Consider the following 69,836-nt stretch of genomic DNA (forward strand, 5'->3'; position numbering starts at 1 on the left):
AATTTGAGTTGGTAATATAGCTAAAAATATGCCCACAAAATTGTTAACCTTAACTTCCTGCCAGCATCCAAGTATGGGCATCCTTCCATAGAAAGGTTCATGAGGAATCACACAAGTGAGTATTCAGTTATTCCAGGAGATGTGCACCATTCCTGCCCTCCAAGAAATGAACAAGAGAAAAAGAGGTGCAAATACCTGAAAGTCACATGGTACTGATAAACTGCTTCGTTATGACACTGTATTTTGATGAGGTTTAGTCCCAAAGACTGAAGTGTTCCTTTTGATCCTTGTTTCACAAAATGCTCTCTGGAAAAGCAAAAATATTTATGAAGCATTTTTTATCATAACATATTATATGTATGCTTAAAATATCACAATGAAGGCCAGGCACCGGTGGCTCATGCCTGTAATCCTAACTACTCAGGAGGTTGAGATCTGAGATCAGGGTTCAAAGTCAGCCAGGGCAGGAAAGTCCACGAGACTCTTATCTCTAATAAATCACTGGAAAACTGGAAGTGGCGCTGTGGCTCAAGTGGTAGAATGCTCGCCTTGAATGAAGAGTGCAAGAACAGTATCCAAGCCCAAAGTTCAAGCCCCATGACCAACAAAAAAAAAAAATCACAATGAAGCCCTTTTGTACAATTAACTTATGCTAATAAAACTTTTTAAAAAATCACCAGCCACATGTAATGCACCAAGATGAAGTTCATGGTTCAATTAATGCACGCTAAAAAGGGAAAAAAAAGAGGAAAAATGAATGACAAGAAAGTAGGGTAGACTCCAGGGGGAAAACTAACAAGTGGGGAATAAATAAGATGAAATATGGCTGAAGCAGTTCATTTGCATGTATGAAAACCGAATAATGAAGCTGCGTACAGGTGGCTCATGTCTGCAATCCAAGCTACTCATGAGGCTGAGATCTGAGGATCATGGTTCAAAATCAGTTTGGAAAGAAAGATCCTTGAGATTTTTATCTCCAATTAATCACCAGAAAACTGGAAGTGGAGCTGTGGCTCAATGTGGTAGAGTTCTAGTCTTGAACAAAAAAAGTTCAGGGGGGGCTGGGAAGGTGGCTCAGTGGTAGAGCGCTTGCCTTGCATGCCTGAGGCCCTGGGTTCGATTCCTCAGCACCACATAAGCAAAAAGAAAAAAGCCGGTAGTGGCGCTGTGGCTCAAGTGGTAGAGTGCTAACCTTGAGCTGAAGAGCTGAGGGACAGCGCCCAGGCCCAGAGTTCAGGCCCCACGACCGAACCCCCCCCCCAAAAAAAAAAAAAAAAAGTTCAGGAATCGTTCTTCAAACCCAGAGTTCAAGCTCCACAACTACCACCACCAACAACAACAACAAAAAATGTACTAATAAAAGCTGTTGAAAATGTTTCAGAAGGAGGGAGAGGCACAGGGGAAAGCCATAGAAGGAGTGTAGTTGATGTATATGGTTTGAATGTGTGGAAATGTTACAATGAAACCTCCTTGTACAACAAATGTATGCTAATAAAAATAAGAGCACCAGGAGAGTGGTGAGCACAGATTTCAGAAGCATTCATACTTCTTCTTTTCTCAGGTTTCAGCTACTTTGGAGACTAAGTCCAAGAAAATCCCTTGAGCCCAGGAATTCAAAGCCATCCTGAACTACAACACCTATAGGTACTCAGAAGGTTGAAACCTAAAGGACTGCGGTTCAAAGCCAGCACAGGCAAAAATCTTTGAGACTCCATCTCCAATTAACCAGCCAAAAGCTGGACTGGCACTGAACACGGAGTTGGGAAGTGGTACACATTGTCAGATGAAATTTTCACCACACAGCTATCATTGACACAAATACCTTCCAGAAAGTAATTCACAGTAAAATAATTGTGGAAAAGCAAGACTGCTCAGGTGGTACAGTACCAGATGTGAACAAGAGAGCTGAGCAAGAACTCAGAAGCCTTAAGTGCAAGTCTCACAATGGCAGAAAACCCACAAACCTAAATATACTAAAAACAAAGCTTATCAACCAACCCATATCACTAACAACAAAAATACTGGGGGAAGTAATGTTTTTCTACTTTTCAATTATAGACATACAAACCAAAACTCCAAGATATACAAAACCAAGCAGTGTCTAATTAGATTTGGCCACCATACCTCTCCTAGTAACAGGACTGGAACGAACAATGCCAACTGCTTCTAGAAAGATGCTGGTAGTATTTCTCCTAAATGACTTGGTTGTCTTTGACATGCCAGAGAAGTGTCTACCAGAACTGGGAAGGAAATGACTCACCATGTCTATTCTCCATACATACTATCACATACATTCATTGTTAAATCCACTGATCCCACTGGCAAAAACACACACACACACACACACACACACAACAGAAAAACCTCCCAAACACCCCATGATTCTTAGCATCCATGGAGGACTATGGGCACACACTGCTACATGGCAACCCAAATACAGGAACACATGAGGTGCTTCTTTCATAGTTATTTTACCATAGAACAGGCAATGAGACTTACTTTTCTTTTTGTTCCAAAGTTAAGCTGGGAGGGGAATCCACAGAGTGCAGTGAGGTCAAGGGCAGTGTTGGGGGTTGTGACAACTGTGGGGGTTCCCGAGCAATCAGGCCAACTGAACCAGGAGACTTATTCACTCCTCTGCCTAAACCACCAGCTCTTCCCAGCGGAAACATAGAAGCATCCAAATTCCCTCTTCCAAGTACTCTGAAATGGGGAAGAGAGAAGCAAATCAGGCCTTTCTCAGTCATATTTCTATGTGCTCTGCATCTAGATAACATTCTACATTCTCTTCTTGGAGGAGTGAGCCAAAGATGTCCAAGCACAGCTGTGGGATTCACTCAAAATGACGACTCATCCTCCAACAGCTCTTGATAGTCACTCTCAGAACCACCGTTCAGAGCAGAATTGACTCATTTAGACTAAAGAACAATCAGGATAGAGGGTTAAGTGGAGAAAAGAAAGGGTTTGTGACCCAGTGGTTGCATGGATCACAACAGAGCTTCTTCCAGTAAGCATCCACTTTGTAAAGGCTCATTCATGAGACAACACTGAGTTCCCACAAACTCTCTTCCCACCTGAACACTGGGGTCACACAGGAAGGTGACTTATTACCTACCTGTTCCAAGCAACAGAGACCTCTGCCAGCTTGCTATCTCCAGTTGCCAACACAGATGGATCAGGGAAAGGAGGATGGGGTTCTTCTTTATCTTTGTGGGTCATATTAGCAGAAAAACCTCTGCCTAAAATGCCTCTGCCTGAAAAAAATTTTAAAAATCAAAAGCTTAACTGAAACAGTAAGTGTACAGCTATTTTTTCTGAAGGCAAACTGCATGGATTTCAAAACAAAGCAAGCATCCATACCTCTACAGTTCTCAAATTAAGTTTTCCACATACCTAACGGAGGCACTTCACGTTTGGGAGAGGTCGGGGACATTGTGGCAAGGCCCATGCCTTGAAACATGGAACCCAAACCAGCAGACTCCTGTGGGAAGTAGGTAATTAAAGTTATTTGGAGACATAGTTTAAAACTCCACAAGTAATGGCTTTTCTGGAAGTCTGGAAGTTTACAACTTCTATGTTCCAATTATAAATGATAAGAACAATTGTACAAGGCTCAGCACTGGTGGCTCATACCTATAATCCCAGCTACTCAAGAGGCTGAGTTCTGAGATTTGAGGATCCTGGTTTGAACCCAGAAAAAAAGAGTAACTGTACAAAAATTTTCCCAGTATAGCAATGGCACTCACTGAACACTGTGTTGGAAATGAGCTATACAACTTGTGGGTGGGAAACAGAGGGAAAAACTGGGAGACAGTGAGGGAAGGGGTGGCATTGTCTAAAAAGAAATGTACTCTTCATCTGACTTACATAACTGTAACCCCTCTGTACATCAACTTTATAGTAATTTTTAAAATTTTGGTACTTATGGTCACATAATACTAGATTTTTAAAGCATAGTTAGTTGAAAAGTCAATTTGATGCACAATGTAACAATTATTTCCTGTATACCAAAAGGGAATAAGAATACTGGTTTAAAATTTTTCAAAATAGGAGGCTGGGAAGGTGGCTCAGTGGTAGAGCGCTTGCCTTGCATGCCTGAGGCCCTGGGTTCGATTCCTCAGCACCACATAAGCAAAAAGAAAAAGCTGGAAGTGGCACTGTGGCTCAAGTGGTAGAGCGTTAGCCTTGAGCTGAAGAGCTGAGGGACAGCGCTCAGGCCCAGAGTTCAGGCCCCACGACCGGACCCAAAAAAAAAACAAATTTCAAAATAGCTAGACTATTTGAAGTAGCAAATTTTTTTTCCTGCGTTAAAACAACATCCAATGGAATTACTACTGCTTTCCAGTGGCAGTCTTGAAAGATTACTGCTATACCAGTCACATACAAACCTATCAATTAATCTAATTAAACAGATAAGATTACTGTCACACAGTTTTATCACAACTCATTACATCTGACAATGTCATCTCTTAAAATGATCATAACTGAATGACTAGGTTCTTCCTATACATGTAATTTGTCTTTGACACAACTTACTATGGATTAATACTATTTGTTAAATCACGGCTATTAAAAGATCAAGAACACACACATGTTCACACTGCAGTAGCAAGAGCTGAAGATCTCTGACTTAAAGATTTGGGCAAAGTGGTTTGAAAGAAACAAATCTAACAATTATTATCTCAGAGGCACGAGTTACTACCAATACCATAGAGTACAACCAAGGTAAAAACCTAAACACTGAGGGAAAAAAACCCCAGAACAATAACATACAACAGGCTGTAATTTTGTTTTTGTTTTTGAGACAGTCTTACTATGAACCTCAGGCTAGCCTAGAACTCACTAAGTATTCCAGGATGGTCTTGAACCTGCTATCATCCTTCCTCAGTTTGACAAGTTCTGGGATTATAACCATGTACCACCACACCAAGCTCTTTTCACTGGCATATATTGGCAGTCTGTATCTTTAAACCCAATTATGGCTGGAAGGATACAAACTAGAGAACCAACCTAAGATGATTATCCAAGTCTATCTAGTATTTATTATAAAGCACTTATTCTAGGCTTGCAACTTTAGGTTTTGAATTGTACACCCAGAAAGAAGTAACTACTTGGAACAAAACAAATTAACTTCCCACCTCCCTCTTTGCTCCTCTTCCTTCCCCTCCCCTGCCCACCCCCAAAACTCCTGGCCTTTTAGCTGGTTTTCTGTCTTAAGTACTTTGAAATCCATCATGTCCACTGATTACATACATTACACTGAGTACACATGAATGTTACTCTTGTGCGTCTAGTTATGGTCTTACCCTTTGTATTGGCGGCTTCTGGGTGTTGTCCAGCTTTCTAAACATATGGCCTCTGCCTACAGGTGCCTTAACCAGAGCCGAGTCCAAAGGTTTAGGAGAATGTGGCCAACAGCCTGGCATGCGAATACACTGAGATGAGTGGATGGGAGCAGGACCCCTGAATGGTGGTTGAACAGGATCCATCCCAAAGCTGTAGACACAGGTGTTGAGTCTGTTCTGGTTAGTCACCTGTCAACATTTTTAAAAGAGAAAAGTTCTCAATTCTTTTCCTTCAAGAAAGACAGGCTCAAAAAGCATAGGGAAAAAAGTAACTTTGAGTCAGACCAGTGATTCTATTAGCCTTCTGAAACATATTCACTTCAAAAGTTTCTATGTTTAAGGCCAGGCTCATGCCTGTAATCCTAACTACTCAGGAGGCTCAGATCAGATGATGGTTCAAAGCCAGCCCAGGCAGGAAAGTCCATGAGATTCTTATCTTCAATAAACCACTAGAAAACCGGAAGTGGCCCTGTGGCTCAAGAGGTAGAGTGCTAGCTTGAGCTGAAGAGCCGAGGGACAGCACCTAGGCCCAGGATTCAAGCCGCATAACTGACCAAAAAATTTTTTTCCTATGTTTATATTAAGAATAGACTGAGCCAGGTGCTGGTGGCCCATGCCTATAATCCTAGCTAATCAGAAGGATGAGCTCTGAGGATAAAGGTTCAAAGGCAGCCAAGGCAGGAAGTAGAACTGTGGCTCAAGCAGTAGAGCACCAGCCTTGAGTGAAAAAAATCTAGGGATAGTGCCCAGGCCCTGAGTTCAAGTCCCAGTACACATACACACAAAGATTGAAACATAACTCCTAAGTGGCTAGTGTAGAAGTAGCTAAAAACAACATGGATAATTCTTTGAACCCAGCCTTTTTTACACTATCAAAGCTTGCTATTATTCCCTTTCTCAAAGGCATCCTTTCTCCCCCATTACTGCTAAAATCATGCTTATAACTCCTTGCTCACACCACCCATTGCTAAAGAAGTACATACTAAGAGGTGCTATATCATGAACCAATCACCTCTCTCTGGAATCCTCCCCTTCACACTTCCCTCACCCAATCTGCACATGAAATGATTCAGGCCCCTCCTTAAATGTCTGCAGCGGTCAGCAGCAGACACTTAGCTAAATGAAAGGTTTAACCGGAGGTGGCTCCATCTGAGGCTAGGCCTACCTTTTGACTCCTGCAAGCAGGTGGTGAGGGCTGGGGCACTAGGCCCAGCGCCTAACGGAAAGCCAGGAGGCCCTGAAAGCGTATCCCGCCCCCTTTCAACAGAGCCAGTTATCTTCCCACCAATAGCTCTGCCGGTAAGGGCGGGAGGGGGCCTAGCCCAATCTCCTTCCAAAGAATTCTCAGTTCAACCTCAGCTGAGCGCCCTCCCTTCGTAGGCCGCCACCTCGTGTGTGAGGCGGGCCGCGCTCTTCCGGTCCACGTGCCTCGAATAACGACTTCCCGCCATTTCCCTCCCCCGCCCGCACACCTCCCGCATGGCGGAGGAGGCGCCTCGAGGGGCCGGAGCTCTGCCGTCCTCAGGTGCTTCACCAAACGCCCACCTGGGTTACACCACAGCGAGGGAGACTTTATCCTCTTTGCCCTGCCACTCCTGACCTCTTCTCACCTGAGCAGTAGGGAGAGGGAACACCGTCTTCTACCACCTACCACGCAGAAGCCCAGAGGGTTCGCTGGGTCCTGAGACAGGAAGGAAGGGGAACCCCGAGGCTGATCCCATTGGCCAAACAAAATGTCACTCACAAGACCTAGCCATCTCATTGGCTTATCTGCATAAGGCTTACCCTTTCCTTCAGTCTGCAGGAAGTTAGTTCTAAGGGGGTTCAGGAAGTTATGACGAACCCTCAGGCCTCAATGCTCTACCTTTTGTTGGTGGTGGTGGTGGTCGTGGAGCTTGAACTCTGGGCCTGGCTGCTGTCTCTCAGCTCTTCAAGCTCAAGAGTTGTGCTCTACCACTTGAGCCACAGCACCACTCCCATTTTCTGGTGGTTATTTGGAGATAGGAGGCTCATGGACTTTCCTGCCCTGGTTGGCTTTGAACTGCTATCCTCACATCTCAGCCTCCTGAGTAGCTAGGATTACAGGCGTGAGCCACCACCACCTGATTCAGTGATAAATTATTTTAAAAGCCCAGCAAGCTTGGAGTTGGAAATGTAACTCACTGGTAGAGTTTTTGCCTAGCATGGACAGGCCCTGGGTCCATCTCCACCCATCTTCCCCTACACACGTCCCAATCGCCTCTAAACCCCCATTTTCCCTTATACACATCCTCCAACTCCCCCAAACCATCTCTCTCTACATTCCCAATCTCCTACATACACATTCCCCAACCCATCTTCCCCTGTACATAATTCCCTCTCCCCTCAAATGAGCTTCGATTCACATTTAAACTCCACAATGTATGATTTATACACTTCACTTTCTTTAAGTATAAAATATGAGACTAGTGATTTTGATTGGTGTAGGCACTTGCCTAGTGTGTGTGAAGCCTTAGGTTTGATATTCAGCAACAAAAGTATACATTCAGCAGGGCACCTGGGGCTCATGCCTGTAATCCTAGCTACTCAGGAGACTGAGATCTGAGGATTGCAATTCAACGCAAGCCCCTGGCAGGAAAGTTTGTGAGACTCCAATTAACCACTAGAAAACTGGAAGTGGTGCTGTGGCTCAAGTGGTAGAGCACTGGCCTTGAGCTGAAGAGCTGAGGGACAGTATCCAGGCCCAGAGTTCAAGCCCTACGACCAACAAAAACAACAACAACAACAAAAACTCCATTCATAGGGTTGCATACAAATATAAATACCATTTTAATGAAATAATATATGTAATATACTTAGTACAAGGAGATGGCTCCCCAGTAAATGTTGCCCATTATTATTTATTTATACCAGTTAAGTCATGCCTCCACCTGACATTTTGTTGATTAATTGGGGACGGGAGTATCACAACTTCTTCTGCACCCAGTTGGCTTAGAACCTTGATCCTGTTAAGTCTCAGCCTCCCAAGTAGCCAGGATTACAGACATGGTCATTGGCACCCAGTTTATCATTATTGATGCATAAATTTGTGAGCCAAGAACTGTCTTCAAAATATACAGAATTATTAGTGGTTGGTTCTTCAATCATAGTATATTTCCACCCAAAGAAACAGTTTTCCCTCTGTCCTATTTCATCGTATTTCTGCCCCTGCATTTGTGTGTGTGTGTGTGTCCGGGTGTCTTGCGCACGTACACACACATGTGTGCATGCCAACCCTGGAGCTTGTAATCAGGGCCTGGACACTGTTTCTGAGCTTCTTTTGCTCAAGACAAGTGCTCTACCATAGCTCAACTCCAGGATTTTTTAAAGCAGTTTATTGGAGACAAGTCTCAAGGATTTTTCTGCCTGGACAGGCTTCAAATTTCTCAAATCTTAGCCTCTTGAGTTGCTAGGATTACAGACATGAGCCACTTGTATCTGGCATCCACCCCTAGATTTTAGGAGGTCATTGGGGTCATTTCTGGAGGTGTCAGAAAAGACCAAATGGAGACCTTCACATGCTCTTCATGGAATAGGAAAAGAGGTCGACTTTACCCTTCCCAGGTTGAACTATCCCATCCAATTGGATTACAACAGTAATTCTGGAAACTGAAACTGTCAGTCAAATGAAATCTTTTCATCCTGTCAATTGTTCCTCTCAGGTACTTTTCACAGTGATGAAAAGCTAACTAACACAAGTGAAATCAAATATCTCATAGTGCCCTTACAGGAACAGAATTCAACTTTTATTAGTTCTGGATCTGACATTCAGTGGTGACTCATGCATCTGAAACTTTTACAAAGTCCTCTACTTGGTGCCTAGCCTGTGGTAGTGGGTGTACTGCCAAGTGTAGAACATAATGGATCCAGGAAGCAAAGGTGGCTATTGGGAAATGGAAGCTAGCCTGTACCTTGATTGCAGTTGGTCTCATCAGAGAATGGGCCCTCACTTTGGGCCCCTACATAATTGACCCAGACAATTCTACCAACAGACATGATTTGTTTCCATGGTTCATGGCTCCAAAGAGGGAAATTTTTAATCTGCCAGTCTGTAGTTTTCCAAGTGGCAGACCAAATAGCTAGGCCATTGTCAACACGTCAGTAAAAAACAGACCAAGATTTATCAGTAAGTATCGGCCAGAGCTTTGAGAACAGCTTTGAGTTCTGTCCACTGAAGCAACTGCATCCATTTTGTGTTCCACACAGCTGGCACTGTTGCTGAACGGTCCAGCAGTTGAAGAGACACCACTGGGGTCAGCTTAGCAAAGCATCAGTACAGTCTAGGACCTAGAATTTAGGGGTTCTTATATAAACTAATTGCTGCATGAGCTAGTGGCTTTGCTCTGGGCTGTAAAACACAGGATAAACTTCTCTAAAAGAACAGCTGCTGCCTTTTTTGTTTTTCTTACACAAAGCTGAGCTGTAACTGGGGCCAGAGCAGCACAGAACATACCATCTGATCTGAGAGGCTTACTGGATCTTTTCTGTACTGCAAGATGTTGAATCTGAGCTTTAGCCCCCCTCTAAATGTGAGTATCAACCATAAGTCTTGATAGATATATGTGGTGACCCTTTATCAGGTGTTCAGTTTTGATGAGAACTCAGTAGCAAGCTAAGAGCTGTTTTTCAAGAGGGATGTACCTCTTAGTTACATCAGGGAGGCAACAAAGCCATAATACCCTAAGGGTATTATCATGGAGGTTGTCTCTCTTTGCCACATGCTTCAACCAGCAAATGACCAAAGACTTTTAGCTCAAAGGAGTCAGTGTTGTGGGGGCCTGAAAATATGATGATATCTCCGCACACAGCATTTCCTGATTAGTATAATCCACTTTGGCATTTATAAGTACACATAACACAGTAATGTAAAGCAATAGTTGATCACTCACTACAACAAGCCACAAGAACAATACAAATAAGTCATGACTTTATCCTTTCAGGCAACATTTATTTGTATCTTTAATGTGCAAGAATATATTAAATGCAGGGTATAAAGTCATACACAAAATTACCTATACTCTTGTGTTCTTGTAGGAATATCAGATTAAAAAATATACTGCAAAACATGGTGGTGAATGCTATGAAGAAAGCAGGAAAAAGCTGGCAGGGTTAGAAGTTTGGTTAGGAGTTTGCTTTAAGGTGTTTGTTTTTTTATCTAGGTGCTGGTGGCTGATGCCTGTTAATCCTAGCTACTCAGGAGGCTGAAATCTGAGAATCATGATTCAAAGCCAGCCTGGGTCGGAAAATCTTTAATACTCTTACCTCATCTCCAATTAACCACTAGAAAACAAACAAACAAAGGAACTGGTAGTAAAGCTGTGGCTCAAAGTGGCAAAAAAGCCTTGAGCAAAAAACTCAGGGACAGCTCCAGGCAGAGTTCAAGCACCATGACCAACCAAAAAAAATTTTTTTTGGTAGGGTCTTGATATATATAGTGTAGACTAGCTTTCAACTCATAATCCTTCTGTTTCAGCCTCCTGAATTCTAGGATTATAGGCACTCATGGCTATCTTTATGGAATAAGGGAGTAAGGGAGTCTCAGAGAATGGGAAGACTTCTAGAAACAAAACTTATAAAAAAAAAACACTTATAGATATCTGGATATAGGCAGGAAGAAAAAGAATGGTAAAGCCCCAAAGCTAAAGCAACCAGATCTGTGCGGCTGGAGCAGGATTACCCAGGTAGAGACTACTGGCATATGATACTGTCTTCTAGAATGAATGGATTTTGGCTTCTTAATAAAAGAAACATATCTATCTGAAGTGTTTTGTTTTTGGTCATTGGGGCTTGGCTTGAACTCAGGGCCTGGGTGCTGTCCCCAAGCTTTTTTGCTCAAAGCTAGTGCTCTACCACTTTGAGCCTCAGCTCCACTTTTGGTTTCCTGGTGGTCAATTGGAGGTAAGAGTTTCATGGACTTCCTTTCTTGCTTAGGCTGGCTTCAAATTGTCATTCTCAGATCGCATCCTCCTGAGTGGCACAGATTACAGGTGTAAAGCAACAACACCTACCCATCTTATCTAAAGTATTTTAACCTATCACACCTAGATGTGTGTCCTTGGCTTAGGGAGAAGTCCTTCTCTTTGGCACAGGCCTGCTGACTGTGATTCCGTGAAATCTGAAATCCTTGCCCCTCCCCCTCTAGTATACTGCTAAGATCACCAGTTTGCATTGCTCTAAGTGTCCTGAGGAAGTGGCGCTGTGGCTCAAGTGGTAGAGTGCTAGCCTTGAGCTGAAGAGCTGAGGGACAGAGCCCGGGCCCAGAGTTCAAGCCCCATGACCAACAACAACAACAAAAAAAGGCAAAAGTGTCCTGAGAAATCAAAGCACAGAGATCTTGTAAGATGGTCAGAGGGCAGAATTACCAGGGACGTTCATGTTTCCCTCCTAGCTTTGTAACCATCTTGCCTAAACTTTACTGTATTTTTTTGAGCAACTTGTCTGTTTTTCCAAAGCATTTTCCTTAGCTCCTCTATCTTTGGGCACTCATATCTTTGAAGTTTATATAACTCATTTGAATTGTTTACAGCATTTTCAACAACAGTAACTTTCTTCACAATTGTGTAAGTTATGTGATTATGAGTGTGAACATGACTGGCCACAACAAGCCTGGGAATACACATGTGTCAGGGAAAGCATTTCCCTCAGCAATAGGAGGGGAGCGGCATGCCCTCAGCACACACTGACACTGGCTGAGAGAGGATGACACTTGTTAGTATTAACCCCATCTTTGGTCTTCAGCTCCACCTAGACCTGAGCTCCTCCCTGCCCTAAAGTTCCTGCCCTCTCTCTCTGCTCAGACCTACCTTGCACTCACATCCCTTCTGCCCTCACCTCCTCCTCCAGACCTACCTGCCACTTGGATAGGGGCAGACACACTCCCTCTTCCAGGGAGATATGGCCCCTCTAATAAACATTATAATAATCTTTCTCCTATTTCTGCCTGCCTCTGCGAGGTCCCCTGGGATGATTGTGAAAGATTCTTACATTTGGTGCTTGAAACCCAGGATAGGTTCCCCAGTGGATCTGCTCCCCACTCCACTTCAGACAGGGGTCTGACCAGCTGCCCGGGACCTACCAATAGTCCTACTACCATCTGTCACTAGAGGACCAGCAAGGTAACTTTTCTGAGTGCTCTACCTCCTGCCCATCTAATACCGGCTAATTTATTCCTACTCCCAGGTTGGTGACCAGTACGAAGGCTTAGATTCCGCTGTTCGGGCCACTGGCCCTCCATGGGGGCTCTTGGGCCCCAGAACGCTTGGCCAAGTATCAAAGCCTCATTCCAAGGGCCTTCCATGGCCGAGGGACCCAGTGATTCAGTGAGACTCGAATTGGCTGTTGAGTTCCCTTTTAAAGGAACCAAAGTGCACTACCAAGGATATTTGGCAGCAAGCTCGGGTTCCAAAGGTCACTTACCATGGGAAGGAAATTACAGAGGAACTTTAGCTGAAAGGTTTTCTGTTCTTGTTTAGCATGGAGATTCTGTTAAATTCTGTAAATCTTGAGCTCTCTCTAGCATTGACCACTTGGTGGATAATAAAGAAGCTGAACAGGTGCCATCTTGGCATTGGTAAATCTCCAAAAAACTCTTGGAGGTGGAGTCACACCTACCCCTCAGGTAATGCCTGTGCCTGAGTTCCTAGAGGCAGGGGCTGGGATATGATCTCAAGCTCCCGATGACCCTGCCCCCTGCTTAGCTCAGCTGCTAATTTCATGCCAACTATGAACCTTCCCCCTTGACCTGACCCAGCCCCCCCCAATCAGCCCAGGCACCATTATGGTATACCACATGTCTATGTTTACGTCCTGTCTCTTGTCTACTGAAAAGTTTTTTGCTGTTGGCAAAGTTTTGTTTTTATAATGGACCACATGGTTCCATCATAATTAGGCAAAATAATACCACTAAAATTTAAAAAAACCTTAAATGGCCAATATTAAAATATAAGCATGCTCTATAATTTGTGCACAAACATATCTATTTGTCTATATGTAAAATATGTAAAATGGTCATAGTTTCAAAAGTTACCAAGTGTTCTGCTTGCTAAAAGATCTTTGTCGGTAGAAGTTGTGGTTTCAGTGGCACCAGCCTGCAAAAGCCAGTGTGAATCAGGTCTTTAGCCAGTATGTGTAGAAATTTTGCAGGTAAACAGCAGGAGGTACAACAATCCATACACGCTGGGAGGCACCACAGCCTTGCCCAGACCCCAGCCTTGCTCCATCACACATGACCAAAGCCTGGTGATTCAGGGTGAAAAGCAGAAGCCACTTCAGATCCACTGAAGCTCAGACCTTTCCGTCATCCTGATTTGTGTTCCCTTCCACCTGTCTGTAATATTAATCCACACAAGTTAGACCATAAGGGTATATAAGCAAAAATGTGATTTGATTTCTGTGCTATGTTGCAATTGGATCTATTGCTAAAAGAAAAAAGGATGCTTAGTATAGATTCTTGGTACAGTGCTGGTACTCATAATTGCTATTTGTTCAAAATTTCCTAAAGGTAACTCAAACTACAGAAAAAAATGGCCATTTTAAACAGTAGACCAAGAGGTAACGGGGGTTGTCCACTGTTTCAAAGGGGCATTTAAATATAAATTAAAGTGATTTTGGGAAAATGGATTAAAAATGGCATCCCCTTTGTAAAAATTTTGGGAAGTAGAGTGGCTGGCTTCCTAGAAACCAAACAAAAAAAAAATTAAGTAAATGTTTATTTCAAAGTGGAAAAAGGCAAATTTAGGATTACTAAAATGATTGTTTAATTGCTTTTCCAATTTGCTCTTATACTTTTTTTTGTAACAGTTTCTAGCAGGCTCACAGCAAAGAACAGAGGATTCTTACAAGTTTTGTGAGATGTAACTTTGGCCCTTAATAAGTTCCAGGTAAAACCATGGTTATAAAACTACTTCCAAGCTGGGCACCAGTAGCTCACAGCTGTAATCCTAGCTACTCAGGAGGCTGAGATCTGAGGATTACGGTTCAAAGCCAGCCTGGGTAGGAAAGCCCGTGAGATTCTTATCGCCAATTAACCAGCAAAAAACTGGAAGTGGCACTGTGGCTCAAGTGGTAGAGAGCTTGCCTTGAGCTAAACAGCTGAGGGACAGAGCTCAGGCCCAGAGTTCAAGCCCCAAGACCAACAAAAACAAACAAAAAACCATACTTCCAATGACCACCCTTGTTGCTTTTTTTTTGGGGGGGGGTCCGGTCATGGGGCCTGAACTCTGGGCCTAGGCGCTGTCCCTCAGCTCTTCAGCTCAAGGCTAGTGCTCTACCACTTGAGCCACAGCACCACTTCCGGCGTTTTTCTTTCCGCTTATGTGGTGCTGAGGAATCGAACCCAGGGCCTCAGGCATGCAAGACAAGGGCTCTATCACTGAGCCACCTTCCTAGCCCCCTTGTTGCTTTTAATTGGAGTAATAGTGGCCTTTTGAGAGACTCATTGATCTGAAAACCGCTGTTTGAAGCCAGCCTGGGCAGAGAAAGGTTCCTGTAAGATTGTCATCCCTAATACACCAACAGAGTGTTGAAAAAGTGGAGTTGCTTAAGGGCTCAAAGTGGCAGAGTGCTAACCTTGAGCTGGAGAGCTGAGGGACAGCACTCAAACACTGAGTTCAAGTGCAGCTACTGACCAAGGGAAATGCCAAAGGTACATTTATCCCAGCATGGAGAAAAACACTCCTGGGACCCTGGCAATGATGAAGGACCCAGAGGCAGTTACCAGCCACTGCTTGGATGATAGAAATGATGTCAGATCCTGCAGTCACTAGTGCCTGGCCCTTCAAAAATTGATCAGAGCTGGGAGATCATTGGAAGATAGTTTATAAGCATGCCTTTCTAATGCCCATGTTGATCTATTTCATAACTGGGCAGGAACTTGCCAGTCATCTGTGATAGTACGCAATAAAAAGCTAAGGTTGTAAAATGTGGAGGATAGTTTAAATCCTAACCCCATTGTATATGCTCAATGTCCTAATTGGCAGTGACTTTTAGACTGGCACCCACCACATAAATTTATCTGATAAGGAAAGAAAGTTTGGAGACCTGAGATTATGTCCCTATTGAGATCTGTCTAAAGGCATACACAGGTAAGCATTGTTAGGGTCACTAGAGACCAGCTTTCCTCAGCCAGAAAAATGCTTTCACAAACCAGAGTGCTAAACAGACTATGCTGCTACAGCCCAAAAAAAGGTCTGTGCATTTGTTAAAAGTTAAATATTGTATATAAGCCATTTTAAACAAGCTGCCCAAAGGCAATGGGCAGTACCTGGAGTGCCAATCAGTTGCAGTTTGAAAACATCTACTGAGTTTTGATATTACAGAGCTCTGGCAAGTAATTGTTAGTTGATTAGTAACAAGTTACAGGTAACCTCTATCTCTATTGATCTCCTTGTTGCTTTAATTGGAAATAAAAAGGGTTTTGTGACAAGACTCCTTTCACTACAGTTCAAAGCCAATCTGGGCACACACACACACACAAATCCATCTAAAACTCCGACTCCCAACTCACCAGCAAAGAGCCAGGCTGGAGGCATGGTTCGAGAGATTCTCACCCCTAAGTAACCAGGCAAAGACTGGAAGTGGCATTGTGACTATAAGTGGTAGAGTGCTAGCTTCAAGCAGAAGTGCTCACAAGCAGAAGTGCTCAGGAACAGTGCCCAGGCCTTCAGTTCATACCCGGTGAATGCCAACTGGGACAAGCTATCCCAGCAACGAACACTGAGACCCCCCATGACCAGACTCAGTCCTGACAACGGGGAACTGTGGGGAAGAGTAAGAGGAGATAACAATTCTAAATGGAGTCACTGTATACTCATCCTTTCAAAATTAATCAGAACTGGGAGATCAAGAGAAATAGTTGCTTGACTGCCTAATGTCCATACCTGTCTACCTTCTAACTGGACAGAAAGTCTTGCCTTTGCTAGCCTCTGACTGGTTACTTCCAACCAGTCCACTATGCTCTTCCCTACCCAGTTGCCAAAAACAAAAACAAAAACCCCTTCCTGCCCCTAGTCCAGTTATTCCTCCTTCCCTGTAGTGGGCTACAACTGGACTTATGCTCCAAATGGAACTTTTCTGGCCTATGGCCAGTGTGTGTTCTCCTATGTCATTCATGTTAATGACCTTGTCATCTTGTCAGATTTGCCTGACCTTTCCAAAGATTTATTTTAACAGGGTAACAGTCCCCCACCCAGGACACCACCTGTGAACAAGTCAAGGCTATCCTGTTATTACAGGCAATTGGAGACTTCACTTACACTGCCCTGCCTGGCCCAGCACACACCCAGATGCTAGAGACCCCAGTCCAGTGACTCCTTGATGCCCCCAGGCCAGCAGGAAGTAGCCAAAAGAACCCATGACACCCATTGGCTCTGATAACAATTCTCATGGAAAAGACGAGGACCTTTACCAACCAAACTGTCAAGCAAATGCTTCTTGGGTGGTACCCAGCCAAGCAACAAATCAGGGACCTTTGACTACTTCGCCCCTTTACAGCAGGAAGTAGCTTCAGAAGAAACAACCTCTGCCTATAAACTTAGCCTGGTATGCCTATTGTTATTAAACAACCAAATGGGTAATGTTAGTATTAACCCCACCTTTAGTCTTCAGTACCACCTAGACCTGAGCTCCTGCCATACAGATGGCCACTCCCTCTATCCACCCAGAGCTACCTTGCACTCACATCACTTCTTCTCCCAGACCTGCCTGCCACTTGGATAGTGGCAGATGCCATGTGCTTCCTCTCCTGGGGAGATATGGCCCCTCTAATAAATTTTATAATCTTTCTCCTGTGCCCGCCTGCCTCCGTGTGGTCCCCTGGGATGGTCATGAAGGATTCTTGCAATGCTGGGCAGCTATCCAGTCAGGGTTCTGCCTGAACCTCTTCTTTGTCTTTCTTTCTTTTTTAATATTCATATAGTTTAGAGTGATCCTTGATGACAATAACTTTACAAATGCACGATTGATAGATATGTAAATAGGTGCAAACATTCTATAGGACAAAATCTATTTTTAAAAACTCACAAAAGCTGGGAAAGGTGGCAGTGAAAATCTATTTTAAAAAATTCACAAAAGCAGTGGAAGAGTGCTTGCCTTGCATGCATGAGGCCCAGGGTTTGATTCCTCAGCACCACATAAGTAGAAAAAGCCAGAAGTGGCGCTGTGGCTCAAGTGGAAGAGCGCTAGCCTTGAACTGAAGAGCTGAGGGACAGCGCCCAGAGTTCAGGCCCCATGATCCACAAAAAAACAAAACAAGAACAACAAAAACCCTGAAAAATGTCATACATAGGGTGGGAGGGACCTGGCTCAGGGGTAGAATACTTGCTAAGCATGAACAAGGACCTAGGTTCCATTCCTAACACTGTAAAGCAAACAAGCAAACAAAAAGATGTATCTCTTTTTGACAAAGCTACCTGGTTTTAACTCATAATCATAAGTCATGCAGTTCAAGCAATCCTAGCTGCTCAAAAGACTGAAATCTAGAGGATTGTGGTTCAAGGTTAACCCAAGCAGAAAAGTCTGCTACCCAACATTTCCAAATGAACTAGCAAAAAAATCAGTGCTAGAGGTGTGACTGAAGTACAGTGCCAGCCCAGCAAACATGGAAGCAAGCAGGTTAGTCAAACTCAAAGCCCTGAATTCAAACCCTAGTACTAGCCAGGCGCTGGTGACTCACGCCTGTAATCCTAGCTACTCAGGAGGCTGAGATCTTAAGATCTCGGTTCAAAGCCAGCCTGGGAAGCAAAGGCCGTGAGACTCTTATCTTCAATAAAACCACTAGAAAACCGGAAGTAGTGCTGTGGCTCAAGTGGTAGAGTGCTTGATCTGAAGAGCACAGGGACAGTGCCCAAGCCCAGAGTTTAAGCCCTATGACCAACCCCGTCCCCTTCCCCCCCAAAAAAAAACCCTAGAACTGCTGAGAAAAAAAGTCAAAACTTTTTGTTTTTAAAGATGGAGTCTAGTTATGCTGCCCAGGCTATGACAAGTATATACCACCTCACCTGGTTACCACCTCACCTGGTTAAGCAAAGCTATTTGTGCACGCGTACATGTGTATATGTGCTGGTCCTGGGGTTTGGACTCAGGGCTTGGGAGCTATCCCTCAGCTTTTTTGGTCAAGGCACTATAGCACTCTATCACTTAAGCCACAGCTCTACTTCCAGCTTTTTTTTGTGGTTTATTGGGAATCATGGACTTTCCTGCCCAGGTTGGCTTTGAACTGGGATCCTCCGATCTCAGCCTCCTGAGTAGTTAGGATTACAGGTATGAGCCACCAGCAACCTGGCACAAAACTTTTTTTGGGGGGCGGGGGATCCGGTCATGGGCCTGAATTCTGGGCCGGGGTGCTGTCCCTAAGCTCTTCAGCTCAAGACTAGCTCTCTACCACTTGAGCCACAGCACCACTTCAGGATTTTTTTTCTGCTTATATGGTGCTGAGGAATCGAACCCAGGGCCTCATGCATGCAAGGCAAGCGCTCTACCACTGAGCCATCTTCCCAGCCCACAAAACTATTTTTAATAAAGAATTCTATTAAGGCCAGGTACTGGTGGCTCACCCTGTAATCCTAGCTACTCAGGAGGCTGAGATCTGAGGCTCACAGTTTGAAGCCTGCCTGGGCATCCAAGTCCTCATGAGAATCCTATCTCTAATAAACTACTCAAAAAAGCTGGAAGTGGCACTGTGGCTCAAGTGGTAGAGCACTAGTTTTGAGCACAAAGAGGCTCAGGGACAGTGTTCAGGCTCTGAGCTCAAGCCATAGAACTGACAAAACAAAAACAAAAAAAAAAACCGACAAAAAACAACTTCTGTTGAAATAATTAACAATGTGGGCAATTTAACAGGATTGTTTACCAACAATGAACAAGATTGCTTATGTTTATCTTTTTTTAAATGATGAAAAATGGGAAAAAAATCCAAATATCCTGAAATGAGTGAATTCTTAGGTAAATTTTATACAGTCCAAGATAGATTCTAATATAGCCATTAGATTTAAAATGTACAAACTAAGCACCATTTCCAGAAGAGTTCCTGTGATGTTTTTCCTGGGGAGAGCTCAGTAACATGAAATAATTGCATAGCCAGGCACTGGTGGTTCATGCCTGTAATCCTAACTACTCAGGAGGCTGAGATTTGAGGATCACAATTCAAAGCCATTCCAGACAGGAAAGTCCATGAGACTCTTATTTCCAATTAACCACCAGAAAACTGGAGGTGGCGCTGTGGCTCAAGTGGTACAGAACTTGCCTTGAGGGAAAGCACCCAGGCCGAGTTCAAGCCCTACAACAGACAAAATAAAATACAATAATTGCATATATTTTGGCTGAGATGGAGCATATAATAGAGTTTTGGATTTTGATAAAAATATTTATGTGTGTGTATACACACACACACACACACACACACACACACACATAATGTTTTTTTTCTTTTGCTAGCACTGAGGATTGATCTCAGAGTCATACTTTTTCTCAGCTTTTTCACTCCAGCTGGTATTCTACCACTTAAGCCATGCATCCACTTCTGATTTTTGCTGGTTTAACTGGAGTTAAGTGTCTGCCTAGGCTGGCTCCAAATCTTGGTCTCAGCCCCCTGAGTATATTTAGTGCTCAGCTAAAACTGGTTTAGCAGAATTAAAGTGACTGAACCTTAAAAGAAAGTCTACCTAGCTGTTCCTTATAATTTTACTATGATACTTTACAAAATATGATAGCTGTTACTATAGATTGTCTATCTTCTTCTCCAGGTTTTTTCTCTACTAACAAAACCTCATCTCACAGGCCACAGAAATCCCAAAGGCCAGAGAATAAACTTGCCTTCCTTTCCTATCTAACAATTCCTGGTCTCAGGGCACCTCAAGGGCAAGTCTGCTGGGGTTGCTGAAGGCTAACCAACCTGGCTAAGAGCCAAATGAGGGGAGATCTCTTTCATTGACACTCACTGCTTGGCAGCTTTATCTTCTACTATGGTTTGTATGTGGTTTGTCCTCCAAGGTTTCATGTACTGGAAGCTTGATCCTCAATATGGAGATATTGAAACATGGCAGAATCTTTAGTGTATAGAGGTCACTGGGAGTCATCACCCCCCTTGGAAGGGATTAATGCCAGTCTTATGGAGTTAGTTCTAAGAGTAGGTGGTTATAAAAGAGCAAGCCTCGCCCCTGATGATCCTCCTTGATATGGGACCACTCTTTCTCACATGCCTCCCATCACGTTGTGATATAGCCAGGGGCCCTCAGAAGCAGTACATGAAGGGGCCATGCTCTTGAACCTCCAGAACTGTGAGCTAAATAAACCTTTCTTTGTAAAATACCAGGCTTCAGACATTATGTTACACAGAAAAGTATACTAATAAAGTTATAGACAATGAGCCAGGCACTAGTGGCTCACGCCTGTAATCCTAGATACTCAGGAGGCTGAGATCTGAGGATCACGGTTCAAAGCCAGCCTGGGCAAGAACGTCCATAAAGCTCTTATCTCCAATAAACCACTAGAAAACCAGAAGTGGCACTGTGGCTCAAGCAGTAGAGCGATCACTTTGAGCTGAAGAGCTGAGGGACAGCGCCCAGGCCGAATTCAAGCCCCATGTCCGACCAAAAAAAAAAACCAAAAAAACGTTATAATGTCATTTGAACAAATGATGGTGAGAATTGTGGCAGCCATTCTGGAACACTTAAGATAGAAGAAATGGATCCAAGAAAATCTTGGCACATTTTTGGCTGTCACTCAATTCTGGGACCATCCACCTCCAGATTTGTTATGTGATAAACATCCTTACTGCTAGAGTCACCATCAGTTTGGTTTTCTGTTACTTGTGCCAATCACAAGTGGCTGACTGTGCCACATCTGACACCCAACCAATGCTCCTGTCCCTTCCAATTTAAAAGCAATTCAACAAAGAAAAGCTACTATAATCTTATTCTTATGGAAAGTAAAATAAGTATCATTGAGCTTAGGAAGGATAAGTGATTTTTTTTTTCCTCTCGTAAAGAACAAGACTTTCGTCCTCTTTCTAACAAAATATATATACACAGATGCAGGTAGAATTAAATTTGCATCCATTTTCACCCATATATGAATTGCCTTTAGGCTTCTCTCCCTGCTATTTGCACATATTTGTTGGTAGAAATGTATGCTTCACAGGCTCAGCCAGGAATGTAGACTTGCCTCTTTTTTCCACTTCTACTGATGAAATCTAACTTGTGCAATAAAGATCTAAAGACAGGTGGCAAGGACTGAAAAACAATCATAAGCTGTATTCCCCAAGACAGCTGAGATGGTGAAATGAACATAAAGGTGGTACATTTGCTTCTTCAAGCTTTCTTAGAAGAATGAAAGGACTGCTGGGTGTGGTGGTACCAACCTGTAATCCCAGCACTTATTAACCGAGCAGGACTGAGCGGTCACCTGTGCTACACATAAACCCTGTCACAAAAAAACAACAGCCAAGCATAACTTCAAAACCTCATCTCAATAAAAGCTGGGTCTGTGGTGTGCAGCTGTCATCTCAACTATGCATGAATAATAAACAGGAGGCTCACAATTAAGGCCAGCTTGGAGAAAAAAAGCAACCTTGTTCTATAAATACTCAAAGCAAAGGGGCTGGAAATGTAGCTCAAATGATGAGTGCCTGCCGATCAAATGCAAGGCCTTGAGTTCAAACCCCAGCAACACTAAAGATACACAAACAAAAACCAAAGAACTAATGATTGCAAAATACTAAACATCTAAAGACAAGAGCCATTAGGACAGTCCCCCCAAAAGAAGAGTATTTCTAAATCAAATAAGAAAAAAAAGAAAAAAGAAAGAGAATACAGGATTACAACAGAGACCTAAGAACAGTTAATAAACTAGTTAAAAGAAGAAAGATCTGGAACAAAGTTAAATGAAGCTCTCTCAGTCTTAGACCTAATAGGACTTCCGTGGCACATACCCCCAAAGAATCCTTCCTATTTGTCTCTATAAGGAGGAAAGACAAGAACAACACTAGCTAACATAGCTATTGTTTCAAAGGGGTAATGTGGGTAATGTGGTCACTTTCAATCCCCATCACTACTGCTGGTTGGGCAGTTTGAGAGGTGCTGTAGGAAAAGCTGCAGTCATGCTAAATGTAAGGAATGAAGAGAGGCTAAACAAAGACATATCCAGAAGCTAGTGGGTCACTTTGCAGTCCAAAGGAAGCAGACCTGGCGCTTACTTGTTGCAGGGAAAACACACTAAACCAGCAGAGAGGAGCTGTGCCACCAGTGAGCTGGTGAGGCTTAGCTACAACCTGTAGACATCCCAGCCCTAATGATAAGGGAGACAGAAGATGCTCCTCCAGGAACTCACTAGACAGAGTGCAATGACGCAGTACAGAGAACATCAGACTCTAAAGCTCCAGTGAGCATGACAAGGACTGGGGTCTACCTTCAACAGTGGACATGGAGATGATAGCACAGGAAGCAAAGGAGCTCTCTCAAATGCAAAGCTTTTGAAGAGGGTAAATCCCTTTTACCTTTTTAATCTTCTAGCACTATTATTATTATTATCTTTAGCACTATTTGACTTTAATGTGGTGATAATTCTTTGAGTAGCTACAGGTTTGAGATTTTTTTTTTTTTTGCCAGTCTTGGGGCTTGAACTCAGGGTTTAGGCACTGTCCCTAAACCTCTTTGTGCTCAAAGCTAGCACTCTACCTCAAAAGCCAGAGTGCCACTCCCAGCTTTTTCCAAGTACTTGGCTGGAGATAAGTTTCATGGACTTTCCTGCCTTGGCTGGCTTTGAACCACAATCCCCAAATCTCACCGTCCTGAGTAACTAAGATTACAGCTGTGAACCACCAGCGCCTGGCAAGAGATATTTTAATAGAAGCTAGAAGAGTACAGTTACCCCTAAGGATGGGGGCTCAAGAATGAATCCTAGCCTGCTACATCACCCAAAGGCTTTTGTAGGGTGCCAGGAAGGGTCATTGACTTAACAGAATCTATAGCTAGACATATGGGAGGCACTTGGCAAAGGGTACTAGGAAATAAAAGGCACTCAATAGGGGGTCTAGACATTTACAGCAGCTGACTCTGGCTGGGATGGACTACAGAGTAAGGATGAAGAAGGCTGGGCTGAAGCTAGGCAGTGAAGTGCCTACCTAGCATGTGCAGGACCCTGAGTTCATTCTCCAGCACAGCGGGGGGGGGGCAGGTAGGAGGAGGACAAAAGGGCTGGGAATGTGGGTTAGTGGTAGAGTGCTTGCCTAGCATGCATTAAGCCCTAGGTTTGATTCCTCAGTACCACATACACAGAAAAATCCAGAAGAGGTGCTGTGGCTCAAGTGGTAAAGTGCTAGCTTTGAGCAAAAGAAGCTCAGGGACATTGTCCAGGCACTGAGTCCAAACCCCAGAACTGGCAAAAAAAAAAAAAAAAAAAAGCAGGGGGAGGGGACAAAAGTAGAGATGAGAGCAGCTCTAGCCACTTCTTGTAATGCCCACTTTGAAAATAGACTGAGACAAAGGAAAGGGAAACTAACCTTTATTGAAAGCTTACAGATATACACATCTGGCCTTGTGCAAGGAGTTTTCATCCACAATATTCCATCTGATCTTCATACCAACCCTGTGAGGTAGGTATTATCCCCATTTTTTTGTTAGATGAGGAATAGGAGGCTCAAAAAAGTTAGGTAGTTTGTCCAAGGATATAGAAACCAAGGACATAGAAAACAACAACTTAAAAGTGACTAGTCAGGTCTCAGACTTGCTCTCCTGTCTGCCTCCTAGGAGGGAGGGAGCCCCTCAACTTCCTACCCCTGCATCCCAAGACCCAGAAGGAGCCTGAACCATCCTACCTTGGGAGGATGCAGTCAGTTGAGAAGATTCAGGCATAAATATAAAAATAAATAGCAGAGATGAGTCCCCAGCAGGGAGGGTGTGCCATCCATAACCGTACTGTGGGAAGGTCACTGTGCTGTTCACAGCTGCCAGGAGAGGGAGCTGCGTGGGCCCCGTCTGGGGGAAAACTGGGACGATGGCTGCCAAAGGCTGGAGTGGGTGGGCTAAACAGGCCCCTTCTAGGTCACATGGATTCAAAAACGAACAAAACGTCTGGAGCAGGCAGCAGCCGTGGGCACAGTTGCCATCTTCCTCCATCTGCTCGTTTCACCGGTGTTTGTGATCCAAGAGGGATTCAAAATTGGGAGAACATACAAGTTTGTGCTTCACATGTCCCAGGACTGTCATCTCCCCAGTCCTACTCTCTCCAAGGCCTACAGACACCAGCTCCTGCCAATGGACAGAGACAGCAGTGAGAACCACAAACCCATGATCAGCCCTCACTTCTCTGAATGGCGTGATAGCCTATGATGTGTGAGAACACCCCTTATTCCCAAGCACTTGCTTGGCTCAGTAATTTCAGCCTGTCCAGCCTGTCCTGACCCACCCAGCCCTTACCTGCAGAAAGGAGCAGGTGGTTCCCATCGTCACATCCAGGGTCACTTTACCCAGGAGGAGCTGCACCTTCCCTGACTTGCGGATGAGAAGCTTGCCCACTTGACCTTCTGTCAGATCAGCCAAAGTACAGGTGTTCTCTGCCAACTTGGCTTCCTGTGCAGAGAAATGACTGGTGAAAACTGGGCAAGAGGCTTATTCCACCATCTTGCAAAGGATTCTACATCCCAGAGGGGCATTGGTTATAAAACAAAATTCACAGCAAACAAACAAGCGAAACACCTATTAAGTGCTAAAGCTGAATGATGGTACACAGGGATGTATGACCTCCTATTTGTCTATGTGCAAAATCACTCATTATAAAAAGTAGAGATGCACACTAGTAGTGTTAGAAGCATGGGTCTCTCAAAGCCCTCAAAGGTGTTAAGCACATACACCCAACGTTTTTACATTTTGGCTTGGATGGCAAATTTTCATTTCTCTCTACCTAAAGCTTTGTTCCTGGTGCCCCCACCCTGGAATTTTTCCATAACTCCCTTCTAAGCATACCCGGTCTTTCTCCTGCTTTATGACCACCATCTGCCCATCCTCGCCCTGAACCTCTGTCTTGACAGGCTTGATATCCTGAGTGGGCGGCTGGCCAGGGAGAGTATCTGGCAGTTGGAGGAACAGCAGCTCCTCATCCTTGGTGAGACTCAGCTCCCTGAGCAGCTCTGCCACAGATATATCCTTGGGGAGGCCTGGGGTCTTCCTGGCTGCTTTGGGAGGAGCCTTCATCTTGGTCTCCTCTTCCTCATCTCGTGGCTCTTCTTTCACTGCCCAGGGTGAGACAAAAGAAAAGACACTGAGCAGCCACTCTCTCTACCATCTCTTGTTCCCTGGCTCTTTACTCCACACTATTTCAGTATCACCTGCCAGGAAGCTGGAGGGACAGACACTGGTTTTGCAGAGCAGAAGAGACAGCACACTCCATTGTGACTACCCTAAAAAAGGACACATGGACCCACGTCCACAGGTGGGCTCTCTCAGAGTGGGGTTTGAGTAGCAGTGCTGGAGATCATGTAGAGGCTCCCTGGGTTGCCACAGAATAGAGAAGTAACTGACACTGGATACCTTTTACAGCAGGCATATCCGCCTCCATGTCTTCTTCCTTGGGGCCGGCCAGCCAAGGCTTAACATCTGGTTCCTCATTCTCCTCCTTAAAAAGCCACCCCGAGTGTGCCAGTGGCAGCTGTACAGGCATGTTTCGAGTATCATTCCTTAGCCCAGGATCATCGATGAACTGTCAGAGAAGAGGTGGGGGTCACAAACTTTCCTGGCACATGTGCTTGGATCAGTCCATTTTAATTCTTTCCTAGCCAAAGGTCCCTGACTCTTACCAGGGTTCCAGGATATTAGGGAGCTCTTCTTCCCCTGTCAGCTCCCAGAAGCTCTCTTCTGTAGCCACAAGAAAGTCTGCCCTGCCCCCAGCCTCCTGCTACCTACATCATCCTTTTCCAGCATGCGCAGGATCTGCTTGGTTTCTTCATCTGTCTCCCTCTTCTCTTTTTTGATGTTGATGATATGAGAGGGTCCCATGTCTGACACATCCACGGTCTTGTCCCAGTTCCCTATGGGAAATTACCCAGTTCACTATGGAGAAACCGGGAAGAAGGCCAAGAGCAAAGACAACTAAATTGGGAATAGGAGAATTCCATCACTCTTTCCCTTTCCTTGGGCTGTCTGAATTAAAATTCATTGTTGGCGTCTTTCTGGTACCTTTTTTCTTCATCATTTCTGCAGGGCCCTGCTCAAAGATAGAGTGGGACTGGATCACTTCTGGACGGCCCCGGCCCCGTCCATGCCCATCACGCTGGCGGTCTCGATCCCGTTCACGCTTCTCCTTCTTCACAGTAACTTCTTCCTTTGGCCTGGAAAAGAGAATGGATGAAGGAAAACCACACACACCCCTGGGCCTCTGCAAACTGGCCCCTTCATTACTTCTCTTCAACCAACTGAACAGTTTATGGGCTAATAAGTACATCACAAGAAGTGGAATCCAATCCCAAGTCTTGCATTATTTTTTTCGTGCCTCCTTGATTAGGCAGGGGCCTTTTAATTTGCTTTACTCTATTTTCTGGTTCAAAAAAGTGAGCTTTTTTTTTCAATCAGAGAGCTAGAAGACAGAGGAACTTAAGAGCACAATACATGTATAAATGTGTGGCTCTCAAATGACTGTAAAAGAGAATCATTGGAAGTAAAGGAATGGTTCAAGTGAAAGAGAACCACTCTTGAGAGAAAAAGCCATGCGAGAGCATGAGACTCTGAGTTCAATCTCTAATAGTGGCAGAGGGGGAGGGAGGGAGAGGGAAAGGAAAAGGGACAGAAGGGGGGAGGGAGAGGGGGGAAGAGAGGGAGAGAGAGAAAGTGAGAGCAAGCAAGCGAGAGAGAACACCATTCCACCCCACTGTGAATAAATTGCTACAGATAGGATGTTACAGTTTGAGTCTAACTACCCTAAAAGATTCGTGCTTGTTAAAGACTTAAATCTCTTCTAGGATGTGGGGCTTAGTGCGACCCAAGCCCCTTCCTTTTTTACTCCCTCAGGCACTCCCCACCATGATACTTTCTTACCAAAGCCAACTAAATCTCTAAAACTGTAAGCCAAAAAAAAAAAACCCTTATCTCTTATAAGATGATTATTTCAGGTATTATTACAGTAACAAAACTGACTAAACACACAGTGTCTCAGATGTGTGTGTGTGTGTGTGTTAAAGCTGGTACATAATAGAGTTATGGCTGAAAATCATTAGTAAAAAGGACATAAATTCAAGTTTTTGAGATGTACAACCTAGTTTTTTTTTTCTCAAATTCATAACACAAGTAAATAGGGAATAAGAATTCACAACACTTACTCTTCCTTGATCTTGCGACTGATAATATTTGGAGTGAAGGTTTTCTGGAAGTAAAATACAGGAGTCACTGATTGTTAATTTCTAACCTCAAAGTACAGAGGGCTATAAAAACTCACAATGGGCATCTTCTATGGGCCAAGATCAACAGGGTTCTCCTGTCTACATTTCACACATCCAGGGTTTTTTAGGCTCTGTCTGAAAAGGAGGCCCTTTGTGCTCATGGAGACAGTGGAAATTACACCTAGAAGAAGCACCTTAAACTACTTTAACCATCAGCTTTTGCTTCAGTCTTCTGACAGCAGATCTCCACCTTTGCAAAATCAAAGAACAGAAAGTGCTGTACAGAAAGGCTAATTGAACAGGAACAATTCTAGCAGCAACATTTGAACAGGTAAGATAGCACTCAAAAATGGAGGACTCTGGGCTGGGAAGGTGGTTCAGTGGTAGAGCGCTTGCCTTACATGCATGAGGCCCTGGGTTCGATTCCTCAGCACCACATAAACAAAAAGAAAAAAGCCAGAAGTGGCGCTGTGGCTCAAGTGGTAGAGTGTTAGCCTTGAGCTGAAGAGCTGAGGGACAGCGCCCAGGCCCAGAGTTCAGGCCCCACGACCAATAAATAAATAAATGGGAGGACCCAAGCTGTCACCAGCAGTTTCTAAGGCAACTTAGTCTTAAAATAGTGAGGAGCACCTGTCAGCCCAGCTAAGCGGGAAGCCTGAAGATAAGGACTGGGAAAAAAAATGGGACAAGACCCCACTGAAAAGGAAAGAGGGCTAGAGATGTGGCTCAAGTAGTAGAGCACCTGCCTAGTAAATGCCAAGGCCCTGAGTTTAAGCCCCAGTACTGACCCCATCCCACTCACCAAAAACAACAGCAAGAAATCCACCCAGCTGCTTTATGTATCTGTCACCCTACCCTTTAGTCACATACACAGATAAGGCCAGGGTCTCTAAGGCCATGCCTAAGATTCATTATCCATTAGACTAGAAGCTTAGACACTAGTATAGAAGTTTGCACACTGGTATCCACCGAAAATTCAGAACCCTCAAAATTGCAAGCAAAATTTACACCTGGCCTAGCTCATAAGGTGTTCAAAACATACGAAGAAAATTAACACTGCTCATGTGTCGCTTCTGAATGCCTGAGCTATCATCGCTGCCCTTCAATTACAGGCAGGAACCACCTCAACATCTTGGACCCGGACTAGAAGGTGTACTGGACTAGAGTCCCTAGAATTGGAAGCAATCCGGGAACGAGCCTCTGGAGACCCAGCGTCCCGCTGAGCACACCGTGGGCCCTGTGGCATCATGAACTCCAGAGGCCTGAAACTCAAGGTGGCTGGGTTTCTCCGGAAACGCGCTGTCAGGTACCTTCTTGACTCCGCCGAGCGTGAGGTCCCTGGAGCGGATGGAGGGCAGGCGGCCCGGGGTGAGCGGGGGCGCGGGTCGCCGCCCGACAAGTCCCCGAACCCCAGGGAGAAGGGGCCGTGGCCCTCCAGGAGTGCTGGGCTCGCCCGCGGAGTTTCCTTCCGACATGTCGCCTGGGAGAAAAAAAGAGCAAGCTCGGGACTGCAAAGGGATCCTAGGGGGCAGAGGCGCGGGACCCGGCGGAACCCCACCACGTGGCCCTCGTCCCCGCCCACGTGATCCCCGCCCCGCCCACGCGACCTCCGACCCCACCCCGTCGGCGCGGCGGGCTGGCCGCGTCTCAGCGCCACCCCGTCACACGTGGCGACGCTTCCCGGAGTACCCAGGTTAGAGCCTCTGGCTCGTGCTTTACCCGCTCCCGAACTTCCCATGCCCAGCGAGTCAGAAACGCACTTGGGCTGTGGCTCCACACCACGCTCCGCGATTTCACCTCCGAAGCTATCCGCCACCGGCCCTCGGTCTCCGTGCAGGGCGGAAGTCTGCGTGGCAAGGCTCGGGCGCCACCATCTTGCCTCGGGGCGGAAGTGACGCCCTGGGGGCGTGGCCTGGCCATGGTATTTATTAGACCGCGCCTCGCTGCCCTCCGCCTTCTCTTCCCGGTTCTTCCCGGAGTCGGGAAAAGCTGGGTTGAGAGGGCGAAAAAGGATGAGGGGGTGGTTTGGGCTGCACGGGGGTGTGGCTCTCACGGGGTCTTCGCCCGGGACTTGGAAGCGGAGGCTCCGAACTCGGGACTGAGAGACGTGGGACTTGCCATGCTGCAGTGTGGGGAGGCTGTAGCCTGATCTGGGAGCAGTTGGGGTCACGGCTCAGGACAGGGAGAGCTTCCACCGAGGTGCCGGGTTCTTCCTGGATGCAGCCTCTCCACGGTGACCCTGGAGTGGTCACAGTACCTGGGGCAGCAGCCTGGCCTCTGCTTGGGGGTGGGGCTGTGAGACCACCCCTGAATCAGCTATAGCAAAACCATCCAGCACCCTTCACCACACCCACCCTGAGCTCAGGACGATGTAGTCCCACTGTGCGCACTTAGTCATAACCTAGAAGGACAGATGAAGTTTGTCCAATTGCTAGGAAGCAGAAAGGTCAGCTGGGCACCGTTGGGTTTTGCCTGTTATCCTAACTACGCAGGAAGCTGAGATCTGAGGATCGCTGTTCTAAACCAGCTCAGGCAGGAAAGTCCATGAGATTCTTTACCTCCAATCAACAACGTATCATAAAGGAGCTGTGGCTCAAGTGGTAGGGTGCCAGCTTTGAGCTGAAGAGATAAAGAACAATGCCCCAGCCCTGAGTTCAAGCCCTACCAGCCCACACCTCACACACACACACACTCCAACAAAAATAATGTTTATTGTAATTTCAAATCAAGTTCAAACTTCAGTACAAAAGAAGAAGAAGGGGCTGGGAAGGTGGTAGAGTGTTTGCCTCGCATGCATGAGGCCCTGGGTTCGATTCCTCAGCACCACATGAGCAGAAAAAGCATGAAGTGGGCGCTGTGGCTCACAGCACTAGCCTTGAGCTGAAGAGCTGAGGGACAGCGTCCAGACCCGGAGTTCAAGCTCCATGACCGACAAAAAAAAAAAGGAGGAAGAAGAAGAAAAGCAGAGATCCTAAGTTCTGTTTACTTCATCACCCCAATCTTGCAAACTATACTACAGTATCACAACCAGATTATTGACATTTTTACAGTAAAGATACAAGACATTTTCATCCCCATAGGATCTCTCTAGTTGCCCTTTTAGATATACACCTCCCTCTACCCATTCCTCCCACCTCTAATCTGTTCTTCATTTCTGTAGTTTTGTTATTTCAAAAATGTTCTATAAATGAAATCATACAGTATGTGACTTCTTGTTTTCTGGGGTTCTTTGGGGGGGGTTGTTTTTGGTACTGGGACTTAAACTCAGGGCCTGGGCACTGTCTCTGAGCTTTTTTGCTCAAGTCTGGTGCTCTACCACTTGAGCCACACCTGTACTTATGGCTTTTTTTGCCTGTTAATTGGAGATAAGCGTTTCATGGACTTTCTTGCATGGGCTGCCTTCAAGCAGAAATACTTAGATCTTAGCAATACTTAGAAATACTTAGCTACCTCCTGGGTAGCTAGGAATACAACTATGAGACACAAGCAACCAGATTCTTGGAGTTTTCTTGTTTTGCCATGATTTGCTTTGAAATTATGAAAGGTTGGAGCTAAGGGGCTTATGCTTGGCTAGGCAAGTACACCAGCTATAACCAGCCTTTATTTGCTCTTGTTATTGTTGAAATAGTGTCTCACTTTTTGCCCCAGCAGCCCAGGACCAGGAGCCTCCTATTTATGCTTTCTGTGGTGGCTGGGATGACAGGTATGTGCCACCACATCTAGCTTTTTGTTGTTGTTGAAATGAAGTCTGATGAACTCTTTACCTGAGCAGATTTCCAATGGATATCTTCCCAACCTTAGACTCCAGAGTAGTTGGGATTATAGGTGTGAGCCACTTCTCCCAGACTTGGGATTGCTTTTGTAACAGTATAATTCCATGAAGATTAGCTAAATTGTACATATTAGCAGTTTGTTCCTTTTATTGAATATCTGTGGCTTACCCATTTATTCTTTGAAAGAAGGACATTTGAGTTATTTGTAATTGTTTGCTAATGTGAGTAAATTTGCAGACATATGCAGGTTTTTTGGGGGGAGGGGAGGTGGTAAGCATTAAGGTTTTACTTTTCTAGAATATTTGTCCATGTGTACAGTTGTTGAGTCATTTGGTTGATGTCTTATTATTTCCATCAGAAATCAACAAATTGTTTTCCGCATCACCTTGAGCAAGCATATTTTATGGTTCTTCATCCGGATTGCTAAATCGCCTTCAAAAAGCATTATACCAAGCCTGGTGTAGTGGCTCAAGCCTATATAGTGCTCAGGTGGTAAATGCATTTTTAAACTTTTGCCAATAATATATTAGTTGATTTCTTTTTTTTCTTTTTTTTTATTAGTTGATTTCTAATCAGACCTTTTAAGACTTTTTTCCTCCGCATTGCTTTTAACATCAAACAGAATCAAACTCGAAGCCCTTAGCTTCTGCTTTGAACACTACATGAAGTCCATTGATTATGTTTTCTGAGCTTTGTGTTGTTGTTTCTTTTCAGGTTTTGTTTCCATACGAAGACACTAATCACAGAAAATTTGGAAAAAATTTAAAAGCATGGATTTAGAAAATTAAGCCATCCTTTAGTATCACATCCATTGTTTTAAATATTTGAAGTTGTTCTTTGCATTTAGGTTTCTTAAAACTATAATATTTTATATATAGTGATACTATTTTTCTTTAATACTCTTTTATAAAAACAACAAAAAGGATATACAATTATTACTTCTTTTGGGGAGGGGTTTGAACTCTGAGCTCTTCAGCTCAAGGTGAGCACTCACCTCTTGAGCCACAGCTCCACTTCTGGTTTTCTGGATAAGAGTCTCATGGACTGTCTTGCCCAGGCTGGCTTTGAACCATGGTCCTCATATCTCAACCTCCTGAGTAGCTAGGATTACAGGTGTTGAGCCAAGCATGCATCTACTTTGTATTTTTTGCTGATTAATGGGAGGTAAGAGTCTCATGGGCTTATCTGCCCGGGCTGGCTTCAAACTTCAATACTCAGATCTCAGCCTTCTGAGCAGCTAGGATTACAAGCATGAGCCACCAGTAGCTATTTATTTATTTATTCATTCATTTTTGAGATAAGGTCTCATTATGTAGGCCAGGCAGGCCTAGAATTCTCACTGTTCTTGCCTCTGTTGGCCTCCTGAGTATTGGAATTACAGGAAGACATCCGTATTCAGCACATACTCAGAATTTATTATGTGTCTAAGGCATGGAAGTGGCCAGTGAGTAACATACCCAAGGCTTTGGGTTGGATCTACAACATTAAAAAAAAAATTCTAGCTGGGCTCTGGTGTCTCAAGCCTATAATCCTATCTACTAAGGAGTCTGAGATCTGAGGATCATAATTGGAAGCCAGCCAGCAACAGGAAAGACCATGAGATTCTAATCTACAAGTAACCACCAAAAAGCCAGAAATGGAGCTGTGGCTCAAGTGGTAGAGCACTAGCCTTGGGTAAAAAAAGCTCAGGGACAGTTCCCAGGTCCTGAGTTCAAGCCCCAGAACACCCTTACCCTCTCTCTCTCTCTCTCTCTCTCTCTCTCTCTCTCTCTCTCACACACACACACACACACACACACACACACAAACACACACACACACATCTAAGGCATGGGAGTATGAGACACCTGCATTTTTCTGAATTATTAAGTATACTTCTTAATATTTTTAGCTACATAGTATTATAATTTTTAATATTTTTTTCAGGAATGTTCTCTAGCATACTGTATGATTCCATTTCTAGAAATAACACATTTACAGAATATTTTCAAACATGCCTCCAGCCTATTTTTGTTTTTGCATTGATTATTTTGTGAGAGAGGGTTTTGCCTGATGCTTCGGTTGACCTGGACTGTGATTCTCCTACTCGTACTTCCCAGATGCTAGGATGACAGGTTGTCCTGCCATTGATGGACATATATTGAGCACCCCCTCTCCAGGCTGGCCTCAGCTTCAATTCCCTGATCTTTCACCTCCCACGTAGCTAGGATTCCAGGCTTGAGGCACTGTCCTGGGCTGGTTTCTGTGAATTCTTTTTGGACATTGGAAATATTAAATGAATGAATTGTAAATATGCATAGCACTAAAGTACAGGAATGTGTGGTATGAGAACCAGGTTCAAGCTATTACATGTTTTCTGTAATTCATAATTTATTTACTTCATTTTGTGGGCCATTCATTTCCTCATTGCTTTGACCTCTAAACAGTGCAGTGCGCTAAGACACGGTCCTTAGAATTCTATTTTTTTTTTCTTCTCTGCACTTATTCCACTGTCTTTGTTTGCTTTGTCTGTATCAAAGGAGGAAAATGTTTGATGCTGAATTCCCCAATACATGTCTTCAGCCTGGAGGTCTCTGAACTCCTAGAGATGTAGCTCCTTCTGCCTATCTGCAATGCCATTTGGATAAGTTTACCAGACTTCAACACGGGTCCACACCTGATGCCTTCATCTTCCTCTCACCTGCTTCTGCAAAGTGATTTCCCATCTCACTAAATAACAACTGCCTTCTCTAGTTGTTAAGGTCAACAAATCTTGCAAGTCTTCTCCATCTCTTCTTTCTCTCATGCTCTACATTTTCCATATCATGTTTTCTTACCATATATATTTTTTTCTGATGCTGGCATTTGAGGTCACACTTCCTGGACTTACTTTCTCAGCTGGTGCCACTTGAGCCATACCTCCCAGACTTGTTTTTCTTTTTGTTAATTTGGAGATAGATACTCCCTGACCTTTTTCCCAGGTTGTCTTTGAACCTCTATCCTCCAGATCTCAGCCTCCTGAGTAGCTAAGATTATATGTGTGAGCCACTGGTGACTAGCTGAATCTTACCACTTTATATTACATCCACTGTAAACCTTCCTAGTCTGGGCCACCATCATTTTTGGCTGCTATCATTTTAAAAAAAAATTTTTTTTGGGTCCGGTCGTGGGGCCTGAACTCTGGGCCTGAGCGCTGTCCCTCAGCTCTTCAGCTCAAGGCTAGCACTCTACCACTTGAGCTACAGCGCCACTTCTGGCTTTTTGCTTATGTGGTGCTAAGGAATCGAACCCAGGTCTCATGCATGCAAGGCAAGTGCTCTACCACTGAGCCACCTTCCCAGCCCTGGCTGCTATCATTTTAACAGCTTTCTGCCTAACCTCCTCTTAGCTGAGCCTCCACAGTCAAATCTCAAATAGTACAATGGACATATTTCACATCAGGTCCCATCTCTACTTAAACTCCCCAATAGATGCCTATTTCAGAGTAAGAGCTGAAGGTCCTCTGGGACCCCTTCATGATCTGACCTTCCACCCATCATTTCTCTGGCCTCCAGTCCTCTGGGAGCTTCATTCATTTTTTATGCTGCACTACGCCCTGTATGTTTCTGGGACACATCTGGCATGCTCGTGCTTCAGGGCCTCTGCACCTGCTACTTGGGCTGCTTTTCCCCTACAGAATTCTGCATGGCTTGTCCCTCCCTTCTGCTTCAGGTTTTAATCCCAACTCACCTTTGTAGAAAGCCCCTGTCTGATGGCCCTATTGGAAATTGTAACACCACCCCCTACACATCTCCCTTAATGTTCTCTCTAATTACTGACTTACTTTTCTTTATAGCATTTCTCACCAAGTAATGAATTTGAGAGTTTATAAGTTTCTTTGGTACTTTTCTTCCCACCATGGGGTAAGAGGTTAGAGGAGAGGAATGGATGGATGCATGTCTTATCTCTTTCCTCTTCCTGCCTGCAATAGAGCTGGTATATAATAAGTGTCCACAATTGTTTTTGGGGGGGTGTCCGGTCGTGGGGCCTGAACTCTGGGCCTAGGCGCTGTCCCTCAGCTCTTCAGCTCAAGGCTAGCGCTCTACCACTTGAGCCACAGTGCCACTTCCGGCTTTTTTTCTTTTTTGCTTATGTGGTGCTGAGGAATCGAACCCAGGGCCTCAGGCATGCAAGGCAAGCACTCTACCACTGAGCCACCTCCCCAGCCCCACAATTTTTTTTAATGGATGAATGAATTCCAATTTGTGCTGAGATCAAGGAACAAATCTGGATGTGGGTTAGAAAAATAGAAGGGTAGATTGTTTCCTGGAGGTAATTGAAGTTTGATGCCATTAATATAAAAGCCATTTGGGGCTGGGGATGCAGCTTAGAAGTGGAGTATTTGCAGAGCATGCAAAAGTCTTTAGGTTTGATCCCTAGCACCACAAAAATAAAAGCAATTTTAGTTGTACTTTTATGTCTTCATTCTTTCCTCCCCCTCCCCCCCACCTCTCTTTCTACCTCCTTCCCTGCTGGAGATCAAACCCAGGGCCTTGTTCTTGCTGGGCAAGGGCTCTGTCATTGAGCTACAATCCAGCCTCTTCATTTGTCTTCTTTACAGGTTCTTTTGAAAGCAACCCTCTCTATACAATAAGTGTGGCAAATACATAATGAATGAGTGAAGCCATTCTATCACAGCAGTAGCTTGTGTTCAGTATGTCAAGCCCTTGTCCCTGCATGTTGCCATGTGGTGCTCTGTGGTATTCTGTATTTCCTGCATTAAGTTCTTCCACTTCAGTGTCGCTGACTACTCCCTGTTAGTCTCTCACATCTCAGGCCACTTCATGTCCCATTCATGATTGTTCTTTTTTCCTTGGAGTTTCCTTGTTCTTCCAATATTTTATTGCTGCATCTTTTATCTCCTACAGATTTTCAGAGTTCTTAAATAAATAAAAAAGTATAAATATATTATAATAAATATATTATTTATATTGATCTATACTTGTTACATATGTACTATTTACATATTATAATATAAAATAATATATGCATGTTTTTATAGATAAAATATTATATATATGCAATTCAACATTTTTCTATGCCTTGAAATAGTTAAATATTTAGACTTTCACAAGCTAAGAATCAAGCTGGGAATGTGACTTAGTGGTAAAGTGCTTGCCTAGCATGCATGAAGCCTTGGGTTTGATTCCTCAGTACCATATAAACAGAAAAGCCAGAAGTGGTACTGTGGCTCAAGATCAGGGACGACATCCAGGCCCTGAGTAAAGTGCTATGACCCACAAAAATAAAAAAATTAAGTACATAAGAAGTATTAGGACTGTTAAAATTGGTGTGTGTGTCTGTGTGTCTATGTGTTTGTGCTAATACTAAGGCTTGAACTTAGAGCCTCATAGTCTCACTTGGCTTTTTTGCTCAAGGCTGGCACTCTATCATTTGCACATCTCTACTTCTGGCTTTGGAGATAAGAATCTTAATGGACTTTTCTGCCCAGGCTAGCTTTGAATCCTGATCTTCAGATCTCAGTCTTCTGAGTAGCTAGGATTATAGGCTTGAGCCACCAGCACCTGGCTGGACTATAAGAGATTTTTGTTTACAGAGCCTTATTGTGTATTATCAGACTCTATATTTGCTGTATTGCCTTCTACCATGAAGAATCTGGCCTTTGTATTCAGGCAGATCAGAAAATAAATACTGGTTTTACTGCCTTTGGGTTGGGCTTGCTTTCCATCAACCTTTTAAAAATGGAATTAATGATCTACTTCTCAAGACTATTTGAAGAATCACATGATTGGCACTGTGTCTTTAGGCTTAATAAATGCTTTTGTTATTGTACTAATATGGAAACTTTTAACTGTGTACAAAAGCAGAGAATAGCTTATAGGATCTCAAAGTACACAGTTTTAATAATACTTATCCACTCTTGTTCTATCTCTTCTGCCACCCCCTCACACTCCCTCTCAAGATTATTTGAAACAGATCACAGATATTATGACATTTATCCATAAATACTACCATCTGCTTTTCTAAAGGAAAGGACTCTTAACCATAGCCACAGTATTGTTATCAGAGCTAATTGTTCCTAAATAGTATCAAATATTTAGTTATGAATTCCAACTTCTCCAATTGTAATATAGACTTTAGCTTGTTAAACTAATAGTACTCAAATGTGATTCATGCACTTGAGTATTTTGTTGCAAGTATTATTAATGTGGGAAAAGACTTTGCTGTAAAGATGTCCCTGCAATATTCTTTAGAATAAAGAAAAAGGAAAGGAATCATAAAAGCATAGGGAATTGGCTTCCCCCAAAAGGATATATAACCTGACAGTGAAACACAGACAGCATTTTTTTTTTTTGGTCAGTCATAAGGCTTGAACTCAGGGCCTGGGCACTATCTCTGCGATTTTTTGCTCAAGGCTAGCACTCTACCACTTTGAGCCACAGCTCCACTTATAGTTTTTAGGTGGTGGCTAATTAGAGTTAAGAGTCTCAGGGTCTTTCCTGCCTGGGCTGGCTTTGAACTACAATCCTGATTTTAGCCTCCTGAGTAGCTAGGATTACAGGCATGAGACATCAGTGCCTGGCTTCAAGAGTGTCAAAAATGACACTGCAGGGTATGAATACAGAGTACTCAATATGTATGTGATAAATTAAGTGGAAAATGTGAGATGAGTCTGAGGGTGAGTGAACGGATGGGATGGTGTCAGGGGTAACTTTGATCAAGAAGCACTGGACACTTTGATGGACACATTAAATTGTAACCCCCTTGTACATACAACCTTTGGAAGTCTAGAAACAGATTAAATTTAAAAATAGAAAATAAAATGACACTACAGAAAGACTGTGCAATGAACAGAAAAGGTATTAGCAAGTGAATAACATATGTTAGAAAACTGTAATGTTCCTCTCACTTTTTTGTTCATAAATTATATACATATATGCCTTTTTCTGAATGGTGTGAAAATGAGCAATTTTAATTCAGCCTTAATTTTTACAATGAAATGTTCTCATCTTTTTACAATGAGCATGTATGACTTGTATAAGAAAACATTTTTTTTTCTTTTCTTTTCTTTCTTCTTCTTTTTTCCTTCTTTCTCTCTTTCTTTTTTTGTCAGTTGTAAGCATTGAACTCTAGGCCTGGGAACTGTCCCTCAGCTCTTCAGCTCAAATCAAGTACTCTACCACTTGAGCCACAGTGCCACTTCTGGTTTTCTGGTGGTTAATTGGAGATAAGAGTCTCATGGACTTTCCTGCCTGGGCTGGCTTTGAACTGCAATCCTCAGATCTCAGCTTCCTGAGTAGCTAGGATTACAGGCGTGAGCCACTGGTGCCCAGCATAAGAAAACATTTCTGAAAATAAAGATGCAGCTGGGTGCCAGTGGCTCACATCTGTAATTCTTGACACTCAAAAGGCTGAGATCTGAGAATCAAGGGTTGAAAACAGCCTGGGTAGACACTCTGATCTCTAGCTAGCCAGCAAAAAGCTAGAAGTAGAGGTGTGTGTGGCTCAAGTGGTAGAGCACCAGCTTTGAGTGAAGAAACTAAGAGATGAAGGCCCTTAGTCCAAGCATCAAAACAGATACAAAAATAAATAAAAATATAAAGATGCAGAAGTGCATCTTGATGGTTGGTTGATTTCCTATGCAGGTAGTTTGACTGACACACAGTGCTTCATTCTTACCTCATGTGTCCTCTCTTGATCTGTAGAGGAGCCCTGGGAGGCAAGAAGCAGCATGAGCCCCAGAAGGGCTGTGTCCTCACCTGCCTGGCCATTGTGCCAGTAGGCAGCTGCACAATGGAGCATTCAGTCAGCTGCCTTTCCCTGATGAGGCACATGAGCTAATGCAGTCTCTGAATGCCATCCTGAGCAGGTGGGAGGCAGAGGTGGGGCTAGGACTCACCTTTCTTTTACAGAAGAGTAAACTAAGTCACAGAGAGTCTGCCTGTCCCCTTTAGCGGTCCCTCAGATTGGTCCTACCAGTAGGGTTGTAGGCCATATGGCTAGTGCTTTTCATAACCAGGAGGTGAGTTGCAACATCATCTCACTGTCAGTGTGTGTGGGGGGGGGACTTTGTGTTTGGTCAAAGGAGTGCTTATTCTGCTTCACCGTGACATACCATACCACATTCTGTGGTTCTGGATCTGACCAGACTCGCTCAGGTTCTCACGCCCAAGTAAGGCTGGGCTGACTTCTGCTTGGCTTTGCATTCTGTGAACTTTTCATTCCCTGTCACTTTTACCTTCACTGCCAATGCCTGCAGCCTCTAAAATACTCTCCATGAGTCCTTTATGCTCAGCTCCCGTCTTACGTTCTCTGAGACCCTCACCCCTTAGCCCATGTGACACCTTCCATCCCGTACGACACACCCACTTCTCCCCCCAGTTGTCTTCCACCATCTCCTCTGTGCTCTGGAGCTGACTTCTTTTCCTGCTTAGTACCTGGAACTTATATGTATCAGCCCTCAAATCCTGCAGGAGATTGGGTCTAGGATCTCCACCAATATCAAAATCTTTGGATATTCAAATCCTTTATATAAAATGTTATGGGATTTACATAAAACAGATTCATTTCCTCTTGAAATTTTAAGTTATGTCTAGATTTCTTATAATAACCTAATGCAGTGAAATTGCTCTGTAAATGCGTATTCTAGTATATTTTTTTAGGAACTGACAAGAAAAATCCAGTACAGGTGCAATTAAAAGACAATTTTGAGGGCTGGGAAGGTGGCAGAGCGCTTGCCTTGTATGCCAGAGGCCCTGGGTTCAATTCCTCAACACCACATAAGCAAAAAGAAAAAAGCCGGAAGTGGCGCTGTAGCTCAAGTGGTAGAGCACTAGCCTTGAGCTGAAGAGCTGAGGGACAGCGCCCAGGCCCAGAGTTCAGGCCCCATGACCGGACCCAAAAAACAAAAAACAATTTTGATCTTTGATTGATTGTGTCTGCAGGTATAGAGTTCTTGGGTACAGAATGTTCTTTTGCATTCCTTGTTCTGTAATTCCATCATCTAAATGTCCATCTATTCTCCTCTGGAAGACTGTGCGCTCCTTGCAGGTAGACATTGCCAGCAATGACGAGAAAGATAGCAAGTCTGTCAAGTGACTGGTACTTCTATCTGCCAAACCCGAAGCAATGTGATTTACATAATGATCTCATTCCACAATGACAGTAAACCTGTGTTATCCCACTTTACCAATGACTGAAACTGAAGCTCCAAGAGAGACTGAGTCACTTGTTCAAGGTCACCTAGCTGGCAAACTATAGAACAGGACTTGTTCTCATTTTCTGTTGGACTGTAAAGCCTGGGCTTTTCACTCTGCACAAATTCTTTGTCATTGTTTTGCTGCTTGACTCAAATTTCCTTGAATGTTCTTCTGGGGGCATTCACAGATCCTTGTTTCTTGGTGGTAGACAAGCCTTCTGCTAGCTGATAATATACTCTCTGGCTGACATGCTCAGGGCTTGGCTTCCTCGATCCCAGAGGGTGGGCTGAGATGAGAACACTCAAAACTCCGTATGTCCTCCCACCCCCTGCATTCTTGCTGCTGTGCATTCTTTACTACTACACAACTTCTCTCTCCTGCTTATTTCTTAGGAGACACCTAAGCGGCTAGGAGATTCTGACTGGATAATATGGACTATCCAGGGCTGCCGGTCTGGAATGTCCTGATAGAGTTGGTAAGAAAATGGAGCCATAGATCAGTGAAAGGCTCTGTCTAGAGAGAACCCAGAGAGAAGACAGGACCCCTCCCACTTCCCCCACCCCCATTCCATACCCATTCATACAGCCCATCTGGACCCTTCCCCTCTACAGCCTCCTTCCCCTTTCCCCAATCAGAATCCTTATTTACAGGTCCAAGCTCTTGGGATAAGCTCCACCCCTCTCCCAGCATCCTAAAGTTTGGGGGTTGCATTCAAGTCAGAGATTTCCTAGTTGAGGGCATCTTGGAGGCCCTTCTGAGGGTAGCTTGTCCTGGAAGGAAAGGAGAAAGGTGGTAGCAGTTGCTGCCTCCAAGGACATCTGTGTAGCTCCCTGGGGGACCCTCTGCCCTCCCCCGCCCCCTCAGCCCAGGCGAGCAGGGACCAGGCTTGCTTATTATCACCTGACGCTGAGCAGCCACTGATCCCATTGGTGGAGCCAGGCTCTATCTGGCTCTCCCGTTCTTTCTCGCCTTCCCTGCCTCTCTCTCCTCCACGCTGCTTTGAATTTGCTCTTGCCTCTCTTCTCGTGTGTGCTTGCTCGCTCAGCTGGGAACCTCGTCTCACTGGGGGCGGCAGTGGTCGCTGCGGAGTCAGATAAGAGCTGCCTGCTAGGCATGGAAACAGCTTCCTTGGCAGTCCGGAGAAGAAGAAACGCTTGCTGCTGCCTGTAACCCAGGCGTCCGGCTGCTGTCCCCTGCCTGGGGAGCTCATCCACAGAGAGCTCTCTCTCTTTCCTTCCTGCCAGGATTCCCTCTGCAGAGCCCAGTAAAGCCAGGTGAGTACCCTTCTTCCTAGACCATCCTGCTGTCTAGCCTGAGAGGCTGTGACCTGGGGACGCCGGGGTCCTGCCACTGTCTGGGGACCCACTTGGGTTGTCAGGCCTGACGACCTTGCTCCCTTACCCCTGGGTCCTTGGCAAAGAGCTTAACAGCTGGATCTGGTCTCCGGGGCGACACAGTTAGTTACCCCGTGACCATTCTGCTGCAGTCAGCGATGCCAACAGGGACAGAGGGTGGGGGAGCGATCCCTCTGGCACGCTCATGGCTTTCTGAGTGGGTACGGGGAAGGGGGCCCCATGTGAACAACGTATGTGCATACTTGCCAGAAAGCTGGAGACTTACTTGCGTAGCTAGGTCTGTCGGCATGCAGTGATGCTCTGTAAGGGATTTGACCAGCTTTTGGCATGTCTAGGAACATAGCTTTCTTGCATGCGTGAGGTACATGTGTATTTGGGGGGGCATTGCTTATCTGAGTAGCCTGTGGGCATACGTGGGCGGGGACTCTGTGAGGCAGTATATTTAGGGGGTGGACATGTCACCTGTCATGTGGGTAGGAGTGGATGTGAGGGAGGGTAGCAACCAGATGGTTTCTATGTGGGGTGGTACAACTCTGGGGCAAGATGGGGAGGGTGGGTGGGAAGTGTGGGCAGTTACCAGAGTCTGGGACAGACCTGCTTAGGTGCACAAACCTGTTGGCATGTGAAGGATCAGGCTGACAGAGTTTGGCCAGAGACAAACATGTTTTCAAAGTCTGAGTCTTTGAGTCTGGAGAGGACTCCAGAGAGAATAGCAGAGAGCCCAGGCGGGGGCTGGTGTGTGCACGGATGTGCCTATGTGCGCAGTCAGGCCTGTGCTCTGGCTGGCGTGCCTCCTTGAGGATGTGGCACACATACGTGTTGCTGCCTGCGGCTTCCTCTTTTTCTCCAAATATGGCTCGTGAGGAGGGGCACATGCGTGTGGGTGGGCGTGAGACCGTGGACATGAACATGTGTGGGTCTGGCATGAAGGCGACAGCTTGCAGAGGGAAAACTGGGGGACATTCTTAGACTGTGCGAGGTGGCAGAAGCTTCCCCCCTGGCGCCCCCCGCCCCTGTGCGTAGGTGTCTGGGAGTGAGGATGTATGAGGGGGCGTGCACAGGAGTGGGTACCCCCTCCCATGTGCATGCGTGTGTGCCTGCCTGTGTTGCCCTGGGTGGATTCACACGGCAGTGTGGGCGTTTCCAGGGTGTTGCCTCAACCTGTCCCTCACAGCCTGCCCTTCCCAGGCATCTGGGCGTAGAGAGGCAAGGCCCATGCCCACCCTGATCCACCCTGGCTGGCTCTCTCTCCCTGTCATTCTCCCAGGTGAAGGTGGGTAGTTATCTTGGGTCTCCAAGAACTGGAGAGGGGAAAGGATACACAGCCACCCTGAGCCTAGAGCCCTCCGCCCCCCACGCCTACAGCTGCTGGACCTCTAGGAAGACTCTCAGGAAAGGAGGTATTGAGGCAGAGACAGAAAGCATCCATAGGGCAGATTCACGTGGGTGGAGGCTGCTCAGGGCTTCTCAGTCAGGTGGGAGTGTGTCCGTGTTCATGTATATGGGCACATGTATGTATGTGTGTGTGTGTGTGTGTGTGTGTGTGGTGTGTGCATGTGAGGGGCACAGATATGTCCCCCTAGGAACTTCTTGTCAGGATCTAGCGTGATGGTAGCTCCCCACTGTTTCAACACCTGTTCCCCGGATTACAAAGCAATTTTGAGGGTGGACTAGTAGCACCCCTACTTTTACTTACCATAGGATACTCTGTGCATGGAGCACTGGCACTTTAGGGTGGGAGGCCAAGATGAAACAGGACCTGAAGGACGCCGGGGGCAGGTAAGGGCCATCGCCCAGAGCTTTCCCTGGCACCTGCCACCCAGTCAGCCCACAGGTTCATCTAGAAGTGCTAGGTTTTAGAGCAGGCTTAATTGACAGGGAAGTGTGGGCTGGATCTTCTAGAAGCTATAAATAAAGTACCTGCTCTTCTCAGGCACACGTTACCCTTAGCTCCAGGGAAAGAAGAGGAGAGGTAAAGAGAAGAGAGGAGAGAAGGAGGTAGCATGAAGTATGCTGGGTATTGGGCTAGGGGAAGGAAAGCATGAGACTGAGGCTAAAGGCCTGGGGAAAGTGCACCCACGGTTATGATCTCCCCTCCCACGTCCCCACTGGTTCCGTGGAGCTCAGGCGAGCCAGGCTATAGGTAAACACAAGCAAGAAAGATGGCAGAACATAGTCCTTTCACACCGGAAGGGACCCACATGCCAAAGCAGAACTAAAGGAGCAGGAGAGGGAAGAGAGGGAAAACGCAATTGCTTAAAGGAAGAAAATTCACACCAGAAACATATATATCCCATGTATGACCACATGCATACACAGAGATACACACATACATTTACATACTCTGATGCAGCAACCTTAGCTCGGTGGGAAAGATCTTGACCTCTAGAGTATGAACCATTTGCTGGTTGTATGGCCTTGGCCATGTTAGCATCCCTAGTCTCAGCTACCTATCTGTAAAATGGGGAGAATGACGGTAGCTCTTTGGGAAATAACATCAGTGGGATTACTAGAACATGCCACCAATATCAAAACTAGTTATATAAGAATTGAGCGAGAGGATCAGCAAAAGAAGACAGAGTGGCTGTCCAAAAAGTTAGGGGTCCGCAGAGCTTGAAGCCGGCTGTAAGCCAACGACACCCCTCCCACCGTGAATGCATTCACTGGCACCTAATGTGGCACTTGTCCTCTCAGCCCTCACTGGATCACCCTTGGGAGGAGAGAGACCTGAGAACCAGGGTCTTGGCACCTGTGGACTTTGAGCTATCCTGCCTGCCACCTCCTTCCCTGCATGTGCCTCAGCCCCTCCGCAGGTGCTTCCTGCCAGGCCTCCACCTCCCACCCAGCCCCTCCACCCCCACCCTTTCTCGTTTCACGCCTGCTGGCTGAGGGCCCCTCCCTCCTCAGCCCCATCTGCTGCAAATCTGTCCCTGCCCAACGTTCACAGCATACCCACTGCCTTTGCCACCTGTCAGGTGCCATCTGCTACGTGGACCCTCCAAGGAGAGTGCAGAGTCCCGTAGGAAAGACCCCACCCTACCTCCCGCCCTTCCCCTCCCATCTACCTGCTGTCTTTTCCAATTTAACAGGCAGGTGCATTTGATGGGGGTGCTGAAGGTTCTAGTTCAAAAGGTATGCTGGGAGCAGCACATTCCAGAAAGTTCTGCGGTGGGAGGGAGGTGCTGATCCCTTCCTCTGACTCTCAGTCCCCACAGGAGCCAAACCGGAGGGGAGCATGGAGCTACTGTCCACCCCCCACAGCATTGAGATCAACAACATCACTTGCGATTCCTTCCGCATCTCCTGGGCCATGGAGGACAGTGACCTGGAGAGAGTCACCCACTACTTCATTGACCTCAACAAAAAGGAGAACAAGAATTCCAACAAGTTCAAGCACCGGGTAAGGAAGAGCGTGCCTGGCGCCTGTCCCCAGCTGCTGTGCCAGAAGGAGGCAGGATGATGAACCACTTGGGAGAAGTTGGGGCCGATTCGGGGGGCTGGTTTTCTCATTGAGTCATCTTAGGAAAATGACTTCTCTGAGCCTGAGCTTCTTTCTGGTAAAAAGGAAATAATCACACCTAGCCTTGTGGGCTTGTTGGGAGGATTTCATGAGTAATGTGTGTGTGGTGCTTGGCATGATGCCTAGCACAGCGCGAATGCTTTTATAAGCATCAGGACTGGGACTTCTGACAGGGGCAGAGTGCCTGGTAGGTGAGATGGGGAAGATGCTATCACTCCTAGGGGTGATGTCTCAAGTTCTAACAGGCACAGAACGTAGCAGCCTTGTCGACCAGATGAGCAACATGGTCCTCGGACAGGGGTGAGACCTTTTGTGCTGGATACTCGATGTTCTTGTCATTCTGTGTGCCCCTTACCTGCCTACTGGTCTAGAAAAGGAATGTGAGAGGGTCCTCACTGGTGTGTCTTTTCCCTGGGTTACCAGCTGGTATGGGAGCAGGTGGGAGAGGGCCAGCTGGTAGTGAGGTAGGGAGAAGCTGGCTCCCAGGACGCACGCAGGCCTGGGGTGGGCTACTCACCCTCGCTCCTCCATCTCTCTGGATCTGGCTTCTCCTGATCCGGGTGTCTTTTGGCAGGCCAGTTGCCACGGTGATGTGAATGTTCAGCACCACCCCCTGAGTCCTCCCCCCCAAAGAATAAGGCATATTTTTCTTTCCTCCCTGGCTTCTCAGCATTTGCTGTTGCCATGGAGACGGCGCTGCAGTGTGCAGAGCTCTCGAAGTTTCCCTCAAAAAATGAAGGTCTGGCTACTTTCAACTTTGGTGGCCTCCTCTCAAGTGGCTTTCCCCCTCTGTTCCTAGAGAATAGGGTGGAAAGCTGGAGAGAGCCGGTGGTGTGGCTGTCCCAAACCACTGCTTGCTTCCGTAGGTGTATGGTGGTCAAGAGACAGACCTATTGGGTCCCCAAGATTCTCTTCCTTCTTGGAAAGAAGAGGGGACCATATGAGGAGTCAGGATTCTGGGAGAACACTGGTTGGGGTAACCTCCAGATTGACTCTTGGCTCTCGGTCTGTACCCCGTTTCCCAGGATGTCCCTACCAAGCTTGTGGCCAAGGCAGTGCCGCTACCCATGACGGTGAGAGGTCATTGGTTCCTGAGCCCCCGTACAGAATACAGTGTGGCTGTGCAGACGGCGGTGAAGCAGAGCGACGGCGAGTACCTGGTATCGGGCTGGAGCGAGACAGTGGAGTTCTGCACTGGGGGTGAGGCCCTTCAGTACATTGCTGTTCTGCTTGCTTGGCATATCTGGCTGAGTTAGACCATGAAGGGCTCCATCTTTTTTGTTGTTGTTGTTGGTAGTGGTGGTGGTCATAGGGCCTGAACTCTGGGCCTGGGTTCTTCAGCTCAATTCTAGCACTCTACCACTTAAGCCACAGCGCCACTTCCGGCTTTTTCTGTTCATGTGGTGCTGAGGAATCGAACCCAGGGCCTCATGCATGAGGGACAAACACTCTACCACTGAGCCACCTTCCTAGCCCCAAGGGCGCCATCTTAACCCAGCAAACACTCATGAACACCTAAGCATATTGTTGAGGCCAGAGGGAGGCAGACACACCGGCCACGACACTCCCCACCCTCAGAAAGAGCTCTTTTTTCTAACAAAAGATAGATCAGATTCTATACATTGGCAATACCATCTCCAGAAAGGGATGAACTTACTTTTCTGGCTTGAGCCAAACATATTTTAAAAACATGTGGCAAAACAAAACAGACGTAAGATAAAAATCTATCCTTGGCCAAGTGCTAGTAGTTCACGCCTATAATCTTAGCAACTCTGTAGGCTAAGATTTGAGGATCATGGTTCAAAGCCAGCACAGGCAGGTAAGTCTGTGAGACTCTTAGCTCTAATTAACCACAGTAAAGCCAGAAGTGGAGTTGTGGTTCAAGTGATAAAATGCTAGCCTTGAGCAAAAAAACAAAACAAAACAAAAAAAACAAAATCAAAAAACAAAAACAAAACACCTGAGGCATAATGCTCAGGTCTTGAGTTCAAGTACAAAACAACAAACCAACCATAACTACTTTTTTTCTTCTTTTTTGTCTAGGGGCTGTCCCTTAGCTTTTATGCACAAAGATGGTGCTTGACCACTTAAGCCACAGCTTAAGCTTCCAGCTTTTTCTGTGTGTGTGTTGTTAATTGGAGATAAGAATCTCAGGGACTGGGGCTGGGAAGGTAGCTCAGTGGTAGAGCGCTTGCCTTGCATGCATGAGGCCCTGGGTTCGATTCCTCAGCACCACATAAGCAAAAAGAAAAAAGCCGGAAGTGGCACTGAGGCTCAAAGGGGAGAGCGCTAGCCTTGAGCTGAAGAGCTGAGGGACAGCGCCCAGGCCCAGAGTTCAGGCCCCACAACCGGACCCCCCCCCAAAAAAAAAGAATCTCTGGGACTTTCCTATTGGAGTGGGTAAAGATGGGCAGGGGATGGCTCTAAGCCAAGATCCTCAATCTCACCCTCCTGAGTAGCTAAGGTGACAAGTGTGGCCACTAGCATCCTGCAGCTCTTAACTACTTCTAGGCAAATGGTGCAGTAGTGTTCAATGAATTTACATTGTTATGCAACTAATTTCCATGACTTTTCCATCTTGCAAAACCGAAACTCTATGCTCATTAAACAACCACTCCCCTTTTCCCCTCCCCCAAGCCCAGGCAACCGCATCCTACTTTCTGTCTAGGATTTAGACTACTGTAGGTGCCTTGCCTAAGTGGAATTATCCAGCATTTGGCCTTTTTGTGACTGGCTTATTTCTTTTAGCATAATATCTCAAGATGCATGAGTTACTGTATTCTGTGCCAGAATTTCTTTCCATAGTATACAGAGACCACATTTTTTTTTCCCTCAGTGGTCAGTGGTCTCTTTAAAAGCATTTTTTATTGTTATCATAAAGGTGATGTACAAAGAGGTTATGGTTACATGTCAGGTAAAGACTATATTTCTTTTTGGACAGTGTCATCTCTGCCCTTATTCTCTCCCATCCCCACCCACAAGTTATATAGTTCATTTTCAACATAGTGTCTAGTGAGTCTCACAGTTGCAGTTGTTCACTCTTTGTCCCTCCATTTCTGTGCCCCCTGTCAGCGGTCCCTTTTTGGAACGGCTGTGCCTCGCTAGTCCTGAGTCTCTCCTTAGCCTGGCAAAATGGCCCCCACTGGATGGCCTTGCAAGCTCTTTCTGCGGAGCCTAGCTTACAGATGTCAGCGGGACCCAACACCAGCCTTGTGTGTGCTTCCTCACAGATGACCCAGGATCTGCCCCGTAACTTTCCTTCCCTTTGGCATCCATGTGAGAACTGCTCCAGATTGCTCTCTGTCCCAACTAAGGGACAGGGAACATTCTCTGCCCTCAGGCATCTGAGGCGGCTGACTCCCTCTTCTGCCAAGCTCTCTGCCCAAATCTCCTTGAGCTGCCACGAATCTGACTTTCGGGAGGTATTCCTGGCCCTTGTGAGAGAGGCTTCCTGTTTTGCCCCAAGAACCGCATAAGCAGTGAGCATTTAAGTCTAACTGGGGAGCTGGAGATGGCTGCAGTCCAGTCTGTGCTCCTCTTGCCAAATCGAGTGCCCAATCAGGGACGCATCTACAATGAGCAAAGGGCACCCTTGCCTAATTTTACCAAGAGGCTGTCGAATCTAGCAGCAGGGGGCCAATTTTCCCGTCTTGGTGGCAACCCTTCCCTGTTTGTCCTGAAAGGCCCAAGCAGAGCACCCAGCACCGCAGGCCTGCGTCCACTTAAACATTCACATGCTTTGTGGGCCCAGGCTCTGTTCTCCACAAGACCACCTCTGTAATTATAACTGGCTTTCATGCAGTGTGTGTGTGTGGGGGGACCTGCTGCATTTGAGACACCCTCCTCCAAGGACCTTGCTTTCTCCCCATCCCCCACTTCAAGTCCTTCTTTTGCCTACTTAGCCTCTTTCCACACTCTGAACCTCTAGCAATGAGGACACAGAGGTGATGAGGACAGACAGCATGAAACTCTCCATGTTGCCAGCCAGTGCCAGCTGGCTTGTGCCCATCTGAGCCCAAGCTGTTGTAGGAGCTAGCCCTTATCCCCCTCCCTGACTGCTCCCGAGGACAGAGGTTGACCAGCACAGCACAGTGGGGGTGACGGGGGGAAGAGGTGATGACCCTGCAGCTGGTCTTGGCTCACCTTGTCCTCCTGGACTCTTGCAGATTATGCTAAGGAGCACCTGGCCCAGCTGCAGGAGAAAGCTGAGCAGATCGCTGGACGAATGCTGCGCTTCTCCGTCTTCTACCGCAACCATCACAAGGAGTACTTCCAGCATGCCAGGTATGGCAACGCAGGCTTCCAGGCTGCTCCTGTCTCCCGCAGCTCTCCCTCCCCCTGCCCTGGCCGGCTGAGGTCACCACTGCTGTGGACGACCGGACCCTCTCCCCTGGATTCCCTCTGGCCTCACGGCATGGTTGATTCAGAAGGGACTGATACTCTGGGATTGGGCTCAGGAAAGGTGGGTGCTCTGGAACAGGATCACCTGGCCAAGCACTATGCTGGCAAGCCCAGGTGATTGAGGTCTTGCTTGATCTCCCTCTGGGATAGTTCCTTCACTGGCGGCAGCTGTGTTTTCATTTCAGGACCAGGAGCACAGGGGAATTAGAAAGGAGAAGGCAAAATAAGAGCTTCAGGGTTCAGGGAACGTTGGGGAATCACTGTTTTCCATGTTGGGGGCTGAGGAGCCCGAAGGCATCATGGGGAATCCTTTAGGGAACTGCTGAGAGGTACTGGTGGAGGGGCTTGGTGGGTCCTACCTTGATGGTCCACCAGAGCAGCCTCAGTCTTAGTTACCTGTGTGTGATTTCTGTGGGGTGGGGGAGGGGAAGAGCTTCTCAGTGTTTGAAAATTAAGCATCCTATCCCGCACCCTGAGCCTGCAGATGAGCAGCCTGAGGTCGCTGTGAGCCTTAGTTGATCAGCTGAGCCAGCAAGTTTGTCATCACTCAGGCAGCCAGGATCAAGCAACAGTGAGGCAGGTCAAGGGCTGGCCCACTCACCCCCATGCCGGCCCACACTGCTTCAAATCTATGTCCTTCTAAGCCCAGCCAAGGCAAGCTGCCTTTATCATCATTATAGGTGAGAATCTGGACCCCACGCCCCAGGGCAGTAAGGACCTCAAGGATCTTTAGTATTTTTGTAAGAAAAACACAGGCAATGGTCTTGTTTGAGCTCCCTGATCAGTCAGAAAGAGACGGAACACCTACGTGTGCCAGCTCCCTACTGGAGAGGAAGATGATGGCACAGGCTTAGCGTCTGGTCAGGGCTACAGTAGGAGAAGATTTCGTGTCTGTTTGTACCTTGTGGAGACAGTGGGATGGTGGGGGGTGCTGGGAGTCCAACCAGTACACTCTTCCCAACCACGCAGCAGCCAAGCCCCAGCCGAGCTAATTCGTGCCATTCCCCCACCCCCCTTCCTTTTGGCATTTCTTCCTGGCAAGCAGGACCCACTGTGGGAACATGCTTCAGCCCTACCTGAAGGACAACAGTGGCAGCCACGGCTCCCCCACCAGCGGCATGCTCCACGGTGTGTTCTTCAGCTGCAACACCGAGTTCAACACTGGCCAGCCCCCCCAGGACTCCCCCTATGGCCGCTGGCGCTTCCAGATCCCCGCCCAGCGCCTCTTCAACCCCAGCACCAACCTCTACTTTGCAGACTTCTACTGTATGTACACCGCCTACCACTATGCCATCCTGGTTCTGGCACCCAAGGGCTCCTTGGGGGACCGCTTCTGCCGTGACCGCCTGCCCCTCCTGGACATTGCCTGCAACAAGTTCCTGACCTGCAGTGTGGAGGATGGGGAGCTAGTCTTCCGCCATGCCCAGGACCTCATCCTGGAGATAATCTACACCGAGCCGGTCGACCTGTCCCTGGGCACCCTGGGGGAGATCAGTGGGCATCAGCTCATGAGCCTGTCCACTGCCGATGCCAAGAAAGACCCCAGCTGCAAGACCTGCAATATCAGTGTGGGCCGCTAGGGACTCCTGGGGAGCTGGGGAGCTAGGGAGATGGTGAGAGGGTAGAGATGGGTGGCTTAGGTTCAGGGAGCTGGCTTTCTCTCCCCTGCCCCCTGCTCTCCACTCTGTCTGTCCACCCCTCTCCCTTTGGCAATAGAGGCAACAGATGGCGGTCCTCTTTATTAGGGTGGCCCAATCCAGGCCCCGTGGACTTGGGAGGGCTTTCCAGCCTCAGTAGGTTGGCAGGTGGGCTGCATTTCCAGAGAATTCTCCCTTCCTCCGGTTTCCCTCTCCCTTTCATGACTCATCCGGGCCTCCACCTCCCAGAATCCTACCCACCTCCCGGGCTCTCCCAAGAAGCCTCTCTGGGCCAAAGCCCACATGTAGCCTGGCTGTTTCCATGGAGACAGAGAGCTGTGGGGCATCTCTTCCTTAGCCCCACCTACCCCACTCAGGGCCACCCCAGGAAGCCCCCTCCCTGCTGAGTTGGGCCTGGGGGTTTCCCACTCCAGGCCAGGACCCTCCCTCTATAAATAGTCACCTGCACTGCTCTCACTCCCTGGCTGCTCCTTACCCCAAGAGCCTGTGCCCTGCAGGGGAGAGCTATCCCTTCCCCCTCCCTCCGTTAGCCCCACTGATGTCTGCCCGCTGATGTCGAGAAAGAGGCCCTCTTTCGTCTTTCTGGCCTTGGGAGCCTGTGGGCTCTTGGGGTTTTCCTGTTCATCTACCTGGAGATAATCATTCCCCAGCAAACCTTCCTTGCTCAGATTGTGTGGGAGCTGGAGCAGCAGCCTTGGGGGGCCTGGAACAGCAGTCGCTGGGGTCGAGGAGGGGGCGGGACACCCCTGAGACCCCTTCCTCAGCAGGAATGAGCTGCCTCATGCCTTGATGGGGCCTGATTTAGAACTAGGGGACAGAGGGTTACTCGGGGAACGCTAGTACCCCACCTGCCACTGTGCTGACTGCTCCATGACGCTGTGTGAGCTGCACTGTGGGCACTCTGCTTCTGGCACCTTGGCCAGCACACTGGCCCTCTCTGCTCTCGTGACCACTGCCTGGGGAGTTCTTGATAAAGCCCTCCCTCGGTTCCCTGTGTTTTTATCTTGTTCCTACTGTCATACGGGTCATGGGGGTGGTCCCCAGGGCAAGCCAAAGTAGTTGGAGACATGGGTGAGGACTGGAGCCAGTGAAGAGCAGTCCTCACGGTGACTTTCCCAGAGATGATAGGGACAAGGCACACGCAGCTGGAGTTCTGTGAAGAAGGACAAAAGGGCGGGCAGACCAACAGGCCACACACTGGTGAACTACAGACAGGTGGATGGCTGGTTGTCAGTCAGCTGTCTCGTTGGGGTGGGCCAGGAGGTCTGGGGCTCTGGGCGAGTGTGGAGAAGAGGAGGCAGCCCCCAGGCCCTTCTCCCTGTGCTGACAGCAGTGCCGTTGAGCAGCTGCTGTCCTTCCCCTGGCTCTGGTGTCCTCCCCAGGTGGGGACTCGCCCCGCCTATGCTGTGCTTGCAATATGTACCAATAAACCACATGGCCTGAAGCTCTTGTCTGTGTTGATGCATTTAGGCTGCTATAACAAAATACCACAGGCTGATGACTTAGGAAAAACAGAAGATTTCTCTGATAGGTCTAGAGATGAACAAGTTCAAGATGAAGTGTCTGAAGAGGCCCCACCTGTATGCATAGGTAGCCATTTTCTCCCTGTGTCCCCACAGGGTAGAAGGGCTGAGCAGACTCCCTCTGCTTCTCTCATGAGGGCTCTCATCACATTTGTGAGGGCTCTACACTCATGACCTGGCACTTCGCCAAGGCCACCATCACAGTGAGGTTAGGGTTTCAACACATCAACTTGGGGCTGGGGCTCATGCTTACAATCCTAGCTACTCAGGAGACCCACATCTGGAGGATGGAGGTTCAAAGTCATCCCAGGCAGAAAGCCTATGAGATTCAATCTCCAAAATAGCCAGCAAAAATGACAGGCTAGAGGCATGGCTCAAGTGGTAGAGCACCAGTAAGCACGCTGATTGAGCAGGGGGGCCTGAGCTCAAACCCTGGTACCAGCAGAGAAATAAAATTTTGGGGTATTGGGTCACAGGCACTGAGGTGACAGCAGCACCTCTGGCCTGGGGAAGGGGGGAGGGGTGAGTCTATACAGGAGCTCGAGTGAGGATGCCCAGGGCAAGGCATCTGGCTCCTAGTGTGAACCCAACTCCTGCTGTGGGTGGCTGGGCTCAGAGTCTAGAGCCACAGCTTAGGAGGGGTCTTTGGTGGTCCCTAGATGCCTGTGTAGGTCCTACACACTACTGCAGGCTGTCATGCCGCAGACTCAGATGCCACTGGATTTCCCACCCAAGAGCCAGTGTCCCCTCCCCCAGCAGTGCTCCTCTGTTGTAGATCTGAGTCACCTCTGCATCTATTATTATGGGCTTATTAAAATGGTCCTCAGCTGGAGTGGAAACGCTCCAGAATAGCCAGAGGTACCTTACCAACAGTCTGAGTCAATGCCAAGTTCACATGTGTCAGACTGTCAGACTGTGAAGCATGGCCTCTTTGGGATAGGAAGGAAAGCTGAAGGGCAGCAACCACTTCCTGAGGGCCTACTGTGCAGACACGGACTGATGCTTCCATACTGATCCACCCTGTTAGTCCGTACAGTGGCCCTTGTCGGGGTAGTATTCCTATCTGGCAGATGGAAGAGCTGAGGCACAAAGAAATTAAAAGCCTGGCCCATGTTCACACCAATTCAGAAGCAAGTCTTTGAATGCTCTGTGCCTTCCTCCCCAGGCATATGTCAGGGGCCACCCTGCAGCTAGACACAGGCAGGTCCTTTCTCAGAAGTGGTGACCCTCTGCGGGGGGGAAGGTCTCCTCTTCTAGCTAAGTGAGATCTAATTCCGGAATATCACCAGGGGGTGCTGTGGAGTCACACATGCCACGGAGGCTTGTTTTAAAGTAGTGGGCAGCACTTGAGCTCATGGTTCCAAGGATGGGGAATGACTCTGGGGTCCTCCTCCTGTCTCTGGACGGTCTGGTTTTCCAGAATGCTCCAGGGGGAATGGGTTCAGTTTTCTTCAGAGACCTTCTGGATTTCTTGGGAAGTGGGACTGGCTCTCAAGGTCTTCTAATGGCGCTAAGAGCAGAGAACAAAGGTATATGTTGCTTGGGCGGGGGGGGGAGCTGCTGTAGCTTCCTCCAGACAGCCTGCTTCTCCGTCCTCTGTCCAGATGGCCACTCCTGGCATACAGCCAGTATGGACTGCACAAAGCACCAGTCAGATAAAGCAGGGTCAGGGCATCTGCTGCAGTCTGACCTGGCGTCTAATCTGACCCAGTAGAAGGAGAGCGGTCCCTGTATGAGGCACATGCACATTTACACCATATGTGCACACACGTGTACCTTGCCTGGGCTGCTCCAGACAGTTCCTGCTCCATGGACGACTGTAGACTGTGGCTCTAGCTCTGCCTGCAATCAGGCAGGGAGGGAAACCAAGGCTGAGGTCAGAGAGTAAAGCTCCAGGTTACAGGTGTCGGGGGGGGGCTCTAGTGTGCAGGCTCTAACACACAGACAAACCCAACACAAACACATGGCTGCACACGTGTGTTCGCCCACACATACACAACTCCCACATTCTCCTGAGCTCTGTTGTGTATCCCGACTTCCTTCCCTTTTCTTTCCTCGCAGGCTAGCATCTTCACTTTTAATTCTGGGTAAATAAGAGCCCAAGTCTACCAAAAATCAGAAGGAGAGAAGGTGCCAGCTCTGAGGACCAAAAGCCAATTTCTTCTAGCTTTGGTATGCATCTCTTCTTCATGTTAGAAATAAGAGGTGACTCGGGACCAAGAAAAGGGACAAAGAGGGGGCCATCCCCTGAAATGGAGGGAAGCCTGGATTCAGGAAGCAGAGCTGAGGTGATTGGCTATAAAATAGCGTGGCCACAGCATCTGGAGGAGATTGGAACCAGATGTCCCTGGGTGGGGGCAGGGAGGGTGTGCGGCTGGAGCCGCAGCTCATCAGAAGGAGGCTGGGTTGTGGGGGACCTCCCAACTTTCTGGGGAAAACATCTGGCTGCCCTCTTCCCCCAAACTCTCCAAGTCAGGCACTACTATTTTTGCAAACTAGAGCAGCAAATCTTTTCACAGATTCCAGCATCAGCCTTGTGCAGAGGGGCAGTCCAATACAGGGTGTGACTCAGGAGGTATCCAGAAAGGCCACCAGATGGCCAGAAATATGTCCCTGCTGCCCCACAAGCTCCTCCTTGTTGTGAGTTGGGCTGAGCTCTGTCCCAAGCTCTGAATGCCTGACTGGAAACCAGTGAACAGGAGGTTTGCTTTTAGTCTAGGAGTAAGTATCTGGCAGAGAAAAGGTCTCTTATGAAGAGCCTGCTGTTTGACAAGCACAGTGACAGGCTCTCCTCAAAGGTCATCTTGTTCCTTCATTATCTTGACAGGTGTTATTGTCACCAGGGCTGACAGATGAAGAAGAAACTGAGGCTCAGGTTAAGTGACTCATCCAGTGTCACACAGCCACAAAGGGTTCAAAACGAGCTGTTCACTCTCAAGCGCATCCTTCCTTCCTTCCTGGTTTGAACTCAAGGTTTAGGTGCTGTCCCTGAGCTTCTATGTTCAAGGCTACCACTTGAGCCACAGCTCCACTTCCAGCCTTTTGGTGGTTAACTGGAGGTTAAGTTTCATGGAATTTCCTTCTGGGGCTGGTTTCCAACCATGACCTTCCAATCCCAGCCTCCTGAATAGCTAGGATTACAGGTGTGAGTTACCAGCACCTGGCTTGGTCTTTCTTTTCCTTTCTTATTTCCTCCTCTTTCTTTCTCTCTTTTTTCCTTTTCTTTTTTCTCTTTCCTCCCTTCTCTTTCTCTCTCTCTCTTTCTTTCTTGAGAAGCTTGCAGGAAGGGTGAGCAAGAGAGGAAGGAATGGAGAAGCAAAAAAGGAGTGAGAAGCTGGGCACCAAGGGCTCACATCTGTAATCCTAGTTACTCAGGAGAATGAAGCCAGCCCGGGCAGGAAACTCTTATCTCCAATTAAATTACAGAAAAAGCTGGAAGTGACACTGTGGCTCAATGGTAGAGTGCTAACCTTGAGCAAAAGGAGCTCAGGGACAGTGTCCTGACCCAGAGTTCAAGCCTCAGGACCAGCAAAGAAAAGAAAAGAAAAATGACAACAAAAAGGAGTAAGAGACAGAGCTAGGCACCCAACTTTGCTGACTTTTGAGAGTTAAGCCAACAGTTTGCCTTGGAAACTTGAGCTATTTCTCAAGGATCTTAGCTGCTTCAACAGCCTGGACCCCTACAATCTAGGCTGCTTTGGAGTCTTGACACTGGGTTTATTTGCCTCTGACTACTGTAGGAAAGGCACTGGGAATAGGTGACAGGTTTGGTGAACTGAGGCCCAGGGAAGAGGGCAACTGGCCAGCATTGCAGAACTAAGTGTGGCAAAGTCTGACTGCCAAACTCATGGATATTGCTCCCAGAGCCCAGCTTGGAAGCTCTGGGGAATGCTGACTGCCACCTGATTCTGGGATTCAGAGTGCACAGAGGAGGAGTCCATCTTGGCTCTTCCACTGGGGTGGGCACTTGGGCCACTGGGAGACCTCATGGGTAGGTGGCTGGAAGAACCATGAAGTCTTCCACAACTAAGGCCTCACCTGCGCTGAGCCAGAATTGGCCTAGTTCAGAGCCTGAGGCAGCCAGAAGGCGAGGGTGGGCTGGTCCTAGAGAACTGTTTTTATTTTTACTGAATGCTGAAATAAGTTTCTCTGGCCTGCAGCCAGCTCTGCGCCGCTTCTCCCACCCCAAGGAGAGCTCTGTTCCTTGTCTTCTTCCCTGCCCCCCTCCACAACCATCTTGTCTTCCTTTCCTACTCTCTGTCCAACAAGTGTTCCTCTTCCTCCTCCTCCCCTTCCTCCTCCTTCTCTGCCTCACCATCAGAGCCTACCCATCATCCACACTTCAGGCTGTCTGCTTATAAGAATTTGGGGGTGGATATGTGGGCATCCAGGCAGGCCTGTCCCCTACTTCTTGGCTGACTGTGACAGAGGACCTTAACTACTATGGGGACCTGCTTAGTGGTTTGGAGGTCCACTGGGTGACGCAGGAGCTCACACCACAAGTGCTGGCCCTGCACCAAAGCCTCCCACACTAGTTCTGTCTGGGTAGGGGGAATCCAAGACATTCTGCACTTTTTACTACGGGTACAAGGTTTCCCTTGTGGGCCCGTGTTACAGCCCCCCCAGCTGCCTCTGAATATGGGCTCTGGGAAGGCCAAGAGGCTCACTCACGTCCTCTGAGGGGTCTTGCTCTGTCTGGAGAGGATTATATCATGATCTTGGCTTCTGTAGGCCTATGGCTTTGCGACTGTGATCCTTTGAGCTTAGGAACAACCTGAAAGGCTGGTATACGCTGCTGTCACCATTGAATACAAATGTTGCTACAGAGGAGCTGACAAACAGTGTTGGGGTAAAATGTCCAGACCCCCATTTGGGTGTCTTTCCATCCTGCCCATGGCTCCCCAGGCTGCGAACCCCTCCTAGAGCAGGGAAGTAAGGATAAGCAGCAGCCCCCTCTGGGTATCTCTTGTCCCTTGCTGGGCTCCAATGCCTCACCTGTTGTCAGGGCTGGAGGGAAGGGCCACAGCTTGATGGTGGACAGCTGGCTTCCTGAAAGAGGACCCCACACATACAACTGCGTGCACCCCAGTCTATGGAAAAAGCCAACAGGGGCCTACCATGCCACACTGTTCCCCGGGAGGCGGGGGTCCCTAAGTCCAGACAGCATCTGTCCCAGCACTTGCCCCTGAAATAGTGATGAGCCTGGGGCTAAGAGAAGACTGGAAGTCCACAGAAGGTTCCTGGGGAACTCTGGCTTGGAGTGGGCTGCTGGCTGTCTCCAGAATCTGGGTGTGGCCAGCTCAGGCAGGAAAGCCTTGTCTCCAGGTCCCCTCTGCTGTCTTCCCCTGAGAGAGCCAGGCAGAGAAGGGAGGTGGCAATGGCAGGAAGGAGGCTGGACAAGACACAGCCTCAGCTTGCCAGGGAGGGAGGCCGGAGCTGGAATGTCTGCTCCCTGGCTGCGGAGCAGTGTTTGCCTCTCGTCTCCAAGACAGGAGGACTCACAGGGCAGCACTCAGCGTCTGACCCTCAGAAAGACAGGCACTGAGCAACAACAGAGGACATGTCCTAGCTGGTGTGGGCTCCCCAGCCAGACATCCTGCAGCCCACTTACTCTTTTTCTAGACAAAGACAGAAAAACCAGATGGACAAACACCCCCTACCCCCAACTCCCTTTACATGCCTCCTCCCTCCCATGAAACAGCCTCTTTATAGAATGTTCTACCTCTCTTGTGTGGGAGGGCTACAGCAGTGTGTGTGTGTGTGTGTGTGTGTGTGTGTGTGTGTGTGTGTGAGAGAGAGAGAGAGAGAGAGAGAGAGAGGAGGCCTACAGCCCAAGTGTGAAATCACACCCTTAGGCATCCTGGAATTGTGGGAGAGAATGGCAGCCAGCAAAGCCAGGTGTTCTGCCGTGTCCTGGCCTCAGATACCCAGCAAGCCTGCACATCTGGAAGGCGTCTCCCCGTCCCCCTGTCCCAGACAGCATCTGGCACGGGCTGTGAGCTGTATCACTTTCAGTTTATTGGCTGGTGCACCCTGGTGTGGCTGACCAGCCGTGAGCCTGCAGCAGCCCTGTCGTGTTTCTCCAGCTCTTCCTCTCCATCTCCTACTGTGGCTCCCAGGGGACACGCATGGACACTCATGCTCCAGGAAACCAGGGAAGGGGGTCAAAATAAAACCAAAATGAGGCTGGAGACAGGGCAGGAAATGTACATTACAATGAAGATTACAGCCGCCGGCTATACACAATACAGCGTGTACGACGGCAGGGATGGCAGCCGGCTCCCACTGACAGGTCCTCTTGCCACCGGGCAGGGCTTGGGAAGAAATGGTCACTTCAAGTGTCTCAGTAGAAGCTCTGGCTCCCTGGCCTAGGCCCCTCACTCTGGTGGGGAGACTGCAGACAGGTGGCATGTGTGAAGTCCAACCCCTACCTCCTGAAGACAGCCCCACTCAGCCCAGCAGCGCTGCAGGTCCTGGTGCCTGGTGGTAAGGGACGGTGTGTCACCTCTGCCTGCCTCCCTCACTGTCCAGTCTAGGTGACTGAGGGAAGCCAGACTTCCGTCCCCGCGAGAGGGCAGTGGTCACTTCCTGCTGTGGAGTGTGTCCTGGAACTTGGTGCTCGTGTACCGCAGGTGGAATCCTTTCTTGGTGATGGTGTCATCTGAGTGGAACTTCACCAGGACAGAATCTCCAGCAGAGTACACCTCCTCAGGAGGCTGCAGAGAAAGACAGGCATGAGGTGGAGGGAAGAGGCTGGGACTGCTCTCTTCCCTCTGCAACATCCTAGGCTCACAGGAAGGCAAGAGGTTTTGTTACTTTGGCCAGATCTCCTAACTCCATGAAGCAGTGTCTACCAGGCCTGGTGGTACACGCCCATAATCCCAGCACTCTGGGGCAGAGGCAGGAGAAACGTGAGTCTGAGGCCAGTCTAAGCTACATAGTGAGTTTTTAGCCATCTGAGACGACATAGCAAGACCCTGTATCAGGAAAGAAGGACAAGATTGAATGGTGTTTAATGGGATACTCGAGGGGAAGTAAATTGTTTTAAATACAGAGTCACCTTCCTTTTTTTTGGGGGGGGGTCCGGTCGTGGGGCCTGAACTCTGGGCCTGGGTGCTGTCCCTCAGCTCTTCAGCTCAAGGCTAGCACTCTACCACTTGAGCCACAGCGCCACTTCCGGCTTTTTTCTTATGTGGTGCTGAGGAATCGAACCCAGGGCCTCAAGCATGCAAGGCAAGTGCTCTACCACTGAGCCACCTTCCCAGCCCCCCCTTTTTTTTTCTTTTCCAGTTGTGGGGCTTGAACTTGGCATGGGCGCCGCCCCTGAGCTCTTCAGCTCAAGACAAGCACTCTACCACTTGAGCTACAGTACCACTTCCGGTTTTCTGGTTGTTAATTGGAGATGAGTCTCACAGACTTTCCTGCCCAGGCTGTTTCTGAACCTTGATCCTCAGATCTCCGCCTCCTAAGTAGCTAGGATTACAGGTATGAGCCACCCGGCACCCTGCTAGCCCTCTGCACTTCAAGCTTGAAAGGTTGCTGGGGAAAAAACCAGCTGGAGGATGAAGGTAAGAGTGAGCGACAGCAGAGGTCGCTGTGGAGGCCGCATCCTGGCTGACCCGGAGTCTTGGACTTGCAAAGGAGGTGCCTGCCAGGTGGTGAAGTAAACCACCGGGAAAGGACAATCTCCCCCAGACTGCTGTCCTCCACCATCCCCATCCATCCTGGATCCCACCATGGTCTATGCCAGGTGATGCCCTTCCTAAAGTGGTTCTACATCCCCACAGGGATGCTCCAGTCCTCCATGCATAGAAAGAACCATTTGTGAAAGCCTTAGAGACCTTTCCCACATCCCATCCCTTAGCTCCAGCTGAAGAAGTCTCTGGAAGAATCACCCTGGAGACATTCCATTTGGTGTGTGACTCAGAGGAAGGGGCAAAGTGGGAAGAGGTGTGAGCTTGGAAGTCAGATGCCAGAGCAGCTTGGCGGGTGGGCTGGAGTTTTGTACCAGCTTTTCACTGTCTGCTTTCCTTGGCCCGGCTCCTGCTGTTCAGGCAAGGCTCCTAAGGAGAGCCCCCAGCAATGCTGGGCCCAGCAGCTGTTGCCACTCCTTAACCCTTCCTGGACTTAACCTTCCCAGGCACCAGGGTGCTCTGGAGCACAGCCTTGAGAGGTGGGAGTCAGAGACTGCTTCCGAATGGGCACGCGTGTGAATCCAAGCATGTGTGTGTGTGTGTGTGTGTGTGAGGGGTGGGGGAAGATAACAGATTTATTTAAATGTAGAATTTCTAAAAACAAAGAAGAAAGCATGGGGGGACGAGGAAGGGAGGCTAGGGGAGAGAGGGAGAGAGAGAGAGAGAGAATAGCTCTTGTTGGGAGGAAAAGAAACGCGCTTGGGCAGCTGGCTTTTCACAGGACAGGGAGGGGCAGAGTAAGAAATGAGGGTGCTTTAGCGTGGTGTGGGTGGTCCCCTTGTAATCCTAGCTACTCAGAAGGCTGAGATCTGGAAGATCTCAGTCAGAAGCCAGCCTGAACCAAAAAGCCAGTCTCACAGAAAAGTGTGTTAGCCTCCATCTCCAATCAAGCAGCAAAAATCTGGAGACATGGTTCAAGTAGTAAAGTGCCAGCCATGAGCAAAGACTCTGAGCTCAAGCCCAGGTACCAGAAAATAAAAAAAGCAATAGAAAAGAAATGAGGGTTTTTACGGCTCTATTGGTCTAGTGAGTGACAGCTCAGACTGGCTCTGGTCCCAACTGTGCCTCCACTCCAGGGACAGCTGAGGGAACAAGGGAAAACTCCATCCCTTCCTCAGACACAAGCTATCTTCGCAAACCCAGCCAAGCTGGTCCAGAGCTGGTATGGGTCAGGTCAGAGCCTGGACCAGAGGTTTTAGAAACCTGTGTTGCCCAGAAAAGACCCTGATCTCCTTGGTGGCGATGGGTCAGTATAGGGTGGCCTTTCTGGGCACCCACCAGGCTCAGTGTCCTGGCTCTCATTGAGGGTACCTTCAGGGCACTGGGTCTCAGGATGGGGAGTAAGGATTAGAAGGTAATGGGGTGCTCACCCCAGAGCCGCAGTAACGCCCCAGTCTTGGAGCTGTGCTGTCATAACCATCGAAGAGCTCCATGTAGTCGTAACCACAGTCAGTCTCCTCCTCCACCTCGAAGGTCTGGAACACCAGCTCCACGCCATAGCCCTCCTCAGCCACGATGACCCATTCGCAGTCCACACCCCCAGGGTAGTTGTTGTCACCAAATTGGGCATGAGAGTACAGGTCCTTAGTCTTCACATCTGCCCGCACCTGGCCTCCACACTCTGCAGGAACAACAGGATTGGCCACTCCCCCTGACCACTGCCACACATAGCCTGGGCCACTGACAGATAGGCTGGGAGTGAGGACTTGGCCCAGAGCAGGCGTTTTGCTGTGTCCTCTCTGGAGAGATGGTTACGGATGCTCTGGGGTAGGGTGCCCGGATGGAAGGTGGCAGAGTACAAGCTGACATGTGCTCTAGCTGAGAGTTGTCACAGAGGCATGTGGCCCAGTGTTGCCAGAACATACCTTTTCAAGAGAGAAGCTGTACTTCTTGGTTTTATGAGAAAACTCCTAGTTTTTAAGCATTGGCACAAATGAAAAACAAAAACAAAACAAACAATACTGTGTGAGCCAGACAGGGAGGTCTGGCCAGATGGAGTTCTGGCCTCTGGCTTATGACCTCGGGCTGGGCCAGATTAAGAAGGAGCACACAGGGCAGGGTCAGCAGTGGCCAACCTCCACCAGGTGCCCTGGCATGTCCTGTGCCCAGCGCTCAGATCCCCTGGAGGACATGGAAAAGAGAGAGAGGGCCAGGATGCCTGGTCAAGATGGAGTTAAGGGGGAGGAGGAGAAGCTTGGTGCTATCAGTTCTGAGGAAATCTGACAGTTAACTCCAGACCCATCAAAAGACTGCAAAGCTGGCAAACGATACTTTGGGTCTGTATTCAGGCCTCTGAGGACTGGATCCCTGCCTCTCTGTAGTCACATGGTCTTCACTTAACTTCTGTTGTCACACTTCTTGCTCTGGCCAAATTAAGTGACTCCCTGTCACCTGGATATACCCTGAGCTAAGCGGGAGCCTGGCTTCCACCTGCTCTCACCCAGCCTTTCTTCTCCTATTGTGTTTTATCCATGCGTGCCTTATCCTGGGGTCAGCAGGGGTGATGGCCTTTGTTCTATTCATTCTAGGCACCTCTCAGTCTTTGGAGTGGGAATTGCTGGGGAAGTGGTGGGTGAATACACAGATGAATATGGAAAGAGCCCCTCCGGGCCTGGGATTGCCTCTGCTAGCTCCATTTTGGTGACTTACACTTAGAATGCAGCCTCTTACATATTCTGTGCTAATAAATACCTGTAGAATAAATGAGCCAGTGCATCTGGGGGGTGAGAGGATGGGTGGGACAATACAATGCCAAACATACAACCAATGGGGAGACTGGGGGGATTCCCTCCCAATTCCTGGCCTGTCTCCCCTGCATTGCTGTTTTCAGACTTATGTCACCCTTCCCCATGACTGTCCCTTCCCTGGCCTTCAGTGCTCACTCTGCTCCTTTGGATGGAGCCCACTGTCTTGCTTCCCAGGGCCACAGGGATGTCTGTCCCCTGTTTATGAACCCTTTCTAAACTCAGAGATGAGGATCAGTGGTGCCTCTACAGCAAGTAGCAGCAACAGCGCGAGAGCGATGCACGCCTCACCTGTGGAATGGGATGCCTGGAAGCCCTTCCTCTGGACCGAGTTGTCTGAGTAGAAGCGCAGGAACATGCGGTTGCCTGTGGCCAGGACAGGCTCGGGCTTCTTGCTGCCACAGAAGCGGCCAAGGACCGGTGCCTTGGTGTCACGCCCATCGAACACCTCCAGGTGATCGTAAGCACACTCAGGCTGAGACTCGATGTCCATCTCCATGAAGGTCTGGAGGGACCAGGGAGGAGGACAGATCAGAGGTTACATCAAGGGGACCTGAGGTGGGGATGGGGTGCAAACCTAGTCTTGGTAGGCCCCAACTCATACACACCCATGAAAGTAGTCATTCCTGGGGCCATGATGGTGAGGGAGGGCCTGAGAATAGGCAATGGCAGATGTTTACTAGAAAAGGGGTCCTATGTCTAGGGGCCTTGTCCTCACAGGGGTCGTAGATCCACGGGCTCAGCTAGACCACCTGGTCTGGAGCCAGCATCTCTGACCCATGCAGGGCTTTGATGAGACAGAAGCAGCCCTCCCCGCCTCCCCCGGTATGGAGGAACAGGGTGCCCAAACAGCTTGGGCATTTTACCAGTTTGACCCGATGCCCAGGGGTGCTGGAGATAGCCCATGTGCACTCCTTCTTGCTGGGATATTTGTCAGGCCAGTTGGGGCTGGTGATGGTACCGCTGGTGGATGTCACCTTGTGGTCACAGCCAGCTGTGGGGGACATGAATGCTGGATGGGGACCAACAGGGACTCCATGCTTCAGTGAGGGCCTTTCCTTCCAGCCGTTTTCTTTTCTCTACCCCACTTCTACAATGGACTGAGGGCCAACATCATTTCTTCTTCCTTTCATCCTCTATGCCTGGGGAGAGCCTCGCTGATTGGTTCTTACAGAAGCCCTGGGTGAGGGTCCAGGCAGCAGCTGTGGGTAAGGCTCTTGCGCCTTTGTAGTCATGTGGCCACATCACTTCTGCCTAGAAACCTTCATACTGCCAATGTCTCCCTCCCCGACTCCCCCAGCAATAGAGCCTGAGAAACTGTGAATCCTGAAGCTGCCATCCACGGGGCTCCTTAGCTACAACCATAGGAGACTTCGCCACCTGACTCAGTCCTCCCCAGCCCTGCTCCTGCCGCGGTCTGACAGGCAGCTGGCCCACCCAGAGCAGCCTATGTCCCTTGACCTCAGCTCTGCTGTCCAGATCTCCCTTCCTCCTTTGCCTCACCCGCGTCGTGGCTACCTCCCATCTGTCCAGCATACTCAGGTGCCATCTTTCCACTTTCGAGAGACCTCTATGTTCTTTCTGGACCAGTATAAATGCTTCATAGGGGATTTGGTCCAGGACCACACCCGCTGCCCCCACCCCCAGCTTCCAAAACCCACACATGCTCAAATCTTTTATATGGAATGGCACAGTATTTGCACAGAAGCTACATCAACCTCCCTTGAAATTCAAATCATCTCTGGATTATTTATATGCAATCCTAATGGCCAATAAATAGCACTGTTTAGGGAAAACAACCAGGAGAAAAGTCTGGACATGCTCAGTAGAGAGGCAACCATCATAGGCCTAACTGTATTTTCAATCTGAGGTTGGCTAAATTCAGATATGGAGCCCACAGACCTGGAAGGCTGACATCTTCCTCCCATAGCCGATTTGGCTGACTACCACTGCAGCTGGACTACATGGCTGGTCACCATATTTCTCACTGACTGTTTCTTTGGCCTGCTTGCCCTTTATGCTCTCCTTCCACTTAGAAATCCATCTGTGGGACAGGTACAGTGGTGCATGCCTATAATCCCGGCTACTTGAGAGACAGAAATCAGAAGGACAGCAATTCAAGGTCAGCCAGAGAAAAAAACTTGAAACACCCCCCATTTCAACCAACAAGGTGGTGTTTGCCTGTCACCCAAGCTCCTCATAAGATATAAGCAGGAGGATCACAGTCTAATGCCAGCCCCAGACAAAAACTTGAAAGTCTATCCTAAAAATAAGTAAAGCCAAGAAGGAGTAAGGGTATGGCTCAAGCTATAGAAGAGCTGCCTAACAACAGCGAAGTCCTAAGTTCAAACTCCAATATAAGAAAGAGAGAAAGAGAGAGAAAGAAAGAAAGAGAGAGAGAGAGAGGAAGGAAGGAAGGAAGGAAGGAAGGAAGGAAGGAAGGAAGGAAGGAAGGAAGGAAGGAAGGAAGGAAGGAAGGAAGGAAACATTTGTGATGTTAAACTTGCTGGGACCACCAACCACTAATTTGCTTTTTACAAGGTCCATGTCGTAGCTTCTTAGCAACTGTCCAAACTGTCAGCCCTCTCCTTAAACTCTAGTCTCAACTATATGCCTGTAGTCCTAGCTATCTGAAAGTAACTAGGAGGATCACAGCTCAAGGCCAAGTCAGGCAAAGAGTTAGTAAGACTCAGTCTCAACCAATAAGCTGGGAGTCATGGTGTATGGTTGTTGGCCCAGCTACATAGAAATCAGAAATAGGAGAATTGTAGTCAAAAACTGGCCCAAGCAAAAGTACAAGACCACATTTCAAAAACAAACAACAAACCTAAAGGAAAAGGGTTTGGGGTGTTGTTCAAGTGGTAGAATGGCTGCCTAGTAAGCAAAAGGCCCTGAGCTCAATCGCCAGTACTGTAAAAGAGAAACAGAAAGAGTAAAACTGAGGGTTGTTGTTGTGTTGTGTGTGTGTGTGTGTGTGTGTGTGTGTGCGTGTGCGCACATGCCAATAGTGGGGCTTGAACCTGGCCTGGGCACTGTCCCTTAGCTTTTTCACTCAAGACTGATGCTCTACGACTTAAGCCATAGCTCTATTTCTGGCTTTTTGCTGGTTCATTGAAGATAAAAAAAAAAAAAAAGTCCCAGGGACTTTCCTGCCCAGGCTAGCTTCAAACCAGGATCCTCAGATCTCAAGTCTCCTGAGTAGGATTACAGAATTCCAGGCATGAGTCACTGGCCCTGGGCACTGGGCAGAGGTTCTGACAAGCACTAACCACCAACAGAGCCTAGAGAGAGCCTCAGGGCAGCTGTGAGCTCCTCTCTTTCGTGGACAAGTGGGGACCACCAGCGTGTGTGGCCTGGACACTGCTTGAAGAGGAAGGGACCCTGCTCACCAGGTGGGAGATGACATGAATGACCTCGGAGGTCACTCACTCATGGGTAAATGGAGGCCAACAGAGATGGCACTGCCGACCTTCCATTCCCCAGCACCAAGCTCTCCACATGTGGATGCCCAGGCAGGGCGTGGGGAAGTCCTGGCGATCCCCCCCCCCAAGCCCCAGCCTCCAGGTAGCCCTTACCTTCCTTGCAGTCATGTTTGTTGTCATGGAGGACGAAGCCGCTGCGACACTGGCACTCATAGCTGCCAAATGTGTTGACGCAGTCTTGCTGGCAGCCCCCGTTGTCCTTGGAGCACTCGTCCTTATCTAAGGAAGCAAACAAGGGTGGTGGGTCCGTGAGGGCTGGAGCCTGATCAAGGGAGGTCTGGCCGAGGTCTGTGGGGGGAAGAAGATGGCCCAGTGGGGCATCCTCCCGCTGGGAGGGACGGCGCAAGGCCCGCACCAGCCAACAGGACTTGTGGAAGTGGAGGTCAGGGCCGTGGCCGGGGTGGGGGAGGGGGGGAGGGAGGGCAGGCGGGCGCTGCTGTGGGGAGAGGAGGCAGGAATGATGGAAGGGGATTTGAAGGACCAGAACTGGCCAGCCTAGGGGACTTCTACCATTACCTGCTTACTGGACAGATGGACAAGTGGAAAAACAGACACACGGACAAGCAGACTGCAAGAGAAAGGAGCAGGACGCAGGGGTCCCTCTTTTACTTCACAACAGGAAATGTCACAGACACCATCAAAACGGGAAGGGGGAAGGGAAGGGTCCCCTGTCATCTGAGGTAGACAGGGGGAGAGGAGAGCACCAGTTCTGTCCAGCCAGAGGAGGCGGCCGGAATGGCAGAGAGGAGGCAGGGGTGGGTGGGCTCCGAAGCCCCCAGCCCACTCGGTCCGAGGTGAGCTTCCTGAGTAACGAAGGGTCTGGAGGCCTGCAGGCCTCACTGGGGGGTCCGGTTTCTTTTCTGCACACGGAATTTGACCTGGTGGGGACGTCCCCGAGGGGGCTGCAGAGTTGGCCTCTTTTCTGAAACGAGAGAGAGAGAAGGAGAAAAGGGACCCAGGGGTGGGGTGGGGGGGTGGAAGGCAGGGAGGGACCAGGGAAGGACAGCCATGAAAATCAGACCCAGGGCCTTGGGTCAGGCGGGCAGGGTGGGGGAGTGGGAAGGCAGCGGACACACACATGCAGGATGGCCATGTCCACGCAGCCAGGTCATGGAGGGCTGGGTTAGCAGGGGGAGGAGGCACAGCCACAGGGGTGAGACAGGGCTGTGGCCAGGGAAGGGCTGCAGGGTCGGCTCGCTTTGAGGGGTGCACACTGGGAAGGAAGAGAGACCAGGAGCTGTCAGCTGAAGGGCGCCATGTGTGAAGAGGGCCTCTCATCCTGGTGGCTGCACGTGGAGGGTTAGATCTGGACACACAACTCACACATACACAGCCAGACACTGGCTCCCAGGAGGCCCCAAGCCTGATGTACTGCTGTCTAAACATGGTGATCTGTGTCCATACCACACAAACATACAATATACCACGTGGGTGCAGATGAAAACCCACGGAGGCCACACACAAATCTATGTTGCCATACATGTGGGAGACATGTACAGGTAGAAACACACAAGCAGGCACTCACAAGACACCTGGGAACTCAGACAGGGATACAGATACACGTATGTGCACAGCTCAGGCTCACAGGCAGCCCACTCATACCCAGAGTACCTTACACACACACACACGTGCACTGATACAGATGCATATGGTCACAGGTGTATGTAGAGCACAGCCACACAGTCTCAGGTCTATCTGTGATGTGATTATTTGGGGGACAGTGTGCTTGGCTTAGAGGCAGACTTTCAGAGAGGGTGGACACCCAAGATTTGGGGTGCTAGTTAGCATTCAGTGGGTCAGGTGGGTCTGTGACAAGGGGCTCTGTTCCTGGCATCCTCAGGAGAGGAGCCCGAGGGTGGAGAATCAGCCCCCAGAAGGGCCAGCTTTTCCTGCCCAGGCCCAGGTGGTCCATGGGAAGACAAGGAATCAGTGGAATGCCCATGTCTCTTTCCAAAAGCTCCTGCGGAAGGGCTCTGGGAGGCTGCCTTTGCACTAGCTTGCGGCACGTGGAGGTTAGGGGGCCCTACAACCCGTGCAGAGGTTCCCTGAGGACATCACTGGGGTCTCTGCTCAGAGCTGTCTGCCTTCCTCATATTTGTACCCCACACACAGGGAACACATAGGGCTAAGCTAAATGCTCACCAGATGAATGAGTGGATGGATAAGGGAATGGTTGAAGGAATGAGTGAGCGTCAGGCCTGAGGGCAGCTGCCCTGGCATCCGGGCGGGGGCTCTGGCAGCTGTGGAAGTGGGCCACCCTTTGATACCAGTGAAACGCACTGCAGAAGGAGCAGGGGCAGGGGAGGGGGTGCGGGCCCCCCAAATGAGATGGCACTCACCCTACAGTGCCCAAATGCCCTGGAGGTGCTGGGGTCAGACTGAAGGTCTTCAGGCTCTTGCTTCTTCTTGGCTTAGGGTCTCTTCGATGGGTGTCCCAAAAGTCCACATAGCCCCCCACTTGGGGGTCCAGAGTCAGATGCCCCAGGCCCTGAGGCTGCACCTTGATGCCCATCGGTGCGGGTCCTCTGCAGGTTTCTTTTGCAATGGAGCAGAGTGTGTGTGTGTGTGTGTGTGTGTGTGTGTGTGTGTGTGTGTGTGTGCGCGTGCGTGTGTCTTGTGCAGGGTTGAGTAGAAAGGGCAGAGTCATACGGGAGTCGGAGGGGGGAGACAAGGCAGTAACTCCAGACAGATGTGAGTGTTGCCCCATCCCCTCTAAGACTGGAGTAACAGAAAGGCAGAAGAGACGAGAGTAAGCAGGTAATGGTTGCCCTGGGGGAGCACCCG

The 69,836-nt window shown here is 48.1% G+C and overlaps 4 protein-coding genes across 4 annotated transcripts in view; 1 reads left to right on the plus strand and 3 right to left on the minus strand.

Annotated features, from left to right (window-relative positions):
- The window catches only part of Piwil2 (piwi-like RNA-mediated gene silencing 2), a 34,560-nt gene extending 29,071 nt beyond the window's left edge, over positions 1–5,489 (minus strand). The window contains exons 1-5 of the mRNA XM_013034413.1: positions 5,307–5,489; positions 3,394–3,481; positions 3,116–3,254; positions 2,500–2,703; positions 196–306 (exon numbers count right to left, since the gene is read on the minus strand). Coding sequence (XP_012889867.1) covers positions 196–306; positions 2,500–2,703; positions 3,116–3,254; positions 3,394–3,481; positions 5,307–5,489 — 725 coding nt within the window. The remainder of the gene's footprint in view (positions 1–195; positions 307–2,499; positions 2,704–3,115; positions 3,255–3,393; positions 3,482–5,306) is intronic.
- An 18,352-nt stretch (positions 5,490–23,841) lies between these two features.
- Polr3d (polymerase (RNA) III (DNA directed) polypeptide D, 44kDa) lies at positions 23,842–29,581 on the minus strand. Its single transcript, XM_013034469.1, has 9 exons — positions 29,484–29,581; positions 29,034–29,203; positions 27,664–27,707; positions 26,528–26,679; positions 26,255–26,379; positions 25,883–26,051; positions 25,319–25,584; positions 24,773–24,925; positions 23,842–24,604 (listed from the first exon to the last, which is right to left on the minus strand). The coding sequence occupies exons 2-9, from the start codon at positions 29,196–29,198 to the stop codon at positions 24,482–24,484; spliced, it is 1,197 nt and encodes a 398-aa protein (XP_012889923.1). The 5' UTR covers positions 29,199–29,203; positions 29,484–29,581; the 3' UTR covers positions 23,842–24,481.
- A 15,684-nt stretch (positions 29,582–45,265) lies between these two features.
- Positions 45,266–51,531, plus strand: Phyhip (phytanoyl-CoA 2-hydroxylase interacting protein). The gene is made up of 4 exons (XM_013034440.1): positions 45,266–45,430; positions 46,576–46,750; positions 49,717–49,834; positions 50,997–51,531. Exons 1-4 carry the CDS (start codon positions 45,266–45,268, stop codon positions 51,529–51,531), a joined length of 993 nt encoding a protein of 330 aa, XP_012889894.1.
- Positions 51,532–59,142: 7,611 nt separating this feature from the next.
- The window catches only part of Bmp1 (bone morphogenetic protein 1), a 36,589-nt gene continuing 25,895 nt past the window's right edge, over positions 59,143–69,836 (minus strand). The window contains exons 17-21 of the mRNA XM_013034414.1: positions 67,146–67,271; positions 64,437–64,564; positions 63,862–64,075; positions 62,197–62,447; positions 59,143–59,848 (exon numbers count right to left, since the gene is read on the minus strand). Of these exons, the coding sequence (XP_012889868.1) occupies positions 59,714–59,848; positions 62,197–62,447; positions 63,862–64,075; positions 64,437–64,564; positions 67,146–67,271 (854 nt within the window). The 3' untranslated portion in view covers positions 59,143–59,713. The remainder of the gene's footprint in view (positions 59,849–62,196; positions 62,448–63,861; positions 64,076–64,436; positions 64,565–67,145; positions 67,272–69,836) is intronic.

Source organism: Dipodomys ordii, unplaced genomic scaffold (assembly GCF_000151885.1).
Source record: "Dipodomys ordii isolate 6190 unplaced genomic scaffold, Dord_2.0 Scaffold189, whole genome shotgun sequence".
Classification (NCBI taxonomy): domain Eukaryota; kingdom Metazoa; phylum Chordata; class Mammalia; order Rodentia; family Heteromyidae; genus Dipodomys; species Dipodomys ordii.

Bases quoted from the DNA above. Each gene is read 5' to 3' on its own strand.
- Polr3d (XM_013034469.1), bottom strand. From the start codon at position 29,198: ATGTCGGAAGGAAACTCCGCGGGCGAGCCCAGCACTCCTGGAGGGCCA. The intron at 27,708-29,033 runs GTACCTGACAGC...TTTTACTTCCAG, and splicing joins CGCTCGGCGGAGTCAAGAAG to AAAACCTTCACTCCAAATAT. The intron at 25,585-25,882 runs GTATCCAGTGTC...CACCCTGGGCAG, and splicing joins GGATATGCCTGCTGTAAAAG to TGAAAGAAGAGCCACGAGAT.
- Phyhip (XM_013034440.1), top strand. From the start codon at position 45,266: ATGGAGCTACTGTCCACCCCCCACAGCATTGAGATCAACAACATCACT. The intron at 45,431-46,575 runs GTAAGGAAGAGC...CCCGTTTCCCAG, and splicing joins CCAACAAGTTCAAGCACCGG to GATGTCCCTACCAAGCTTGT. The intron at 49,835-50,996 runs GTATGGCAACGC...CCTGGCAAGCAG, and splicing joins GAGTACTTCCAGCATGCCAG to GACCCACTGTGGGAACATGC.